The 72,089-nt window shown below is 43.5% G+C and overlaps 1 protein-coding gene across 1 annotated transcript; it reads right to left on the bottom strand.

Moving 5' to 3' along the window:
• Positions 1–8,891: 8,891 nt before the first annotated feature.
• On the bottom strand, positions 8,892–36,910 carry LOC106592118 (ALK and LTK ligand 2). The gene is made up of 6 exons (XM_045723703.1): positions 35,704–36,910; positions 29,054–29,383; positions 27,556–27,609; positions 27,047–27,127; positions 10,771–10,844; positions 8,892–10,245 (listed from the first exon to the last, which is right to left on the bottom strand). The coding sequence occupies exons 2-5, from the start codon at positions 29,328–29,330 to the stop codon at positions 10,780–10,782; spliced, it is 477 nt and encodes a 158-aa protein (XP_045579659.1). The 5' UTR covers positions 29,331–29,383; positions 35,704–36,910; the 3' UTR covers positions 8,892–10,245; positions 10,771–10,779.
• Positions 36,911–72,089: the final 35,179 nt, after the last annotated feature.

Consider the following 72,089-nt stretch of genomic DNA (forward strand, 5'->3'; position numbering starts at 1 on the left):
ATAGCCAGGAATCAGCCCACGCTGTAGACATAGACAGTTTCTAGTGTGATCAGGTGCCTTCGCATCCCATCAGTATCTATGGAAACATCACATCTACATGTGTGTGTGTTCCTGGATACTTTCCCTGAGATGTGATGGTATAGTGTAAAGGCCAGCGGTGGGCAACTCTAATGCTCTGTATTCATGAAATGTATAAAAGTCAGATTTTGTGATCAGAAGATTAAAACAGTAGAGAATCAGGGAACAGGAAGTGTCAACTGTCAATGTATGAGAGGGCCTGTCGAGACTTCACCACCCAGGTTAACGGTTCATACTTCTCTTAGGCCTCGTTCACATATTTGTTTACATTTAAGTTAATTAGCAGACATTCTTATGCAGAGTGACTTAGAGGAGCAATTAGGGTTATGTGCCTTACTCAAGGGCATATCGACAGACTTTTCAACGAGTCGTTTCTCTCCCACTCAGTCCCCCTCTCTTTCCCTCTCTCTTCTCTCGTTCTTGGCAGGCCTCCTTCCCTCACACGCGATGCCCTTTGATGTGTCAGACACTGTGTATGTGCATGTGTGACAGGTTATATTGTAGAAAGGGTTTGGGGTGTGAGAGGATAATTGTATGTTTGTATTGAAGTCTGAGTGTTTTCTGATTGTTACCAGCGTGCCTGGGCGCATAGCTTAACACAGCCTCCTTCTCCACCCCTTTGTCAATCCGTCAGTAAATCACAAATAGGAGAAAGTGTCACCGGACAGAGAGAGAGACTTGACTCTCGAAGTTTTTTATTGAGCCATCTTCACTAACACCACAGTCCCCCTGTAAACCCATAAAAAGAGAAAGGGAAAGAGGGAAAAACGGAAGTGGAAAAGGAGGGAAGGAAGGAAAGCGGGAAGATAGGAGGGAAAGAGGGAAGATAGGAAGGAAGAAGGAAGGAAGAAGGAAGGAGGTAAAGAGAGAAGGAGGGATAGAAGGAAAGAGGGAAGGAAGGAAGGAGGTAAAGAGAGAAGGAGGGATAGAAGGAAAGCGGGAAAGAGGGAAGGAAGGAAGGAAGTAGGGAATGTGAGAAAGAGGAAAGGAAGGAGGGAAAGATGGAAGGAAGGAAAAAGGAAGGAAGGCGGGAAAGAAGGAAGGAGGGATGAGGGAAGGAAGGAGAGGGGAAGAGGGAAGGAAGGATGGAAGGAGGGAAGGAAGAGGGTAAGATGGAAAGAAGGAAGTAAGGAGGGAGAGGGAAGGAGGGAAAGAGGGAAAGAGGGAAAGAAGTAAGGAGGGAGAGGTAAGGAGGGAAAGAGGGAAAGAGGGAAAGAAGTAAGGAGGGAGAGGTAAGGAGGGAAAGAGGGAAAGAAGTAAGGAGGGAGAGGTAAGGAGGGAAAGAGGAGTAGTAAGGTAAAGGATACATCCTGGAGAGAGGAAGAGTAGCAGTATATTCCTCCTGATGAGTCATAGAGTGCTACGGTATGTGTGGTCTGTTGCTACGGTATGTGTGGTCTGTTGCTACGGTATGTGTGGTCTGTTGCTACGGTATGTGTGGTCTGTTGCTACTGTATGTGGGGTCTGTTGCTACTGTATGTGGGGTCTGTTGCTACGGTATGTGGGGTCTGTTGCTACGGTATGTGGGGTCTGTTGCTATGGTATGTGTGGTCTGTTGCTACGGTATGTGTGGTCTGTTGCTATGGTATGTGTGGTCTGTTGCTACGGTATGTGTGGTCTGTTGCTACGGTATGTGTGGTCTGTTGCAACGGTATGTGTGGTCTGTTGCTACGGTATGTGTGGTCTGTTGCTACGGTATGTGTGGTCTGTTGCTACGGTATGTGTGGTCTGTTGCTACGGTATGTGTGGTCTGTTGCTACGGTATGTGTGGTCTGTTGCTATACGGTATGTGGGGTCTGTTGCTACGGTATGTGTGGTCTGTTGCTACGGTATGTGTGGTCTGTTGCTACTGTATGTGGGGTCTGTTGCTATGGTATGTGAGGTCTGTTGCTACGGTATGTGTGGTCTGTTGCTACGGTATGTGTGTTCTGTTGCTACGGTATGTGTGGTCTGTTGCTACTGTATGTGGGGTCTGTTGCTATGGTATGTGTGGTCTGTTGCTACGGTATGTGTGGTCTGTTGCTACGGTATGTGTGTTCTGTTGCTACGGTATGTGTGGTCTGTTGCTACGGTATGTGGGGTCTGTTGCTACTGTATGTGTGGTCTGTTTCTACGGTATGTGTGGTCTGTTGCTACGGTATGTGTGGTCTTTTGCTACGGTATGTGTGGTCTGTTGCTACGGTATGTGTGGTCTGTTGCTATACGGTATGTGTGGTCTGTTGCTACTGTATGTGTGGTCTGTTGCTACTGTATGTGGGGTCTGTTGCTACGGTATGTGTGGTCTGTTGCTATACGGTATGTGGGGTCTGTTGCTATACGGTATGTGGGGTCTGTTGCTACGGTATGTGTGGTCTGTTGCTATACGGTATGTGGGGTCTGTTGCTACGGTATGTGTGGTCTGTTGCTATACGGTATGTGGGGTCTGTTGCTACGGTATGTGTGGTCTGTTGCTATACAGTATGTGGGGTCTGTTGCTACGGTATGTGTGGTCTGTTGCTACGGTATGTGTGGTCTGTTGCTATACGGTATGTGTGGTCTGTTGCTATACGGTATGTGGGGTCTGTTGCTACGGTATGTGGGGTCTGTTGCTACGGTATGTGTGGTCTGTTGCTACGGTATGTGTGGTCTGTTGCTATACGGTATGTGGGGTCTGTTGCTACAGTATGTGTGGTCTGTTGCTATACGGTATGTGTGGTCTGTTGCTATACGGTATGTGGGGTCTGTTGCTACAGTATGTGTGGTCTGTTGCTATACGGTATGTGTGGTCTGTTGCTATACGGTATGTGGGGTCTGTTGCTACAGTATGTGTGGTCTGTTGCTATACGGTATGTGGGGTCTGTTGCTACGGTATGTGTGGTCTGTTGCTACGGTATGTGTGGTCTGTTGCTATACGGTATGTGTGGTCTGTTGCTATACGGTATGTGGGGTCTGTTGCTACAGTATGTGTGGTCTGTTGCTATACGGTATGTGGGGTCTAGGGCATTGGGCGTTGGGTCACCACGAACCAGAACAGCTTCAATGCACCTTGGAATAGATTCTACAAGTGTCTGGGATTGTATTGGAGGGAGTCTTCCAACGAGATATTCCATAATTTGGTGGTGTGTTGATGGAGGTGAAAAACCCTGGCTAAGGCACCGCTGAGGAATCGTCCATGGGCGTTCAATTGGGTTGAGATCTCGTGACTGAGACGACCATGGCAATATGGTGTACATCGTTTTCATGCTCATCTAACCATTCAGTGACCGCTCGTGCCCTGTGGATGGGAGCATTGTTATCCTATGGGGGGCTTAGCCATGGTAGCCAAAATAATGGTAAAAATGTTGGCCTGCCCAGCGTTTTTATACATGACTCTAAGCATGCTGGGATGTTCATTGTTTAATTAACCCAGGAACTACACCTGTGTGAAAGCACCTGCTTTCAGTATACTTTGTGTCCCTCATATACGCAAGTGTTTCCTTGATTTTGGCAGTTACCTGTAGGGAATAGTGTCCCATTTGGGACTCAGCCTTTCTCACTCACTCTCATTATCGCTCATAATTTCTCATTATCTCTCATTATATTTCATCTATCACTCTCTCATCATCTCTTATTATATTTAATCTATCATTATCTCTCATCATATTTAATCTATCATTATCTCTCATCATATTTAATCTCTCATTATCTCAAATCATCTCTCATTATATTTCATCTATCACTCTCTCATCATCTCTCATTTTATATATAATCTATCCTTATCTCTCATCATCTCTCATCATATTTAATCTGTCATTATCTCTCATCCTCTCTCATTATATTTCATCTCTCATTATATTTCATCTATCATTATCTCTCTTTATATTTCATCTATCATTATCTCTCATCATCTCTCATTATATTTCATCATTATCTCTCATTATATTTCATCATTATCTCTCATATTTCATATTTCATCTCTCATTATATTTCATCTATCATTATCTCTCATATTTAATCTCTCATCTCTCATTATATTTCATCATTATCTCTCATTATATTTCATCATTATCTCTCATTATATTTTATCTCTCATTATATTTCATCTATCATCTCTCATTATATTTCATCTATCATGATCTCTTACCACCTCTCCTTACCTCTATCTCCCATTATCTCTCATTACCTCTCATCACCACCTCTCATTACCTCTATCTCCCATTATCTCTCATTGTCTCTCAGTACCTCTCATCCCCCATTACCTCATATTACCTCCCATTCAATCTCCCTACTCAGGTGAGAAAGCTCTGAATGGAGACAATCAGCATGCAGGATTAAGAGGAATCAGGGATCTGTTGCAACACACGTGTACATGCGCACACACACAGACAAACACACACACAGGCGCCAGACACAGAAAGAAAACGCACACACACACACACACACACACACACACACACACACACACACACACACACACACACACACACACACACACACACACACACACACACACACACACACACACACACAGATGCACACACACAGATGCACACGCACGCACGCAATCAGAAACACACACAAACTCAGACACAAACTTAGAAAACAGAGAAATGTGAAAATTTGAAGCTGAAACTAGAACAGAACAGAGAACTGTGTGTGATACTGCTGTTCAGGATCTGATCTCATTTCACATCTCTAATATTCAACTGTAACCAACACACACACACACTCACAGAAACACATGATAGAAATTCCTGAAGGTACACGTGAGAAAGAGAGGAGTGAAATTTCCGTCTTATGAAACTCTGCGTGTCTGTGTGTGTGTGTGCGTGTTTGCATGTGTGTGTATGCGTGTTTCATTGCTGAGTGTAGTATTGTCCAGATTTAATATCTTTCTCCATGTTTTATGGGGGGGTCTCACCTTGTCGTCAACTAACAGTCAACCAGAATAAACCTTCTGGTCAAATAACAGTCAACTAGAATAAACCTTCTGGTCAACTAACAGTCAACTAGAATACACCTTCTGGTTAACTAACAGTCAACTACAATAAACCTTCTGGTCAACTAACAGTCAACTAGAATAAACCTTCTGGTCAACTAACAGTCAACTACAATAAACCTTCTGGTCAACTAACAGTCAACTAGAATAAACCTTCTGGTTAACTAACAGTCAACTAACAGTCAACTAGAATAAACCTTCTGGTTAACTAACAGTCAGCAAGAATAAGCCTTCTGGTTAACTAACAGTCAGCAAGAATTAACCTTCTGGTTAACTAACAGTCAGCAAGAATAAACCTTCTGGTTAACTAACAGTCAACTAGAATAAACCTTCTGGTTAACTAACAGTCAGCAAGAATAAACCTTCTGGTTAACTAACAGTCAACTAGAATAAACCTTCTGGTTAACTAACAGTCAGCAAGAATAAACCTTCTGGTTAACTAACAGTCAGCTAGAATAAACCTTCTGGTTAACTAACAGTCAACCAGAATAAACCTTGGGGTCACGTCTCTCTTCTCAGACCCAGGTAAACAGGCAGGAAAGAACAGTAATCCTTTGTTTGAGCAACTTCCCTGTCTGCCTTGTATAGCAGTCTGCCAATACTAACATTACTGGTGGTTGTAATCTGTCTGTCTGTCTGTGTGTGTGTGTGTGTGTGTGTGTGTGTGTGTGTGTGTGTGTGTGTGTGTGTGTGTGTGTGTGTGTGTGTGTGTGTGTGTGTGTGTGTGTGTGTGTGTGTGTGTGTGTGAGTGTGGTTTCAATTTGATGAGTTTCTGTGACAACATCACACTGAGAAAGGGTCCCACTAACCCCCATCCCCACACACACCTCTCGAAGTACGAGTCTCAGCATATATTGCACGTGAATATATTTCACTAAAATGTTCATTATGTCAAGCTACTTAATGTTATTTACCAAACACAATAATATATACAGTACCAGTCAAATGTTTAGACATAGCTACTCATTCAATGGTTTTTCTTTAATAGTGAAGACATCAAAACTATGAAATAATACATATGGAATCATGTAGTAACCAAAAAAGTGTAAAACAAATCAAATATATTTTAGATTTTAGATTCTTCAAAGTAGCCACCCTTTGCCTTGATAACAGCTGTGCACACTCTTTGCATTCTCTCAACCAGATTCACGTGGAATACTTTCCAACAGTCTTGAAGGAGCTCTCACATATGCTGAGCACTTGTTGGCTGCTTTTCCTTCACTCTGCGGTCCAACTCACCCCAAACCATCTCAGTTGGGTTGAGGTCGGGTGATTGTGGAGGGCAGGTCATTTGATACCGCACTCCATCACTCTCCTTCTTGGTTAACCTGTTGGGGATAGGGGGCAGTATTTGCACGGCCGGATAAAAAACGTACCCGATTTAATCTGGTTACTACTCCTGCCCAGTAACTAGAATATACATATAATTATTGGCTTTGGATAGAAAACACCCTAAAGTTTCTAAAACGGTTTGAATGGTGTCTGTGAGTATAACAGAACTCATATGGCAGGCAAAAACCTGAGAAGATTCCTTACAGGAAGTGGCCTGTCTGAACCATTCATTGAGCTTCTTGCCTCTGTTTATTGAAGACTGAGGATCTTTGCTGTAACGTGACACTTCCTACGGCTCCCATAGGCTCTCAGAAGGCGGGAAAAGGCTGAATGATGTAATTCCAGCACCAGGCTGAAACACATTAGCGCTTTTGGCAAGTGCTCTATCAGAGGACAATGGGCTTAGGCGCGTGCACGAGTCGACCCCATGTTTTTATTTTCGTTCGTCTCTGAACCTAAACAGAGATTCCCGGTCGGAATATTATCGCTTTTTTTACGAGAAAAATGCCATAAAAATTGATTTTAAACAGCGGTTGACATGCTTCGAAGTACGGTAATGGAATATTTCAATTTTTTTTGTCACGAAATGCGTCGTGCGCGTAACCCTTATTTACCCTTTCGGATAGTGTCTTGAACGCACGAACAAAACGCCGCTATTTGGATATAACTATGGATTATTTGGGACCAAACCAACATTTGTTATTGAAGTAGAAGTCCTGGGAGTGCATTCTGACGAAGAACACCAAAGGTAATAACATTTTTCTTATAGTAAATCTGACTTTGGTGAGTGCTAAACTTGCTGGGTGTCTAAATAGCTAGCCCTGTGATGCCGGGCTATCTACTCAGAATATTGCAAAATGTGCTTTCACCGAAAAGCTATTTTTAAATCGGACATATCGAGTGCATAGAGGAGTTCTGTATCTATAATTCTTAAAATAATTGTTATGCTTTTTGTGAACGTTTATCGTGAGTAATTTAGTAAATTGTTTAGTAAATTCAGCGGAAGTTTGCGGGGGGTATGCTAGTTCTGAACGTCACATGGATATGTAAAAAGCTGGTTTTTGATATAAATATGAACTTGATTGAACAAAACATGCATGTATTGTATAACATAATGTCCTAGGTGTGTCATCTGATGAAGATCATCAAAGGTTAGTGCTGCATTTAGCTGTGGTTTGGGTTTATGTGACATTATATGCTAGCTTGAAAAATGGGTGTCTGATTATTTCTGGCTGGGTACTCTGCTGACATAATCTAATGTTTTGTTTTCGTTGTAAAGCCTTTTTGAAATCGGACAGTGTGGTTAGATTAACGAGAGTCTTGTCTTTAAAATGGTGTAAAATAGTCATATGTTTGAGAAATTGAAGTAATAGCATTTCTAAGGTATTTGAATAACGCGCCACAGGATTCCACTGGCTGTTACGTAGGAGGGACGATTTCGTCCCGCCGACCCTAGAGAGGTTAAATAGCCCTTACACAGCCTGGAGGTGTGTTTTGGGCCATTGTCCTGTTGAAAAACAAATGATAGTCCCACTAAGTGCAAACCAGATGGGATGGCATGTCGCTGCAGAATGCTGTGGTAGCCATGCTGGTTAAGTGTGCCTTGAATTCTAAGTGTGCCTCCTTAGGCATAGTGGGAACTACAAATGCGGAGATCATCCGTTCACCTACTCTGCATCTCACAAAGACACGGCAGTTGGAACCAAAAATCTCAAATTTTTACTCATCAGAGCAAAGGACAGATTTCCAACAGTCTAACGTCCATTGCTTGTGTTTCTTGGCCCAAGCAAGTCTCTTCTTCTTATTGGTGTCCTATAGTTGTGGTTTCTTTGCAGAAACTCGACCATGAAGGTCTGATTCATGCAGTCTCATCTAAACAGCTGATGGTGTGATGTGTCTGTATCTTGAACTCTGTGAAGAATTTATTTGGGCTGCAATTTCCGAGGCTGGTAACTCCAATGTACGTATCCTCTGCAGCAGAGGTAACTCTGGGTCTTCCTTTCCTGTGGCGGTCCTCATGAGAGCCAGTTTCTTCTTGAAATGTTCCTGGATTGACTGACCTTCATGTCTTAAAGTAATGATAGACTATCGTTTCTCTTTGCTTATTCTGTTCTTGCCATAATATGGATTTGGCCTTTTACCAAATAGGGCTACCTTGTGTCACAACACAACTGATTGGCTCAAACGCATTAAGAATGAAATACATATCACAAATGAACGTATAACAAAGACAACCTCAACCGTCCCGTGGACGGGTCACCGATCCAGAAGAAGATTTATTAATTGAAATTCATTCCAGGTGACTACCTTATGAAGCAGCCAACAAGTGCTCAGCATATGTGGGAACTCCTCCTAGACTGTTGGAAAAGTATTCCAGGTGAAGCTGGTTGAGAGAATGCCAAGAATGTGCAAAGCTGTCATCAAGGCAAAGGGTGGCTACTTTGAAGAATCTCATATCTAAATATATATTTTGATTTGTTGAACACTTTTTTTTTGTTACTACATGATTCCATATGTGTTATTTCATAGTTTTGATGTCTTCACTATTATTGTTCAATGAAAAAAATAGCAAAAAATAGCAAAAAACCCTTGAATGAGTAGGCGTGTCAAAACTTTTGACTGGCACTGTATATATACTTACATTTACATTTACATTTAAGTCATTTAGCAGACGCTCTTATCCAGAGCGACTTACAAATTGGTGGATTCACTTTATGATATTTAGTATTTACAATATTTACATAGTACACACTAGAAGGTAACTATTCACACAATGTGCAAAAAAAGACAATTGGTTGAATATATAAATATATATGTATATATGACGTGACACATTCATGTTTAGACAGTTGGATTCTCCATCAAGGTGTGAGCTGTGGTGGCCATGAACGTTCGCTTCTTTAGGTTTATTTCAGAGACTAAGATGCAAACTGAGATGAGTCCCAAATTACACCCTTTTCTCTAGCAAGTGATCTACTTTGCACCAGAGCCACATGCAGTAGGTTTAGCCAGTAGTAGAGAATAGACCGTGAATTCAGATTGGTCCTCATTGGGGTTGCAAAATTCCTGTAACTGATTGGAAGAATCGCAGATTTCCTGCTTGATTCCAACAATCTTCCAACCAGGATTTCTGGAAAACTAAGGGAATTTGGGGAAAATTACCAGAATTTTTCAACACTAGTCTTCATGCAGTGTCCGTAATGTCCAAAATGTCAGAGTTTACTTTCTGCAGTAGGGCAGAGTATACCTGCTGAGGTAGCATGAGAGTCCTGTTGCAGACCACCAGGCTACCAGTGAGTCATTCCATCAGGGTTTAAATTATCACCAGGCGATCAATCAGTTATTTCATTAGGGATTAGATTATCACCAGGCGATCAATCAGCCATTTCATTAGGGATTCGATTAGTTCCCTTTTGTGGAATGTAGCTGAAGAGAAGATCAAGACTACTGTCTATTTTTCAGTCTGAAGCCACTGCCACTGCCCACAACACACAACCACCACAGCTCAGAGACCACCGTGCAATCTCCAACCATAGTCCAAAAAGCAAAATGATTAAAAACTCTAATTAAAACGTGAAGGCATGTCGATGACCACTGAAGCAGTTCCAGAGAGTGGCATGTCGTATGAAATATATAATCCAAGTGTCGTAAACTAGTATCCAAACTAGTATCCACGTGTTGTGTCGTCATGGTTTTTGGCAGTAGAACTATGAGGAGGTCTTTTCTTCTGTCCAACAAGTCTCTTCATTTGCACCATTTAGAATGTAGAGTAGAGTATTGTGTGTGCTCTCTGCAAACAGTGGCAGTCTGTGGTGCGAACATAACCAACAATCTCAATTCCCTGTTGCTTTTCAAGGCACTTCTCTCTTTCATGGGCTCTGTGGAGAGAGATAAAGAGAGAGAGAGAGATTTAGTGAACTTTGTACTTGGCTGCATGTTGAATTCCTTCCAAGATAAGGTGGTCTGAGAGTGGTATTAATAACACATAGAGAGACGTGACAGACTAATGATATATCTGAGAAAGAGAGAGAGTGAGAAAGAAAGTGAAGAGACAGATAGAGAAAGTGGAGAGACAGAGAGAGAAGCCCTGTTTCACATCAGTCATATCTACAATAGATAAACACATCATTCTGTTTTGTCCACCTTAATGTCTTTCTGATATTCTCCTGATAATTACCACAATGTTAAATCAACGGCTGCAGTCTGACACTGGAATTTAAGTGGAAAGGGGGGAGAGAGGGAGAGAGAGGGGGGAAGAGGGGGAGAGGGTGAGATTCATTATATACTCTCTATCGCTCTAACACTGGGAGAGAAAGAGGGGATAGAGACACAGAGAAAGGGAAGGAGGGGGAGAGAGAGAAAAAAACAGAGAGAGAAATGTAGATGATCTTCCATAGTCTTACCAGGGTATTCTACCTCTCTGTACACCTCTGACTGCCTGCCAGTCTTGTGAGAAGACGGGCACACCTTTTATAGTCTGAAAAACAACACAACAGGTCAGTCTAAAAACAACACAACAGGTCAGTCTATAAACAACACAACAGGTCAGTCTAAAAACAACACAACAAGTCGGTCTAAAAACAACACAACAGGTCAGTCTAAAAACAACACAACAGGTCGGTCTAAAAACAACACAACAGGTCGGTCTAAAAACAACACAACAGGTCGGTCTAAAAACAACACAACAGGTCAGTCTAAAAAACAACACAACAGGTCAGTCTAAAAAACAACACAACAGGTCAGTCTAAAAATAACACAACAGGTCGGTCTAAAAACAACACAACAGGTCAGTTTAAAAAACAACACAACAGGTCAGTCTAAAAACAACACAACAGGTCAGTCTAAAAACAACACAACAGGTCAGTCTAAAAACAACACAACAGGTCAGTCTAAAAACAACACAACAGGTCAGTCTAAAAACAGTCTAAAAACAACATAACAGGTCAGTCTAAAAACAACACAACAGGTCAGTCTAAAAACAGTCTAAAAACAACACAACAGGTCAGTCTAAAAACAACACAACAGGTCGGTCTAAAAACAACACAACAGGTCAGTCTAAAAAACAACACAACAGGCCGGTCGAAAAACAGTCTAAAAACAATATAACAGGTCAGTCTAAAAACAACACAACAGGTCAGTCTAAAAACAACACAACAGGTCGGTCTAAAAACAACACAACAGGTCAGTCTAAAAAACAACACAACAGGTCGGTCTAAAAACAACACAACAGGTCAGTCTAAAAACAACACAACAGGTCAGTCTAAAAACAACACAACAGGTCGGTCTAAAAACAACACAACAGGTCAGTCTAAAAACAATACAACAGGTCAGTCTAAAAACAACACAACAGGTCAGTCTAAAAACACTCTAAAAACAACACAACAGGTCAGTCTAAAAACAACACAACAGGTCGGTCTAAAAACACTCTAAAAACAACACAACAGGTCAGTCTAAAAACAACACAACAGGTCAGTCTAACAACAACACAACAGGTCAGTCTAAAAACAGTCTAAAAACAACAGAACGGGTCAGTCTAAAAACAACACAACAGGTCAGTCTAAAAACAGTCTAAAAACAAAACAACAGGTCAGTCTAAAAACAACACAACAGGTCAGTCTAAAAACAACATAACAGGTCGGTCTGAAAACAACACAACAGGTCAGTCTAAAAACAACACAACAGGTCAGTCTAAAAACACTCTAAAAACAACACAACAGGTCAGTCTATAAACAACACAACAGGTCTGTCTAAAAACAACACAACAGGTCGGTCTAAAAACAACACAACAGGTCAGTCTAAAAACAACACAACAGGTCGGTCTAAAAACAACACAACAGGTCGGTCTAAAAACAACACAACAGGTCAGTCTAAAAAACAACACAACAGGTCGGTCTAAAAACAACACAACAGGTCAGTCTAAAAACAACACAACAGGTCAGTCTAAAAACAACACAACAGGTCGGTCTAAAAACAACACAACAGGTCAGTCTAAAAACAACACAACAAGTCGGTCTAAAAACAACACAACAGGTCAGTCTAAAAACAACACAACAGGTCGGTCTAAAAACAACACAAGATGTCGGTCTAAAAACAACACAACAGGTCAGTCTAAAAAACAACACAACAGGACAGTCTAAAAAACAACACAACAGGTCAGTCTAAAAATAACACAACAGGTCGGTCTAAAAACAACACAACAGGTCAGTTTAAAAAACAACACAACAGGTCAGTCTAAAAACAACACAACAGGTCAGTCTAAAAACAACACAACAGGTCAGTCTAAAAACAACACAACAGGTCAGTCTAAAAACAACACAACAGGTCAGTCTAAAAACAGTCTAAAAACAACATAACAGGTCAGTCTAAAAACAACACAACAGGTCAGTCTAAAAACAGTCTAAAAACAACACAACAGGTCAGTCTAAAAACAACACAACAGGTCGGTCTAAAAACAACACAACAGGTCAGTCTAAAAAACAACACAACAGGCCGGTCTAAAAACAGTCTAAAAACAATATAACAGGTCAGTCTAAAAACAACACAACAGGTCAGTCTAAAAACAGTCTAAAAACAACACAACAGGTCAGTCTAAAAACAACACAACAGGTCGGTCTAAAAACAACACAACAGGTCAGTCTAAAAAACAACACAACAGGTCGGTCTAAAAACAACACAACAGGTCAGTCTAAAAAACAACACAACAGGTCAGTCTAAAAACAACACAACAGGTCAGTCTAAAAACAACACAACAGGTCAGTCTAAAAACAGTCTAAAAACAACACAACAGGTCAGTCTAAAAACAACACAACAGGTCAGTCTAAAAACAACACAACAGGTCAGTCTAAAAACAGTCTAAAAACAACACAACGGGTCAGTCTAAAAACAACACAACAGGTCAGTCTAAAAACAGTCTAAAAACAAAACAACAGGTCAGTCTAAAAACAACACAACAGGTCGGTCTAAAAACAACACAACAGGTCAGTCTAAAAACAATACAACAGGTCAGTCTAAAAACAACACAACAGGTCAGTCTAAAAACACTCTAAAAACAACACAACAGGTCAGTCTAAAAACAACACAACAGGTCGGTCTAAAAACACTCTAAAAACAACACAACAGGTCAGTCTAAAAACAACACAACAGGTCAGTCTAACAACAACACAACAGGTCAGTCTAAAAACAGTCTAAAAACAACACAACGGGTCAGTCTAAAAACAACACAACAGGTCAGTCTAAAAACAGTCTAAAAACAAAACAACAGGTCAGTCTAAAAACAACACAACAGGTCAGTCTAAAAACAACACAACAGGTCGGTCTAAAAACAACACAACAGGTCAGTCTAAAAACAACACAACAGGTCAGTCTAAAAACAACACAACAGGTCAGTCTAAAAAACAACACAACAGGTCAGTCTAAAAATAACACAACAGGTCGGTCTAAAAACAACACAACAGGTCAGTTTAAAAAACAACACAACAGGTCAGTCTAAAAACAACACAACAGGTCAGTCTAAAAACAACACAACAGGTCAGTCTAAAAACAACACAACAGGTCAGTCTAAAAACAGTCTAAAAACAATATAACAGGTCAGTCTAAAAACAACACAACAGGTCAGTCTAAAAACAGTCTAAAAACAACACAACAGGTCAGTCTAAAAACAACACAACAGGTCGGTCTAAAAACAACACAACAGGTCAGTCTAAAAAACAACACAACAGGCCGGTCTAAAAACAGTCTAAAAACAATATAACAGGTCAGTCTAAAAACAACACAACAGGTCAGTCTAAAAACAGTCTAAAAACAACACAACAGGTCAGTCTAAAAACAACACAACAGGTCGGTCTAAAAACAACACAACAGGTCAGTCTAAAAAACAACACAACAGGTCGGTCTAAAAACAACACAACAGGTCAGTCTAAAAAACAACACAACAGGTCAGTCTAAAACAACACAACAAGTCAGTCTAAAAACAACACAACAGGTCAGTCTAAAAACAGTCTAAAAACAACACAACAGGTCAGTCTAAAAACAACACAACAGGTCAGTCTAAAAACAACACAACAGGTCAGTCTAAAAACAGTCTAAAAACAACACAACGGGTCAGTCTAAAAACAACACAACAGGTCAGTCTAAAAACAGTCTAAAAACAAAACAACAGGTCAGTCTAAAAACAACACAACAGGTCAATCTAAAACAACACAACAGGTCGGTCTAAAAACAACACAACAGGTCAGTCTAAAAACAATACAACAGGTCAGTCTAAAAACAACACAACAGGTCAGTCTAAAAACACTCTAAAAACAACACAACAGGTCAGTCTAAAAACAACACAACAGGTCGGTCTAAAAACACTCTAAAAACAACACAACAGGTCGGTCTAAAAACAACACAACAGGTCAGTCTAACAACAACACAACAGGTCAGTCTAAAAACAGTCTAAAAACAACACAACGGGTCAGTCTAAAAACAACACAACAGGTCAGTCTAAAAACAGTCTAAAAACAAAACAACAGGTCAGTCTAAAAAAAACACAACAGGTCAGTCTAAAAACAACACAACAGGTCGGTCTAAAAACAACACAACAGGTCAGTCTAAAAACAATACAACAGGTCAGTCTAAAAACAACACAACAGGTCAGTCTAAAAAACAACACAACAGGTCGGTCTAAAAACAACACAACAGGTCAGTCTAAAAACAACACAACAGGTCAGTCTAAAAACAACACAACAGGTCGGTCTAAAAACAACACAACAGGTCAGTCTAAAAACAATACAACAGGTCAGTCTAAAAACAACACAACAGGTCAGTCTAAAAACACTCTAAAAACAACACAACAGGTCAGTCTAAAAACAACACAACAGGTCAGTCTAACAACAACACAACAGGTCAGTCTAAAAACAGTCTAAAAACAACACAACGGGTCAGTCTAAAAACAACACAACAGGTCAGTCTAAAAACAGTCTAAAAACAAAACAACAGGTCAGTCTAAAAACAACACAACAGCTCAGTCTAAAAACAACACAACAGGTCGGTCTAAAAACAACACAACAGGTCAGTCTAAAAACAATACAACAGGTCAGTCTAAAAACAACACAACAGGTCAGTCTAAAAACACTCTAAAAACAACACAACAGGTCAGGCTATAAACAACACAACAGGTCAGTCTAAAAACAACACAACAGGTCGGTCTAAAAACAACACAACAGGTCAGTCTAAAAACAACACAACAGGTCGGTCTAAAAACAACACAACAGGTCGGTCTAAAAACAACACAACAGGTCAGTCTAAAAAACAACACAACAGGTCGGTCTAAAAACAACACAACAGGTCAGTCTAAAAACAACACAACAGGTCAGTCTAAAAACAACACAACAGGTCGGTCTAAAAACAACACAACAGGTCAGTCTAAAAACAACACAACAAGTCGGTCTAAAAACAACACAACAGGTCAGTCTAAAAACAACACAACAGGTCGGTCTAAAAACAACACAACAGGTCAGTCTAAAAACAACACAACAGGTCAGTCTAAAAAACAACATAACAGGTCAGTCTAAAAAACAACACAACAGGTCAGTCTAAAAATAACACAACAGGTCGGTCTAAAAACAACACAACAGGTCAGTTTAAAAAACAACACAACAGGTCAGTTTAAAAAACAACACAACAGGTCAGTCTAAAAACAACACAACAGGTCAGTCTAAAAACAACACAACAGGTCAGTCTAAAAACAACACAACAGGTCAGTCTAAAAACAACACAACAGGTCAGTCTAAAAACAGTCTAAAAACAACATAACATGTCAGTCTAAAAACAACACAACAGGTCAGTCTAAAAACATTCTAAAAACAACACAACAGGTCAGTCTAAAAACAACACAACAGGTCAGTCTAAAAAACAACACAACAGGTCAGTCTAAAACAACACAACAAGTCAGTCTAAAAACAACACAACAGGTCAGTCTAAAAACAGTCTAAAAACAACACAACAGGTCAGTCTAAAAACAACACAACAGGTCAGTCTAAAAACAACACAACAGGTCAGTCTAAAAACAGTCTAAAAACAACACAACGGGTCAGTCTAAAAACAACACAACAGGTCAGTCTAAAAACAGTCTAAAAACAAAACAACAGGTCAGTCTAAAAACAACACAACAGGTCAATCTAAAACAACACAACAGGTCGGTCTAAAAACAACACAACAGGTCAGTCTAAAAACAATACAACAGGTCAGTCTAAAAACAACACAACAGGTCAGTCTAAAAACACTCTAAAAACAACACAACAGGTCAGTCTAAAAACAACACAACAGGTCGGTCTAAAAACACTCTAAAAACAACACAACAGGTCGGTCTAAAAACAACACAACAGGTCAGTCTAACAACAACACAACAGGTCAGTCTAAAAACAGTCTAAAAACAACACAACGGGTCAGTCTAAAAACAACACAACAGGTCAGTCTAAAAACAGTCTAAAAACAAAACAACAGGTCAGTCTAAAAAAAAACACAACAGGTCAGTCTAAAAACAACACAACAGGTCGGTCTAAAAACAACACAACAGGTCAGTCTAAAAACAATACAACAGGTCAGTCTAAAAACAACACAACAGGTCAGTCTAAAAAACAACACAACAGGTCGGTCTAAAAACAACACAACAGGTCAGTCTAAAAACAACACAACAGGTCAGTCTAAAAACAACACAACAGGTCGGTCTAAAAACAACACAACAGGTCAGTCTAAAAACAATACAACAGGTCAGTCTAAAAACAACACAACAGGTCAGTCTAAAAACACTCTAAAAACAACACAACAGGTCAGTCTAAAAACAACACAACAGGTCAGTCTAACAACAACACAACAGGTCAGTCTAAAAACAGTCTAAAAACAACACAACGGGTCAGTCTAAAAACAACACAACAGGTCAGTCTAAAAACAGTCTAAAAACAAAACAACAGGTCAGTCTAAAAACAACACAACAGCTCAGTCTAAAAACAACACAACAGGTCGGTCTAAAAACAACACAACAGGTCAGTCTAAAAACAATACAACAGGTCAGTCTAAAAACAACACAACAGGTCAGTCTAAAAACACTCTAAAAACAACACAACAGGTCAGGCTATAAACAACACAACAGGTCAGTCTAAAAACAACACAACAGGTCGGTCTAAAAACAACACAACAGGTCAGTCTAAAAACAACACAACAGGTCGGTCTAAAAACAACACAACAGGTCGGTCTAAAAACAACACAACAGGTCAGTCTAAAAAACAACACAACAGGTCGGTCTAAAAACAACACAACAGGTCAGTCTAAAAACAACACAACAGGTCAGTCTAAAAACAACACAACAGGTCGGTCTAAAAACAACACAACAGGTCAGTCTAAAAACAACACAACAAGTCGGTCTAAAAACAACACAACAGGTCAGTCTAAAAACAACACAACAGGTCGGTCTAAAAACAACACAACAGGTCGGTCTAAAAACAACACAACAGGTCAGTCTAAAAAACAACACAACAGGTCAGTCTAAAAAACAACACAACAGGTCAGTCTAAAAATAACACAACAGGTCGGTCTAAAAACAACACAACAGGTCAGTTTAAAAAACAACACAACAGGTCAGTTTAAAAAACAACACAACAGGTCAGTCTAAAAACAACACAACAGGTCAGTCTAAAAACAACACAACAGGTCAGTCTAAAAACAACACAACAGGTCAGTCTAAAAACAACACAACAGGTCAGTCTAAAAACAGTCTAAAAACAACATAACATGTCAGTCTAAAAACAACACAACAGGTCAGTCTAAAAACATTCTAAAAACAACACAACAGGTCAGTCTAAAAACAACACAACAGGTCGGTCTAAAAACAACACAACAGGTCAGTCTAAAAAACAACACAACAGGCCGGTCTAAAAACAGTCTAAAAACAATATAACAGGTCAGTCTAAAAACAACACAACAGGTCAGTCTAAAAACAGTCTAAAAACAACACAACAGGTCAGTCTAAAAACAACACAACAGGTCAGTCTAAAAAACAACACAACAGGTCGGTCTAAAAACAACACAACAGGTCAGTTTAAAAAACAACACAACAGGTCAGTCTAAAAACAACACAACAGGTCAGTCTAAAAACAACACAACAGGTCAGTCTAAAAAACAACACAACAGGTCGGTCTAAAAACAACACAACAGGTCAGTTTAAAAAACAACACAACAGGTCAGTCTAAAAACAACACAACAGGTCAGTCTAAAAACAACACAACAGGTCAGTCTAAAAACAGTCTAAAAACAACACAACAGGTCAGTCTAAAAACAACACAACAGGTCAGTCTAAAAACAACACAACAGGTCAGTCTAAAAACAGTCTAAAAACAACACAACGGGTCAGTCTAAAAACAACACAACAGGTCAGTCTAAAAACAGTCTAAAAACAAAACAACAGGTCAGTCTAAAAACAACACAACAGGTCGGTCTAAAAACAACACAACAGGTCGGTCTAAAAACAACACAACAGGTCAGTCTAAAAACAACACAACAGGTCGGTCTAAAAACAACACAACAGGTCGGTCTAAAAACAACACAACAGGTCAGTCTAAAAAACAACACAACAGGTCGGTCTAAAAACAACACAACAGGTCAGTCTAAAAACAACACAACAGGTCAGTCTAAAAACAACACAACAGGTCGGTCTAAAAACAACACAACAGGTCAGTCTAAAAACAACACAACAAGTCGGTCTAAAAACAACACAACAGGTCAGTCTAAAAACAACACAACAGGTCGGTCTAAAAACAACACAACAGGTCGGTCTAAAAACAACACAACAGGTCAGTCTAAAAAACAACACAACAGGTCAGTCTAAAAAACAACACAACAGGTCAGTCTAAAAATAACACAACAGGTCGGTCTAAAAACAACACAACAGGTCAGTTTAAAAAACAACACAACAGGTCAGTTTAAAAAACAACACAACAGGTCAGTCTAAAAACAACACAACAGGTCAGTCTAAAAACAACACAACAGGTCAGTCTAAAAACAACACAACAGGTCAGTCTAAAAACAACACAACAGGTCAGTCTAAAAACAGTCTAAAAACAACATAACATGTCAGTCTAAAAACAACACAACAGGTCAGTCTAAAAACAGTCTAAAAACAACACAACAGGTCAGTCTAAAAACAACACAACAGGTCGGTCTAAAAACAACACAACAGGTCAGTCTAAAAAACAACACAACAGGCCGGTCTAAAAACAGTCTAAAAACAATATAACAGGTCAGTCTAAAAACAACACAACAGGTCAGTCTAAAAACAGTCTAAAAACAACACAACAGGTCAGTCTAAAAACAACACAACAGGTTGGTCTAACAACAACACAACAGGTCAGTCTAAAAAACAACACAACAGGTCGGTCTAAAAACAACACAACAGGTCAGTCTAAAAAACAACACAACAGGTCAGTCTAAAAACAACACAACAGGTCAGTCTAAAAACAACACAACAGGTCAGTCTAAAAACAGTCTAAAAACAACACAACAGGTCAGTCTAAAAACAACACAACAGGTCAGTCTAAAAACAACACAACAGGTCAGTCTAAAAACAGTCTAAAAACAACACAACGGGTCAGTCTAAAAACAACACAACAGGTCAGTCTAAAAACAGTCTAAAAACAAAACAACAGGTCAGTCTAAAAACAACACAACAGGTCGGTCTAAAAACAACACAACAGGTCGGTCTAAAAACAACACAACAGGTCAGTCTAAAAACAACACAACAGGTCGGTCTAAAAACAACACAACAGGTCGGTCTAAAAACAACACAACAGGTCAGTCTAAAAAACAACACAACAGGTCGGTCTAAAAACAACACAACAGGTCAGTCTAAAAACAACACAACAGGTCAGTCTAAAAACAACACAACAGGTCGGTCTAAAAACAACACAACAGGTCAGTCTAAAAACAACACAACAAGTCGGTCTAAAAACAACACAACAGGTCAGTCTAAAAACAACACAACAGGTCGGTCTAAAAACAACACAACAGGTCGGTCTAAAAACAACACAACAGGTCAGTCTAAAAAACAACACAACAGGTCAGTCTAAAAAACAACACAACAGGTCAGTCTAAAAATAACACAACAGGTCGGTCTAAAAACAACACAACAGGTCAGTTTAAAAAACAACACAACAGGTCAGTTTAAAAAACAACACAACAGGTCAGTCTAAAAACAACACAACAGGTCAGTCTAAAAACAACACAACAGGTCAGTCTAAAAACAACACAACAGGTCAGTCTAAAAACAACACAACAGGTCAGTCTAAAAACAGTCTAAAAACAACATAACATGTCAGTCTAAAAACAACACAACAGGTCAGTCTAAAAACAGTCTAAAAACAACACAACAGGTCAGTCTAAAAACAACACAACAGGTCGGTCTAAAAACAACACAACAGGTCAGTCTAAAAAACAACACAACAGGCCGGTCTAAAAACAGTCTAAAAACAATATAACAGGTCAGTCTAAAAACAACACAACAGGTCAGTCTAAAAACAGTCTAAAAACAACACAACAGGTCAGTCTAAAAACAACACAACAGGTTGGTCTAAAAACAACACAACAGGTCAGTCTAAAAAACAACACAACAGGTCGGTCTAAAAACAACACAACAGGTCAGTCTAAAAAACAACACAACAGGTCAGTCTAAAAACAACACAACAGGTCAGTCTAAAAACAACACAACAGGTCAGTCTAAAAACAGTCTAAAAACAACACAACAGGTCAGTCTAAAAACAACACAACAGGTCAGTCTAAAAACAACACAACAGGTCAGTCTAAAAACAGTCTAAAAACAACACAACGGGTCAGTCTAAAAACAACACAACAGGTCAGTCTAAAAACAGTCTAAAAACAAAACAACAGGTCAGTCTAAAAACAACACAACAGGTCGGTCTAAAAACAACACAACAGGTCAGTCTAAAAACAATACAACAGGTCAGTCTAAAAACAACACAACAGGTCAGTCTAAAAACACTCTAAAAACAACACAACAGGTCAGTCTAAAAACAACACGACAGGTCGGTCTAAAAACACTCTAAAAACAACACAACAGGTCAGTCTAAAAACAACACAACAGGTCAGTCTAACAACAACACAACAGGTCAGTCTAAAAACAGTCTAAAAACAACACAACGGGTCAGTCTAAAAACAACACAACAGGTCAGTCTAAAAACAGTCTAAAAACAAAACAACAGGTCAGTCTAAAAACAACACAACAGGTCAGTCTAAAAACAACACAACAGGTCAGTCTAAAAACAGTCTAAAAACAAAACAACAGGTCAGTCTAAAAACTACACAACAGGTCGGTCTAAAAACAACACGACAGGTCAGTCTAAAAACAATACAACAGGTCAGTCTAAAAACAACACAACAGGTCAGTCTAAAAAACAACACAACAGGTCAGTCTAAAAATAACACAACAGGTCGGTCTAAAAACAACACAACAGGTCAGTTTAAAAAACAACACAACAGGTCAGTCTAAAAACAACACAACAGGTCAGTCTAAAAACAACACAACAGGTCAGTCTAAAAACAACACAACAGGTTAGTCTAAAAACAACACAACAGGTCAGTCTAAAAACAGTCTAAAAACAACATAACAGGTCAGTCTAAAAACAACACAACAGGTCAGTCTAAAAATAACACAACAGGTCGGTCTAAAAACAACACAACAGGTCAGTTTAAAAAACAACACAACAGGTCAGTTTAAAAAACAACACAACAGGTCAGTCTAAAAACAACACAACAGGTCAGTCTAAAAACAACACAACAGGTCAGTCTAAAAACAACACAACAGGTCAGTCTAAAAACAACACAACAGGTCAGTCTAAAAACAGTCTAAAAACAACATAACATGTCAGTCTAAAAACAACACAACAGGTCAGTCTAAAAACAGTCTAAAAACAACACAACAGGTCAGTCTAAAAACAACACAACAGGTCGGTCTAAAAACAACACAACAGGTCAGTCTAAAAAACAACACAACAGGCCGGTCTAAAAACAGTCTAAAAACAATATAACAGGTCAGTCTAAAAACAACACAACAGGTCAGTCTAAAAACAGTCTAAAAACAACACAACAGGTCAGTCTAAAAACAACACAACAGGTTGGTCTAAAAACAACACAACAGGTCAGTCTAAAAAACAACACAACAGGTCGGTCTAAAAACAACACAACAGGTCAGTCTAAAAAACAACACAACAGGTCAGTCTAAAAACAACACAACAGGTCAGTCTAAAAACAACACAACAGGTCAGTCTAAAAACAGTCTAAAAACAACACAACAGGTCAGTCTAAAAACAACACAACAGGTCAGTCTAAAAACAACACAACAGGTCAGTCTAAAAACAGTCTAAAAACAACACAACGGGTCAGTCTAAAAACAACACAACAGGTCAGTCTAAAAACAGTCTAAAAACAAAACAACAGGTCAGTCTAAAAACAACACAACAGGTTGGTCTAAGAACAACACAACAGGTTTTTAGACCGACCTGTTGTGTTGTTTTTTAGACTGACCTGTTGTGTTGTTTTTAGACCAACCTGTTGTGTTGTTTTTAGACTGACCTGTTGTGCAATACAATTGCTCAGAGAAAGAGATTTTTTTTTTTAACAAGTAATGTTCATTTTTTTGAAAGGTAGGGGTAAAAAATATTGACAACCCTGTTTTTAATACCTCACCCAGCGAGGACAATGCCACTGAGCTTTTATCTAAATTATTTTATGAGTTAGAGAACACATTGGGAGAGACCTTAGACCATTCCCCCATACAGAATTGGACTGCCCTCTACAATTCAAAGCACAGGTTGTCAATGGGTTTGAAGTCCAGAGACTGAGATGGCCATTGTAAAATGATGATTTTGTGGCCAAATTCCATTAGAATGATAGGGGAAATTCATAAAATTCCATGTGAATTCACAACGCAGATGTGTTGCTGCCAGCAACGGTTTGGGTCTCAGGGTGCGTCCCTTTAAGATGGTTAAGCATTGCACCTGTGCTACCGTTACCGTACCTCAATTCCACCTAGAAAAGTTAGCATTTCCTTCTTAACATCTCAAAGTACTGTCATACAGGACTTTGCTGCTGTCACTTGCCTTTCTCTGCCATTTTTACAACTGTTAATGACAATGGCGTAGTGGTGGAGAGTTCGACTGAGTGTCAAGATTCAGTATTTTTGGAACGGAAGAGACTGATTAGTTGCCGTACTTCCGAGAACACAAACGCTTGTATCTTTCCTAGCAAGCTAGCGAGGGACGGAGAGAGAGGGGAGCGGCACGGTATAGGCAGGTCAGCCACCAGGCAGACATTTTGTACCATGCACTAGGCCCATCTATCCGCAATCAATAGCTGTATCTCACACTGGAATGCTGTATCTTGCAATCTTGCAAAGAGAAAGAGCAGGGCTCCAGCGTGAGGGAGAGAGAGAAGGGGGCAGGCAGGCCAGCATGAGGGAGAGAGAGGAGGGGGCAGGCAGGCCAGCATGAGGGAGAGAGAGGAGGGGGCAGGCAGGCCAGCATGAGGGAGAGAGGGGAGGGAGAGTGAGGAGGGGGCAGGCAGGCCAGCGTGAAGGAGAGAAGGGGGCAGGCAGGCCAGCATGAGGGATAGAGAGGAGGGGGCAGGCAGGCCAGTGTGAGGGAGAGAGAGGAGGGGGCAGGCAGGCCAGCGTGAGGGAGAGAGAGGAGAGGGAGAGAGTGGAAGCAGACTGGCAGGCCAGCGTGAGGGAGAGTAGAGGAGGCAGGCAGGCCAGCGTGAGGGAGAGAGAGAGGAGGGAGAGTAGAGGAGGCAGGCAGGCCAGCGTGAGGGAGAGAGAGAGGAAGGAGAGTAGAGGAGGCAGGCAGGCAGAACTGTAAAGTGAAGAAGTGAAGACACCTGAAAAGAGTCTGAAATACTGTCCCCGGAAGTACAGCTACATGGATTAGATGATGACAGAGCAGTGGGGGTGTTCATTTCCTTTGGACTATAAGGTTCTATGTGAATACAGTGTAACTGATATTTAGATGGTTCTTCATACATCTGGGTAGATAGATATAAAGATTATTTTTTTTATAGTTAATTTTAAGTGACAAAACTATAAAAGTTATCTCTGCATAAACCCATTTGAACGCCTTCCCTGTAGCTCAGTTGGTAGAGCATGGTGTTTGCAACACCAGGGTTGTGGGTTCGATTCCCACGGGGGGCCAGCACAGAAAAAATAAATAAAAAATGTATGAAATGTATGCATTCACTACTGTAAGTCGCTCTGGATAAGAGCGTCTGCTAAATGACTAAAAATGTAAATGAATGCTATATGTTTCCTATCTGCTATCCAATCACAAGCCTGAACAAATACAGACCGACTAATCAGAACACATCTTTACCATCTCCCTCTAAGTATGATCTTGGCTAGTCTACCTAGCAATAATGGCATGCAATCAACAACAACAACAACAAAAACACTGTCAGAAATCTTAAAGTACATTGCCATCACAAAGTATTCACAACCTTTGATTTTTTCCCCCACATTTTGTTGTGTTACAGCCTGAATTTAAAATGCCTGAATTTATTCCATTAAAATAAAAGTTAGATTTTGTGTCACTGGTCTACACACAACACCCCATAATGTCAAAGTGGATTTATGTTTCTATACTTTTTTACAAATAACTTAAAAATGAAAAACTGAAGTGTCTTGAGTCAATAAGTATTCAACCCCTTTGTTATGGGAAGTCTAAATAAGTTCAGGAGTAAACATTTGCTGAACAAGTCACATAATAAGTTGCATGGACTCTGTGTGCAATAATAGTGTTTAACATGAGTTTTGAATGACTACCTCATCTCTGTACCACACACATACAGTTATCTGTAAAAACCCTCAGTCGAGCAGTGAATTTCAAACACACATTCATCCCCAAAGACCAGGGAGGTTTTTCCAATGCCTCGCAAATAAAGGCAACTATTGTTAGATGGGTAAAAATAAAAAGAAGCAGACATTGAATATCCCTTTGAGCATGGTGAAGTTATGAATTATATTTTGGATGGTGTACCTGTCCCAGACCTGCTGTCCCAGACCTGCTGGAACCCTGACCTGTTCACCGGATGTGCTACCTGTCCCAGACCTGCTGTTTTCAACTCTCTAGAGACAGCAGGAGCGGTAGAGATACTCTCAAAGATCGGCTATGAAAAAGCCAACTGACACTTACTCTTGTGTTACTGACTTGTTGCACCCTCGACAACTACTATGATTATTATTATTTGACCATGCTGGTCATTTATGAACATTTGAACATCTAGCCCATGTGCTGTTATAATCTCCACCCGGCACAGCCAGAAGAGGACTGGCCACCCCTCATAGCCTGGTTCCTCTCTAGGTTTCTTCCTAGGTTCTGGCCTTTCTAGGGAGTTTTTCCTAGCCACCGTGCTTCTACACCTGCATTGCTTGCTGTTTGGGGTTTTAGGCTGGGTTTCTGTACAGCACTTTCAGATATCGGCTGATGTAAGAAGGGCTATATAAATACATTTGATTTGATTTGATTTTGATTTTGATTTGTATCAATACACCCAGTCACTACAAAGAGAAACATAATTCCACTTTCACATTATGGAATATTGTGGGTATGCCAGTGACACAAAATCTAAATTTAATCAATTTAAAATTCAGGCTGTAATCCGACAAAATATAGAAAAAGTCAAAGGGTATGAATACGTTTTGAAGGCACAGTAAGTGTAATGATTATCATGGAAGCAACACTTTACCAGAGAATCAACACTTTACCAGAGAGTCAACACTTTACCAGAGAGTCAACAATTTACCAGAGGGTCAACACTTTACCACAGAGTCAACACTTTACCAGAGGGTCAACACTTTACCAGAGAGTCAACACTTTACCAGAGAGTCAACACTTTACCAGAGGGTCAACACTTTACCAGAGAGTCAACACTTTACCAGAGAGTCAACACTTTACCAGAGAATCAACACTTTACCAGAGAGTCAACACTTTACCAGAGAGTCAACACTTTACCAGAGAATCAACACTTTACCAGAGGGTGAACACTTTACCAGAGAGTCAACACTTTACCTGAGGGTCAACACTTTACCAGAGGGTCAACACTTTACCAGAGAGTCAACACTTTACCCCGAGAGTCAACACTTTACCAGAGAGGTAACACCTTTACAGAGAGTCAACACTTTACCAGAGAGTCAACACTTTACCAGAGGGTCAACAATTTACCAGAGGGTCAACACTTTACCACAGAGTCAACACTTTACCAGAGGGTCAACACTTTACCAGAGAGTCAACACTTTACCAGAGAGTCAACACTTTACCAGAGAGTCAACACTTTACCAGAGGGTCAACACTTTACCAGAGAGTCAACACTTTACCAGAGAGTCAACACTTTACCAGAGAATCAACACTTTACCAGAGAGTCAACACTTTACCAGAGAGTCAACACTTTACCAGAGAGGTAACGCGCTCGGCTGCAGATAAACATTACACTGACTTAGTTTCCTCTTCCTCCTGTGTGTGTGTGTGTGTATGTGTGTGTCTGTGTGTGTGTGTGTGTGTGTGTGTGTGTGTGTGTGTGTGTGTGTGTGTGTGTGTGTGTGTGTGTGTGTGTGTGTGTGTGTGTGTGTGTGTTAGCATTAATACTCACAGGCAGGGATGGTACAGTCTCTGGTGTTGTGGTATAGTCTATAGAAGTGTTTCCTACATCTTGGGTTAAAGAATAGAGGACCTGGAACACACAGATAAGGGTTAGTTACACTGGTGAACACACACACACACACACACACAGACACAAACAAGGGTTACACTGGTGAACACATAGACACAAACAAGGGTTACACTGGTGAACACATAGACACAAACAAGGGTTACACTGGTGAACACACACACATTAACACACAAACTAACTCAGGCCTGGGCAATTTCAGTTCTCGGGGGCCTGATTGATGTCACACTTTTCCCCCATCATCCCCAGCAAACACACCTGATTTAAACTCATTTCATTTTTAACTGAAGATCATGATTAGTTGATTATTGGAGTCAGGTGTGTTGGCTGGGGCAAAAGGGTGACACCAATAAGCCCCCCCCCACACAGGACTGGAGTTGCCCAGGCCTGCACTAACTGTCACTGACACACAGAAGCGGGTAGTGTCTGACCTGTTAGGTGTTTGAGGAACTTTTCTTTCTGTCTCAGGTCTCTGGGGAACACCTCTGGGACGACAGGGAATACAATAAATTCAGACCACATGCATGGTGGACTGAAGGACAATATGTGGCCATCCACATCGCCACGTCCACTAGCGTTTCTTCTTCAGCACAGTGAGATCGATAGAGCAGCGGGATTTAATAACTCACCTATGATGTTTTCTGTATGGTGAGACTTGTTCACTAATGGTTAATAACTCACCTATGATGTTTTCTGTATGGTGAGACTTGTTCACTAATGGTTAATAACTCAGCTATGATGTTTTCTGTATGGTTAGACTTGTTCACTAATGGTTAATAACTCACCTATGATGTTTTCTGTATGGTTAGACTTGTTCACTAATGGTTAATAACTCACCTATGATGTTTTCTGTATGGTTAGACTTGTTCACTAATGGTTAATAACTCACCTATGATGTGTTCTCCATGGTGAGACTTGTTCACTAATGGTTAATAACTCACCTATGATGTTTTCTGTATGGTTAGACTTGTTCACTAATGGTTAATAACTCACCTATGATGTTTTCTGTATGGTTAGACTTGTTCACTAATGGTTAATAACTCACCTATGATGTTTTCTGTATGGTTAGACTTGTTCACTAATGGTTAATAACTCACCTATGATGTTTTCTGTATGGTTAGACTAGTTCACTAATGGTTAATAACTCACCTATGATGTTTTCTGTATGGTTAGACTTGTTCACTAATGGTTAATAACTCACCTATGATGTTTTCTGTATGGTTAGACTTGTTCACTAATGGTTAATAACTCACCTATGATGTTTTCTGTATGGTTAGACTTGTTCACTAATGGTTAATAACTCACCTATGATGTGTTCTGTATGGTGAGACTTGTTCACTAATGGTTAATAACTCACCTATGATGTTTTCTGTATGGTGAGACTTGTTCACTAATGGTTAATAACTCACCTATGATGTTTTCTGTATGGTTAGACTTGTTCACTAATGGTTAATAACTCACCTATGATGTGTTCTGTATGGTGAGACTTGTTCACTAATGGTTAATAACTCACCTATGATGTTTTCTGTATGGTGAGACTTGTTCACTAATGGTTAATAACTCACCTATGATGTTTTCTGTATGGTTAGACTTGTTCACTAATGGTTAATAACTCAGCTATGATGTTTTCTGTATGGTTAGACTTGTTCACTAATGGTTAATAACTCAGCTATGATGTGTTCTGTATGGTTAGACTTGTTCACTAATGGTTAATAACTCACCTATGATGTTTTCTGTATGGTGAGACTTGTTCACTAATGGTTAATAACTCAGCTATGATGTGTTCTGTATGGTTAGACTTGTTCACTAATGGTTAATAACTCACCTATGATGTTTTCTGTATGGTTAGACTTGTTCACTAATGGTTAATAACTCACCTATGATGTGTTCTGTATGGTTAGACTTGTTCACTAATGGTTAATAACTCACCTATGATGTGTTCTCCATGGTGAGACTTGTTCACTTCATTCCTCTCCTTGGTCTCCAAGGTGAACTCCTGTTTTTTGGCGGGGTAGTGCTCGTGTACCTGGTCCTGTTGCTGAGCCAGACGCACCTTGTCCATGATGAGCTCCATGAGGTTGTGTCCGTCCGTGCGCGCCCCTTTGCTCACCCCTGGGCTCCCGTCCAGGAAGCTCTGTTTGCAGAAGCCAGCAGTCAGCAGTAGGACCAGCAACGCCAGTAGGACGGGGATACGCAGCACGCTCATCGCTCCTACCCCCGGGAGCACGCCTTCCCCTCGCAGAGTCACCTTGCACTACCCTGAAAACACACACACACAGACTGTTGGTAAGGATCCTCCAAACTGCCTTTCTAAGCACAATTCAACATTCAGCATACAGACAAGACATGAACGACAGTTGACCTCAGATAAGTTTAGAAACAGTCACCCTCAAGTCATAAGAAAACAGATGATCCACTGTCTCCTCCTGTTCACAAAAACAACACCTCCTTTCCACTGATGGATCATGGAATGAATCAGAATCTGTGTCTGATAAAAACCAGCCCGTTATTTAAAGGTATACCGGTATGGTATACAGCAGCAGTTAGGGCTGGGCGATATGGCCGAAATATCATGTCACAATATTTTCTGGCGGGATTTAACTTCAGACTGAGATGTTTTGTCCACTTTCTCCAAACGTCAAAATTCATTTTTTTTTTTTTTTTTTTACAACCTGTGGTTCAATTTAGACATTAATTTCGAATGGTTAAGTTAAGAGTCAAGGTTTGGGTTTAACACAAGAAAAAAAGGACTGGGACAAAACATGTGACCCTCGGAAGCGGAGCTTGTAGCTTACCCCATCCACCACCCCCATCCACCACCCCCATCCACACCACCAATCCACAACATCCCCCATCTACCACCCCCATCCACAACACCCCATCCATCACCCCCATCCACAACACCCCATCCACCACCCCCATCCACCACCCCCATCCACACCACCCCATCCACACCACCAATCCACAACATCCCCCATCTACCACCCCCATCCACACCACCCCATCAACCACCCCCATCCACACCACCAATCCACAAAATACCCCATCCATCCACCACCCCCATCCACCACCCCCATCCACCACCCCCATCCACACCACCAATCCACAACATCCCCCATCTACCACCCCCATCCACAACACCCCATCCATCACCCCCATCCACAACACCCCATCCACCACCCCCATCCACCACCCCCATCCACACCACCCCATCCACACCACCAATCCACAACATCCCCCATCTACCACCCCCATCCACACCACCCCATCAACCACCCCCATCCACACCACCAATCCACAAAATACCCCATCCATCCACCACCCCCATCCACCACCCCCATCCACCACCCCCATCCACCACCCCCATCCACACCACCAATCCACAACATCCCCCATCTACCACCCCCATCCACAACACCCCATCCACCACCCCCATCCACAACACCCCATCCACCACCCCCATCCACCACCCCCATCCACACCACCAATCCACAACATCCCCCATCTACCACCCCCATCCACAACACCCCATCCACCACCCCCATCCACAACACCCCATCCACCACCCCCATCCACCACCCCCATCCACACCACCAATCCACAACATCCCCCATCTACCACCCCCATCCACAACACCCCATCCACCACCCCCATCCACAACACCCCATCCACCACCCCCATGCACCACCCCCATCCACACCACCCCATCCACACCACCAATCCACAACATCCCCGTCTACCACCCCCATCCACACCACCCCATCCACCACCCCCATCCACACCACCAATCCACAACATCCCCCATCCATCCACCACCCCCATCCACCACCCCCATCCACACCACCAATCCACAACATCCCCCATCCATCCACCACCCCAATCCACCACCCCCATCCACACCACCCCCATCCACACCACCAATCCACAACATCCCCCATCTACCACCCCCATCCACACCACCCCATCAACCACCCCCATCCACACCACCAATCCACAAAATACCCCATCCATCCACCACCCCCATCCACACCACCAATCCACAACATCCCCCATCCATCCACCACCCCAATCCACCACCCCATCCACACCACCCCCATCCACACCACCCCATCCACACCACCAATCCACAACATCCCCCATCTACCACCCCCATCCACACCACCCCATCCACCACCCCCATCCACAACATCCCCCATCCACAACCACCCCATCCACCACCACCATCCACAACATCCCCCATCCACACCACCCCCATCCACAACACCCCCCATCCACACCACCCCATCCACAACATCCCCCATCCACCACCCCATCCACAACATCCCCATCCACACCACCCCATCCACAACATCCCCCATCCACCACCCCCATCCACAACATCCCCCATCCACACCACCATCCACACCATCCCCATCCACCACCACCATCCACACCAGCCCCATCCACAACCACCATCCACACCACCCCCATCCACAACATCCCCCATCCACACCACCCCATCCACAACATCCCCCATCCACCACCACCATCCACACCACCCCCATCCAACACCACCATCCACACCACCCCCATCCACAACCACCATCCACACCACCCCCATCCACAACATCCCCCATCCACACCACCCCATCCACAACATCCCCCATCCACCACCCCCATCCACAACATCCCCCATCCACACCACCCCATCCACAACATCCCCGATCCACCACCACCATACACACCACCCCCATCCACCACCACCATCCACACCACCCCCATCCACAACATCCCCCATCCACACCACCCCCATCCACAACATCCCCCATCCACAACATCCCCCATCCACACCACCCCCATCCACAACATCCCCCATCCACACCACCCCATCCACAACATCCCCCATCCATCTACCAACCCATCCATCTACCACCCCCATCCACAACATCCCCCATCCACACCACCCCATCCACAACATCCCCCATCCACAACCACCCCCATCCACCACCCCCATCCACACCACCCCCATCCACAACATCCCCCATCCACACCACCCCATCCACCACCCCCATTCACAACATCCCCCATCCACAACATCCCCCATCCACACCACCCCATCCACAACATCCCCCATCCATCCACCACCCCCATCCACACCACTCCATCCACAACATCCCCCATCCACACCACCCCATCCACAACATCCCCCATCCACAACCACCCCCATCCACCACCCCCATCCACAACATCCCCCATCCACAACATCCCCCATCCACACCACCCCATCCACCACCACCATCCACACCACCCCCATCCACCACATCCCCCATCCACACCACCCCATCCACCACCACCACCATCCACACCACCCCCATCCACAACATCCCCCATCCACACCACCTTCATCCACAACATCCCCCATCCACACCACCCCATCCACCACCACCATCCACACCACCCCCATCCACGACATCCCCCATCCACACCACCCCATCCACCACCACCATCCACACCACCCCCATCCACAACATCCCCCATCCACACCACCCCCATCCACAACATCCCCATTCACCACACCCATCCACACCACCCCCATCCACCACCCCATCCACACCACCCATCCACCACCCCCATCCACACCACCCCCCATCCACAATACCCATCCACCACCCCCATCCATCCCCACCCCATCCAAGCCTACTTGATGGTAATAGTGCTCACCGTTGCACCTAGTGGCGGGTTTTGAAGGCATCTCCCGACGTCCTCGGGACATGGATGGACGTCCAATGTTTATGTGAATTTGGCCATATTTTATGTTTCTGAATGATACTACTTCTAAACATGTTTTATGAGAAGCGTTTGAACCTAAGATGGAAACAGATAAATCCTAAGTGCTTTTAATGGCTGATGGTTTTATACTCAACCAAACTAGAGAAGTAGTTCTGTAACAAGCACTGTAACAAAATAGCATTACAGACAGTATTGTAAAAATCTCTACCGGTTTGTGGATCCATACCGGTATACCTTAAAGCTAGAGTCATTAATTAAAACAATAACAAAGTTTCACCTCTGTTTTGGTAAAAAGCTGAGGGATGGGCCTGGAAAAATGTAACCACTCTCAAATTCCTAGACAGAGCTATGGATGCAAAGACTGAGAATCCATGATATCACAATTATAGTATTAACCATGTTTTGAGGCAATACAGTGTTTGTTTACATTTACATTGTTCGTGAGGTACTTATAAGTTACATTCTGAATCAATGGGTATATATCATGAATTTGTAAGTCCAAAAGTGGATGTAGCAACTAAGGAATCCAGCTTTAAAACAAGATATATCACCCAACCCTAACAACCTAACAACCCTAACAGCAGGGATGGCAAAGGAGGAGACTGCAGTCGTCAACCCTGTCTACCCAGTCAAGCCTCATCTCTCTCCAGTAGCCCTTGGAAAGAGTCCCTCTAGAACCTACTGTAGCAGCCGGGAAGACATGAGAGAGGATAATTCTGCTATAACAGCTACTGACAACCACCCAACCTCACTCAAATCACCAAGTTTTGTGAATCCAGCCCTCACAATCCATTGTAGAGAAAGAGAGAGAGACAGAGAGAGAGAGAGAGAGACAGAGAGAGAGAGAAAGAGAGAGAGACAGAGAGACAGAGAGAAAGAGAGAGAGACAGAGAGAGAGAGAGAAAGAGAGAGAGACAGAGAGAAAGAGACAGACAGAGAGAGAGACAGAGAGAAAGAGAGATGTGAGGGCTTTTCCCCGGCAGTAGTCCCAGTGATCTCATTCCAAGTGTCCATTAACCTAATAGACCCTCCTGATGACCTATAACCTAACCGACCCTCCTGATGACCTATAACCTAACCAACTCTGCTGATGACCTATAACCTAACCGACCCTCCTGATGACCTATAACCTAACCGACCCTCCTGATGACCTATAACCTAACCGACCCTCCTGATGACCTATAACCTAACCAACTCTCCTGATGACCTATAACCTAACCGACCCTCCTGATGACCTATAACCTAACCAACCCTCCTGATGACCTATAACCTAACCGACCCTCCTGATGACCTATAACCTTACAGACCCTCCTGATGACCTATAACCTAACCGGCCCTCCTGATGACCTATAACCTAACCAACCCCCCTGATGACCTATAATCTAACCGACCCTCCTGATGACCTATAACCTTACAGACCCTCCTGATGACCTATAACCTAACCGGCCCTCCTGATGACCTATAACCTAACCAACCCCCCTGATGGCCTATAACCTAACCGACCCTCCTGATGGCCTATAACCTAACCAACCCTCCTGATGGCCTATAACCTAACCGACCCTCCTGATGGCCTATAACCTAACCAACCCTCCTGATGGCCTATAACCTAACCGACCCTCCTGATGACCTATAACCTAACCAACCCTCCTGATGACCTATAACCTAACCGGCCCTCCTGATGACCTATAACCTAACCAACCCTCCTGATGACCTATAACCTAACCAACCCTCCTGATGGCCTATAACCTAACCGACCCTCCTGATGACCTATAACCTAACCAACCCTCCTGATGACCTATAACCTAACCGGCCCTCCTGATGACCTATAACCTAACCAACCCTCCTGATGACCTATAACCTAACCAACCCTCCTGATGGCCAGACCTGATTTATACTGTAACAACCTGATATTACAATTCTTTAACAACCCTCCCTCCCACCCTCCATCCCTCTCCCCTGTGTGTGTGTGTGTGTGTGTGTGTGTGTGTGTGTGTGTGTGTGTGTGTGTGTGTGTGTGTGTGTGTGTCAGTTAGTCATTAAAACATCATATGATAATAGTCATGTAATCGAAACGTAGACTCTCTTAAGCACAGACACATTACTACCAGCACTTTGAGCTATGCTTATTATGCTTATTCATGGGAGCTGTTAATAAGACAGTCACACACACACACACACACACACACACACACACACACACACACACACACACACACACACACACACACACACACACACACACACACACACACACACACACACACACACACACACACACACACACAGTCAAAAGGCATTCCACCGAATGTGTCCCATACCATACTGTCTGTAGCTCTGTAGTTGTCATCAGACATATCTGCCATGTCACCACTTTCGCTGCATAGCAACTTACAAACACAGACAGGAGTTAGCAGCCAGTACTGTATGTAAAGCAGAATGTAGTACCTGACCAGAGGTCTCTCTCTCTCTCTCTCTCTCTCCACACACACACACACACACACACACACACACACACAGAGAGAGAGAGAGAGAGAGAGAGAGAGAGAGAGAAAAGAGATAGAGGGACAGAGAAAGGCTATATGCTATTATAAGCTAATGTTCCCCTATCTGATCCGCGGTTCTAACCGCAGACTACTGCTGTGACCCATGAGGAGCTGCCAACATTTGGCCACTTGGGCAACGGTGCTGCGTAAAAGGACAGCCTCGTTAGAGACCATATTACTTTGACTTTCACTTATGTCATTACAACGAACAACAGTTAAGTCGCAGACAGACGGGGTTGGAACAGGACCGGTAATATAATAGGTTACCTGAGTTGTGTTGTTGACTCGCGGGTTCCAGGTGAAACACAATCCGATCCGCTGCTGCGTTTTCCAGGATTAAACACCTTTTTAATCGCTTCAACTACACAGACACACTCCCTTACTACAATACGCACTCCAACTAGACACACAGACACACTCCAATACGCACAACACAGCTTGTTGTCCTCGCAGTGCGTCGTCTGTCCGTTTCCAAATAGGTATCCCCCAGCTCCGGTGCTGCGCACAACTTTCCCCTGACAGGAGTGCAACCGTGCGTCTTCTTTTCACAAGTGCAGTAGTCCCCAGCACCGTGCGCTGTCTTATATCTGGTGCTCCTCCGCTGAAGGTGCCGACCGAGCGGTCGTAGAAGTGTGGGTGGATTAATTAATGACCGATACAACTTTATTAACACGTCTCTAGACCTCATCTCATGCTGATGAAGAGGTCTGTTGCCCTTCTGTGGTGAGCTCCTCCGCTGCTGCTCGCGCTGTCATGTTGGATGGCTTGTTCTGTGCCGCGCACTCTGTTGTGTGTGTGTGTGTGTTTGTTTGTGTGTGTTGAGGTCCCTGGAGTATTTTTCTATTATCCCGGGTTGTCTTTGATCAGAACAGCGTTCAGAGCGCGAGCAGAACCGAACAGAGACGTCATATTTACACCGGATCTGTAAGGAGCCCTGGCCCCGTTCGCCCTATGCCGTTCACTCAGTCCTCTCGTTTTGGAAAACTTTTATGTTCCTCTCTCCTCTTTTCCTGATCTTGGTCGATAGTGATGAGAATGATAAGTTAGTACCCTAATATAGTAGGGGGAAAACGTGTTCCCGTCCTTCAACCATGTCCCCGCATGGGACAGAAGCAGCGCGAGGGTTAACAGATTGTATAAAGCCTGCTCCCACGAGGTTCCTCCCCTATCGATTTCTGTTTCACTCACATCTTGTCCGCCAGAGGACAGGAATTCACAGACATTAATATGATTTACAGGAGCAGGGTGGTTTGTGTAGTTCTGGACACACACGCACACACACACACACAAGCTCTCTCAGGTCAACTTTCACACACACAACTGTGCGCTCCGTTTAGACCGGACCATGGAGCACGCGCATTCAGGTCTCTCCTCGAACTATACACCCGATAATGCTTTCGGTTACTTAATCTGAACACCACTCCCCATATAGAGAAATAAACATTATCTATCCTTCTCTTTTCGGCCTGAGTCGGGGGTTGTGTGTGTGTGTGTGTGTGTGTGTGTGTGTGTGCGTGCACGCGTGTGGTTTTGGGGAAGGCTATTATTTGCCCTCGAGGCGGCTAATGTTAATCGGGATTATGTCTCGCTCGCGCTGGAACTATTATTACACTTGTGCTGATTAATCAGGAAGATCACGAGGGACAGACAACAGCTCACCTCGATCTCAGCTCAACACTGCCACTCAGCCAAATAGCCTACACTCGTTCAAATGATAGACCAAACTGCTAGATAAATCATTCAATATATCATTCCTTATATGATATATCTCTTCTCTCGAATAATTTTACGCACTCATGAGAACCAGGCTATAGTGTATTTCTGAACGTCTGGCTACACTAGCCGAGCCTACTATATGAGGACAGATCACGGAGGTTTCTTACTTTTTGTTGAATACTCATGTAGCTGTATTCAGCACCTGCTCAGAACCTCTGAATGTAACCTGCCCATCTTGGCCACCCTGAGTGGACGTATGTCCGGGGACGGGTGCTGAAGGACAGAGAACTGCGAATCCGTGCCGCCTATATAGTTTTTTTATAACGTTTGCACTAATAGGTTGACTACCGACTTGTCCATGGCTTAAATTGTATAAAGTTATTCTGCCCTTGAATTGCGTTCTCATGCAAAACTAGACAGATAGCTAACAATTAAGTCTTCAATAAAACTCCCAAGGCCTGACTTTTCTTGAATGAATATATTGAAAACGTTTATGTTGTGAAACTGAAAAATACAGAAAAGAATATACTTTATTATTCAATTCACATCGACATACTGTAGCTGTACATTATACCTTCCAAGTTGAAGTTGCATGAAAATACAAAACACGTGCCGAGGGTACCATGCATCTGGCATGACGCCAAACCATGTAGCTAATTGTTACTCATATGGTAATTGGCTAACTCCTTTCATTACTCTAATAATGTACAACCATCTCTGTAGAATAACAAAGCATATTACACTAGAAACAGTAACAAAACTTCAGTATTGTATGTTTTACAATTCGTTTACATGAAGCACGACCAAAGTAATAAAGCTGACGGCATACATTACATTTACATTTACGTCATTTAGCAGACGCTCTTATCCAGAGCGACTTACAAATTGGTGCATTCACCTTATGATATCCAGTGGAACAACCACTTTACAATAGTACATCTATATCCTTTTTTGGGGGGGGTTAGAAGGATTACTTAATCCTAGCCCAGGTATTCCTTAAAGAGGTGGGGTTTCGGGTGTCTCCGGAAGGTGGTGATTGACTCCGCTGTCCTGGCGTCGTGAGGGAGCTTGTTCCACCATTGGGGTGCCAGAGCAGCGAACAGTTTTGACTGGGCTGAGCGGGAACTGTGCTTCCGCAGAGGTAGGGAGGCGAGCAGGCCAGAGGTGGATGAACGCAGTGCCCTTCTTTGGGTGTAGGGACTGATCAGAGCCTGAAGGTACGGAGGTGCCGTTCCCCTCACAGCTCCGTAGGCAAGCACCATGGTCTTGTAGCAGATGCGAGCTTCAACTGGAAGCCAGTGGAGTGTGCGGAGGAGCAGGGTGACGTGAGAGAACTTGGGAAGGTTGAACACCAGACGGGCTGCGACGTTCTGGATGAGTTGTAGGGGTTTAATGGCACAGGCAGGGAGCCCCGCCAACAGCCAGTTGCAGTAATCCAGACGGGAGATGACAAGTGCCTGGATTAGGACCTGCGCCGCTTCCTGTGTGAGGCAGGGTCGTACTCTGCGAATGTTGTAGAGCATGAACCTACAGGATCGGGTCACCGCCTTGATGTTAGCGGAGAACGACAGGGTGTTGTCCAGGGTCACGCCAAGGCTCTTAGCACTCTGGGAGGAGGACACAATGGAGTTGTCAACCGTGATGGCGAGATCATGGAACGGGCAGTCCTTCCCCGGGAGGAAGAGCAGCTCCGTCTTGCCGAGGTTCAGCTTGAGGTGGTGATCCGTCATCCACACTGATATGTCTGCCAGACATGCAGAGATGCGATTCGCCACCTGGTTATCAGAAGGGGGAAAGGAGAAGATTAATTGTGTGTCGTCTACGTAGCAATGATAGGAGAGACCATGTGAGGATATGACAGAGCCAAGTGACTTGGTGTATAGTGAGAATAGGAGAGGGCCTAGAACTGAGCCCTGGGGGACACCAGTGGTGAGAGCACGTGGTGCGGAGACGGATTCTCGCCACGCCACCTGGTAGGAGCGACCTGTCAGGTAGGACGCAATCCAAGAGTGAGCTGCGCCGGAGATGCCCAACTCGGAGACGGTGGAGAGGAGGATCTGATGGTTCACAGTATCAAAGGCAGCAGATAGGTCTAGAAGGATGACAGCAGATGAGAGAGAGTTAGCTTTAGCAGTGCGGAGAGCCTCCGTGACACAGAGAAGAGCAGTCTCAGTTGAATGACCAGTCTTGAAACCTGACTGATCTGGATCAAGAAGGTCATTCTGAGAGAGATAGCAAGAGAGCTGGCCAAGGACGGCACACTCAAGAGTTTTGGAGAGAAAATAAAGAAGGGATACTGGTCTGTAGTTGTTGACATCGGAGGGATCGAGTGTAGGTTTTTTGAGAAGGGGTGCAACTCTCGCTCTCTTGAAGACGGAAGGGACGTAGCCAGCGGTCAAGGATAAGTTGATGAGCGAGGTGAGGTAAGGGAGAAGGTCTCCGGAAATGGTCTGGAGAAGAGAGGACGGGATAGGGTCAAGCGGACAGGCATACATGAAAGGCATTGCAATTTGTGTGAGTAAATGCAACCAACCAACATTGATTTATATGTAAGCAACTCCATCAATATCAAGATTATCATCACTAGCTAAATGCTTGAATCGAATTTCCAAACATATATTTTCCGAGGCTGAAGCGTGACAAGAAATAACTACACTGAAAGACCTGCACCGTAGCGTTGCTTTCAGCTGCTTCTATGCATGCAGAACGAATTCTCTACTTCCTGTTTGCGTACAGTCTTTCTAAGTACCAGAAAGCTCCACTAGGGGCCGAATAACACCATGGAACACAATGAAAATCCATCTTAACCATTGTAATAAAATGATCTGTTACCTTCTAATAGGATGGCAGCACAAAAGTAATTGAGCTTGTTCGATATTTTAGTGCAAGCGACTGCAGACACTGATCTACATCACCTTGCCTCATAACTACTCATTTATTATTTGTAGATTAGTCAGTCACTCATGATTTACCCAAAATGCAATGTTGAACAACCAATATATCCAATATATTACTACTTCTTAATGATCTCTTTTCTGATTAGCTAATTCTTTAATAATGATGCTCCATGTGTCTCCATGGGCCTCATGTCATGTTGTTTCTCTGGTAGTTCAGCCGAGGATGGGCCTCATGTCATGTTGTTTCTCTGGTTGTTCAGCCGAGGATGGGCCTCACATCATGTTGTTTCTCTGGTTGTACAGCCGAGGATGGGCCTCACGTCATGTTGTTTCTCTAGTTACTCATCCGAGGATGGGCCTCACGTCATGTTGTTTCTCTGGTTGTTCAGCCGAGGATGGGCCTCACGTCATGTTGTTTCTCTAGTTACTCATCCGAGGATGGGCCTCACGTCATGTTGTTTCTCTGGTTGTTCAGCCGAGGATGGGCCTCACGTCATGTTGTTTCTCTAGTTACTCATCCGAGGATGGGCCTCACGTCATGTTGTTTCTCTAGTTACTCATCCGAGGATGGGCCTCACGTCATGTTGTTTCTCTGGTTGTTCAGCCGAGGATGGGCCTCACGTCTTGTTGTTTCTCTGGTTGTACAGCCGAGGATGGGCCTCACGTCATGTTGTTTTTCTGGTTGTTCAGCCGAGGATGGGCCTCACGTCATGTTGTTTCTCTGGTTGTTCAGCCGAGGATGGGCCTCACGTCATGTTGTTTCTCTGGTTGTACAGCCGAGGATGGGCCTCACGTCGTGTTGTTTCTCTGGTTGTTCAGCCGAGGATGGGCCTCACGTCATGTTGTTTCTCTGGTTGTTCAGCCGAGGATGGGCCTCACGTCATGTTGTTTCTCTGGTAGTTCAGCCGAGGATGGGCCTCACGTCGTGTTGTTTCTCTGGTTGTTCAGCCGAGGATGGGCCTCACGTCATGTTGTTTCTCTGGTTGTACAGCCGAGGATGGGCCTCACGTCATGTTGTTTCTCTGGTTGTACAGCCGAGGATGGGCCTCATGTCGTGTTGTTTCTCTGGTTGTACAGCCAAGGATGGGCCTCACGTCGTGTTGTTTCTCTGGTTGTACAGCCGAGGATGGGCCTCACATCATGTTGTTTCTCTGGTTGTACAGCCGAGGATGGGCCTCACGTCATGTTGTTTCTCTGGTTGTACAGCCAAGGATGGGCCTCACGTCATGTTGTTTCTCTGGTTGTACAGCCGAGGATGGGCCTCACGTCGTGTTGTTTCTCTGGTTGTACAGCCAAGGATGGGCCTCACGTCGTGTTGTTTCTCTGGTTGTACAGCCGAGGATGGGCCTCACGTCATGTTGTTTCTCTGGTTGTACAGCCGAGGATGGGCCTCATGTCATGTTGTTTCTCTGGTTGTACAGACGAGGATGGGCCTCTTGTCATGTTGTTTCTCTGGTTGTACAGCCGAGGATGGGCCTCACGTCATGTTGTTTCTCTGGTTGTTCAGCCGAGGATGGGCCTCATGTCATGTTGTTTCTCTGGTTGTACAGCCGAGGATGGGCCTCACGTCATGTTGTTTCTCTGGTTGTTCAGCCGAGGATGAGCCTCATGTCATGTTGTTTCTCTGGTTGTACAGCCGAGGATGGGCCTCACGTCATGTTGTTTCTCTGGTTGTTCAGCCGAGGATGGGCCTCATGTCATGTTGTTTCTCTGGTTGTACAGACGAGGATGGGCCTCATGTCATGTTGTTTCTCTGGTTGTACAGCCGAGGATGGGCCTCATGTCATGTTGTTTTATTAATGTTGGCTAGCAGCTACGAGTTTATGGCACCCTCAGCCTCTCTAGCTGAACTAACACACAACAACAGGATTAAATACAATTGTAACGGTCATCGTATATAGTGGACCAAGGCGCAGCGGGTTGAGTGCTCATTTTAACTTTTATTAGAACACTTAATAACAAAACAAACAAACGAACAGTAATGCAGGCTACACACACACACACACACACACACACACACACACACACACACACACACACACACACACACACACACACACACACACACACACACACACACACACACACACACACACACACACACACACACACACACACACACAGCAGTGCAAAAACAACTTCCCACAAATGACAGGTGAAAACAGGGCTACCTAAGTATGACTCCCAATCAGCAACAACGATGTACAGCTGTTCCTGATTGAGAGCCATACTAGGCCAACACATAGAAACACACAACATAGACAGATCATAGAAATACAAAACATAGAACATAACCAAAAACCCCCGGAATACTCTAAACAAACACCCCTCTACATAAACACATAACCCAACAAACCGCGAACCACATAAAACAAACACCCCCCTGCCACGTCCTGACCAATCTACAATAACAAATAACCCCTTTACTGGTCAGGACGTGAAAACAATCTGCCTTTCCGTAAACATAACATTCTGACCTGGTCTCACACATGCACGAACAAACACACACACACATCCATACACAAACATACACGCAAATGCATGCACACACACATGAACTCACACACACATGAACACACACACATGCATGTACAACTAAACTCAGCAAAAAAAAAAAACGTCCTCTCACTGTCAACTGCGTTTATTTTCAGCAAAATTAACATGTGTAAATATGTGTATGAACATAACAAGATTCAACAACTGAGACATAAACTGAACAAGTTCCACAGACATGTGACTAATAGAAATTGAATAATGTGTCCCTGAACAAAAGGGGTGTCAAAATCAAAAGTAACAGTCAGTATCTGGTGTGACCACCAGCTGCATTAAGTACTGCAGTGCATCTCCTCCTCATGGACTGCTCCAGATTTGGCAGTTCTTGCTGTGAGATGTTACCCCACTCTTCCACCAAGCCACCTGCAAGTTCCAGGACATTTCTGGGGGGAATGGCCCTAGCCCTCACCCTCCGATCCAACAGGTCCCAGACGTGCTCAATGGGATTGAGATCTGAGCTATTCGCTGGCCATGGCAGAACACTGACATTCCTGTCTTGCAGGAAATCACGCACAGAACGAGCAGTATGGCTGGTGACATTGTCATGCTGGAGGGTCATGTCAGGATGAGCCTGCAGGAAGGGTGCCACATGAGGGAGGAGGATGTCTTCCCTGTAATGCATAGCGTTGAGATTGCCAGCAATGACAACAAGCTCAGTTCGATGATGCTGTGACACACCGCCCCAGACCATGACGAACCCTCCACCTCGAAATCGATCCCGCTCCAGAGTACAGGCCTCGGTGTAACGCTCATTCCTTCGACGATAAACGCAAATCTGACCATCACTCCTGGTGAGACAAAACCGCGACTCGTCAGTGAAGAGTACTTTTTGCCAGTCCTGTCTGGTCCAGTGACGGTGGGTTTGTGCCCATAGGTGACGTTGTTGCCAGTGATGTCTGGTGAGGACCTGCCTTACAACAGGCCTACAAGCCCTCAGTCCAGCTTCTCTCAGCCTATTGCAGACAGTCTGAGCATTGATGGAGGGATTGTGTGTTCCTGGTGTAACTCTGGCAGTTGTTGTTGCCATCCTGTACCTGTCCCGCAGGTGTGATGTTCGGATGTACCGATCCTGTGCAGGTGTTGTTACACGTGGTCTGCCACTGAGAGGATGATCAGCTGTCCGTCCTGTCTCCCTGTAGCGCTGTCTTAGGCGTCTCACAGTACGGACATTGCAATTTATTGCCCTGGCCACATTGGCAGTCCTCATGCCTCTTTGTAGCATGCCTAAGGCACGTTCATGCAAATGAGCAGGGACCCTGAGCATCTTTCTTTTGGTGTTTTTCAGAGTCAGTAGAAAGGCCTCTTTAGTGTCCTAAGTTTTCATAACTGTGACCCTAATTGCCTACCGTCTGTAAGCTGTTTGTGTCTTAACGACCGTTCCACAGGTGCATGTTCATTAATTGTTTATGGTTCATTGAACAAGCATGGGAAACAGTGTTAAAACCCTTCATAATGAAGATCTGTGAAGTTATTTGGATTTTTACGAATTATCTTTGAAAGACAGGGTCCTGAAAAAGAGACGTTTGTTTTTTTGCTGAGTTTACAAACATGTACAAATCACTCATCAACAATCTGTTTTAGAGTGTGTGTGTGTGGGCAGTGGTGTAAAGTACTTAAGTAAAAAATACTTTAAAGTAGTACTTAAATAATTTTTTGGGGTATCTGTATTTTACTTTACTATTTATATTTTTGACTACTTTTACTTTTATTTCACTACATTCCTTATGAAAATATTGTACTTTTTACTCCATACATTTTCCTTGACACCCAAAAGTACAAAAATACCAATTCACACACTTATCAACCAAACATCCATGGTCATCCCTACTGCCTCTGATCTGGCGGACTCACTAAACAGAGAACATCCCTGGTCATCCCTACTGCCTCTGATCTGGAGGACTCACTAAACAGAGAACATCCCTGGTCATCCCTACTGCCTCTGATCTGGCGGACTCACTAAACAGAGAACATCCCTGGTCATCCCTACTGCCTCTGATCTGGAGGACTCACTAAACAGAGAACATCCCCTGTCATCCCTACTGCCTCTGATATGGAGGACTCACTAAACAGAGAACATCCCTGGTCATCCCGTATACTGCCTCTGATCTGGCGGACTCACTAAACAGAGAACATCCCTGGTCATCCCTACTGCCTCTGATCTGGTGGACTCACTAAACCAACATGCTTAGTTTGTAATTTATGTCTGAGTGTTGGAGTGTGTCTCTGGAATAGTATATTTTAAACCAAATACTTTTAGACTTTTACTCAAGTAGTATTTTACTGGGTCACTTTCACTTTTACTCGAGTCATTTTCTATTAAAGTATCTTTACTTTTACTCAAGTATGACAGGTGGGTTCTTTTTCCACCTCTGTGTGTGGGTGTCTGGATTGGAGCGTTGACTCAAGCACATCTTAGATATTATAGCTGCTGATGAATTATGTCAACTTTTTCCAGTCAATTAACTTTGTCTTCATTAGCTAACAATACCTAGAGCCTGAACCAGCCATGTCCACACCCTGCATGTAAGACATCTTAACCCTATCCTATCCTATCCCCACTAGCTCTACACAGCAGAAAGACAAGGAATGAAGGATAATCAGCCAATTGAGAGACACACACACACACACACACAATAGGTTTGACTGCATGTATAGATGTGTGTGTGAATTGGGTTTGACAGGGAATCCTCTCTAAGCTGCCTACTTGTGGCCTTAGTCTGTTTTTCAGGACACACTCACACACACACACACACACACACACACACACACACACACACACACATACACACACACAATCCTCAATCTCCTGACTGTCTTGTCACGTTAATTTGTTAATCTCGTCTCATGCCACTTCTTTAATCAGCCTGACCTGTCCTGGTTATGATACCAATATCACTGATTGACTGGTTCTGATTCTAATATCACTGACAGGTTCTGATACTAATATCACTGACTGACTGGTTCTGATACTAATATCATTGTCTGGTTCTGATTCTAATATCACTGACAGGTTCTGATACTAATATCACTGACTGACTGGTTCTGATACTAATATCATTGTCTGGTTCTGATTCTAATATCACTGATTGACTGGTTCTGATTCTAATATCACTGTCTGGCCCTCTCTCCCCTTCTTTTTGGCACATCTGACCACGACTCCATTTTGCTCCTCCCTGCCTACAAACAAAGACTCAAGAGAGAAGTTCTGGTGGTCAGGTCTGTACAGCGTTGGACCAACCAATCAGCGTTCGTGCTCCAGGACTGTTTTTGATCACGTGGACTTGAATATGTTCCGGGTCGACTCTGGGGATAACATCAATGAATATGCCGACGCAGTCACCGGACTCATCAAAAAATGCATAAATGATGTGATACCTATAGTGTCTTTCAAAACGTATCCAAATCAAATAACGTGGATTGATGGCAGCAATGTTGGAAAACTGAATGAGAGATGTTGCTTATAAAAACAGCAAGGACAATAGTATGATTAAACACAAATACGACCTACGTAGATCGATCAAGATGGCGAAACCCAAGTATAGGGACAAAGTTGAGTAGCAATTCAGAGGGTCGGACACGAGGCGTATGTGGCAGGGGCTCCTAAAGATCGCGGATTCCAAAAAGAAAGCCAGCCACGTTGCGGACACCAACGCTGCCCTACCGGACAAAATAAACACAATTCGTACAATGACGACTCTGAGCAGCCGAGGAGAGCCCATGAGGACAACAAGGGCTATTTACTTACGGTCTCCACGGAGGACGTATGTAAGTCATTCAAACTTGTTAACCCTCACAAAGCTGCCAGCCTAGACAGCATCCCAAGCCGCGCCCTCAGAGCATGTGCAGACCAGCTGGCTGTTGTGTTTTTGGACATTTCTAATCTCTCTCCAGCTCAGGCCACTATCCCCACCTGCTTCAAGATGTCCACTATCATCCCAGTGCCCAAGAAGGGGAAAATAACTGAACTGAACTGAATGACTACCGTCCCATAGCAAGCGCTCACTTGATTCAAGAAGCTAGTCAAATGTCATATGACCTCCTCCCTCCCGACACACTCAACCCTCTCCAATTCGCCTACCACCCTGATAGATCCTCTACACCCGCTGTACCTGCTCCCCCGTGTCCCTGCCCCCCCCCCCCATCATGTGTGTGTGTCATAGACATGAAATCCACTACCAGCTGCGTGTCCTGTACCCCCCGATCCAATAATTCCTCAAAGACACCCACACACACTCAAGGAGCTAACGCATGTCTTCAGGTCTCAGGCAAGATTACTCATCATGGTAGCGACCACCTCCTGTACATGTGCAGGTGTTTGTGTGTGTGTGTGTGTGTTGGAATTATAATGTTTTAGTTGCTTTCATTCATCTATCCCTAGTTCTACCATCAAGTCCATTAAAAAAACAGCACTCCATCACATCACAGCCCACATGAAAGCCTCTCTCCCGCTACCCTCGCAAACCACCACCAAATCAGAGGAGGCTGGTAGGAGGTGCTACAGGAGGATGGGTTCATTGTAATGACTGGAATGGAATAAATGGAACAGTATCAAACACATTAAACGTATGGAAACCACACGTTTGACTCCATTCCATTAATTCCATTATAGTCATTATAATGAGCCTGTCCTCCTATAGCCTGTCCCCCCACCAGCCTCCTCTGCACCAAATAGACCAGCTAAACCTCTACCCTCTCAGACCACCATCCAGGCAATATCATGCTGAGTAAATATTTTGGCCCATGGCTGATGTGTTTATTCCCGTAAATTGACACACTAGTGTGTGTGTGTGTGTGTGTGTGTGTGTGTGTGTGTGTGTGTGTGTGTGTGTGTGTGTGTGTGTGTGTGTGTGAACCATGTGTACAGTGAGGACTGTACAACGAGATGACTCCAGATTCAAGTAAAAATGAAGCGTTTTTTTGCAGGTCCCCAGGACGTCAGGAGAAGCCATCATAGCAAGGCCAATCTTAATGAATGGCTAAACTTAACCATTGAGTTGTTTTCCTTTATCCTTAACTTAACAAATCAGAATTAAAGCCTGAACTTAATTAACCCTATCCCAAACCTTAATCCTTAATTTAACCAATTGGAATTAATGCCTGAACTTAACCCTAGAGTTATTTCTGTTTTTAACCCTATCCCAAACCTTAAACCTTAATTTAAAGGGATTCTCCAGTACTTTTGTATACTGAATCTCATTGGCTCGATCTTGAATTGCTAGGGGGTTGGACCACATGAGGGGGAAATGTACGAAAAATGGAACAGCACAGCTTCCACAAAACAGTCGCATTCAAACTAGGTATTTCAAGGCTAATTGAGATAAGGCAGTAATTCTGCTCATAGATTATGCATGTATGAAATACACATTGACAATTTCAGGCCAAAGCAGGAGGTTAAAAAATACTCACTAGTTGCCAAAATACTGGAGACAGTCAGAATTAATGCCTTAAAGGCCCAGTGCAGTCAAAAACTAGAATTTTCTGTGTTTTATATAGATATTTCCACACTATGAGGTTGGAATAATACAGTGACATTGTGACTGGTAAATAATTATACCATAATCTAGTCCGTGTATTCGTACTGTGGGATTCCAGTTCCATGTTTTACAGCAGCCAGACAGTGGGAGTGATCATGTTTTACAGTAGCCAGACAGTGGGAGTGATATGCCATGTGAACCATGTAATGGCAGCATGCTTCTGAGTAATGTTAAACAAAAATATGCCAACGCCCCGAATTCAGTTCTTATAAACATAATCTAAACAGCGGGACGTTACATCAGCGAGTAAATGATGTGAGACTGATATCTTGTTGGGACAGGAAGTAAATTATATGAGACTGATAACTTGTTGGGACAGTGAGTAAAGTATGTGAGACTGATAACTTGTTGGGACAGTGAGTAAAGTATGTGAGACTGATAACTTGTTGGGACAGTGAGTAAAGTATGTGAGACTGATAACTTGTTGGGACAGTGAGTAAAGTATGTGAGACTGATAACTTGTTGGGACAGTGTGTAAAGTATGTAAGACTGATAACTTGTTGGGACAGTGAGTAAAGTATGTGAGACTGATCAAATTAAATCAAATCAAATTTATTTATATAGTCCTTCTTACATCAGCTGATATCACAAAGTGCTGTACAGAAACCCAGCCTAAAACCCCAAACAGCAAGCAATGCAGGTGTAGAAGCACGGTGGCTAGGAAAAACTCCCTAGAAAGGCCAAAACCTAGGAAGAAACCTAGAGAGGAACCAGGCTATGAGGGGTGGCCAGTCCTCTTCTGGCTGTGCCGGGTGGAGATTATAACAGCACATGGGCTAGATGTTCAAATGTTCATAAATGACCAGCATTGTCAAATAATAATAATCATAGTAGTTGTCGAGGGTGCAACAAGTCAGTAACACAAGAGTAAGTGTCAGTTGGCTTTTTCATAGCCGATCTTTGAGAGTATCTCTACCGCTCCTGCTGTCTCTAGAGAGTTGAAAACAGCAGGTCTGGGACAGGTAGCACATCCGGTGAATAGGTCAGGGTTCCAGCAGGTCTGGGACAACAGGTCTGGGACAGGTAGCACGTCCGGTGAACAGGTCAGGGTTCCATAGCTGCAGGCAGAACAGTTGGAACTGGAGCAGCAGCACGGCCAGGTGAACTGGGGACAGCAAGGAGTCATCAAGCCAGGTAGTCCTGAGGCATGGTCCTAGGGCTCAGGTCCTCCGAGAGAGAGAAAGAAAGAAAGAAAAAGCGAAAAATTAGAGAGAGCATATTTAAATTCACACAGGACACCGGAAAAGACATGAGAAATACTCCAGATGTGACAGACTGACCCTAGCCCCCCGACACATAAACTACTGCAGCATAAATATTGGGGCTGAGACAGGAGGGGTCAGGAGACACTGTGGCCCCATCCGATGAAACCCCCGGACAGGGCCAAACAGGTAGGATATAACCCCACCCACTTTGCCAAAGCACAGCCTCCACACCACTGGAGGGATATCTCCAACCACCAACATACCATCCCGGGACAAGGCCGAGTATAGCCCACAAAGATCTCCGCCACGGCACAGCCCAAGGGGGGGCGCCAACCCAGACAGGAAGACCACGTCAGTGACTCAACCAGACTACACTTAATCATAGGACCTACTGAAGAGATATGTCTTCAGTAAAGACTTAAAGATTGAGACTGAGTCTGCGTCTCTCACATGGGTAGGTAGACTATTCCATAAAAATGGAGCTCTATAGGAGAAAGCCCTGCCTCCAGCTGTTTGCTTAGAAATTCTAGGAACAATTAGGAGGCCCGCGTCTTGTGACCGTAGCGTACGTGTAGGTATGTACGGCAGGACCAAATCAGAAAGATAGGTAGGAGCAAGCCCATGTAATGCTTTGTAGGTTAGCAGTAAAACCTTGAAATCAGCCCTTGCCTTATCAGGAAGCCAGTGTAGGGAGGCTAGCACTGGAGTAATATGATCAAATTTCTTGGTTCTAGTCAGGATTCTAGCAGCCGTATTTAGCACTAACTGAAGTTTATTTAGTGCTTTATCCAGGTAGCCGGAAAGTAGAGCATTGCAGTAGTCCAACCTAGAAGTAACAAAGGCATGGATTAATTTTTCTGCGTAATTTTTGGACAGAAAGTTTCTGATTTTTGCAATGTTACGTAGATGGAAAAAAGCTGTCCTTGAAACAGTCTTGATATGTTCTTCAAAAGAGAGATCAGGGTCCAGAGTAACGCCGAGGTCTTTCACAGTTTTATTTGAGACGACTGTACAACCATCCAGATTAATTGTCAGATTCAACAGAAGATCTCTTTGTTTCTTGGGACCTAGAACAAGCATCTCTGTTTTGTCCGAGTTTAAGAGTAGAACGTTTGCAGCCATCCACTTCCTTATGTCTGAGACACAGGCGTCTAGCGAGGGCAATTTTGGGGCTTCACCATGTTTCATTGAAATGTACAGCTGTGTGTCATCCGCATAGCAGTGAAATTTAACATTATGTTTTCGAATGACATCCCCAAGAGGTAAAATATATAGTGATAACTTGTTGGGACAGTGAGTTAATCATGTGAGACTGATATCTTGTTGGGACAGTGAGTTTATATAAATTATTTGATTACTGCAGGAGATCAGTTGCTTTGCTTTTATATCTCCTCTCTTGCAACAAAGACGTGTGTTTGTGTGTGTGTGTGTGTGTGTGTGTGTGTGTGTGTGTGTGTGTGTGTGTGTGTGTGTGTGTGTGTGTGTGTGTGTGTGTGTGTGTGTGTGTGTGTGTGTGTGTGTGTGTGTGTGTGTGTGTGTGTGTGTGTGTGTGTGTGCGTGCCTCAATGTGAGTGCCTATACATCCCTGTTTGTCTACAGGGGATAGTGATATAGTTTTACACCTGCCTGGGTGAGTGAGAAACAATTAGCTCCCCCCATAATAAATCACTTAGGTTACCAGTACTGATCAGGAAATATTTAACTTGAGCTACAACATTAAGGTTTTTTGAGTTTTGAAACAGTTAGCGCCCCCCCATAGGAAATCACAGTTAGCGCCCCCCATAAGGAATCACAGTTAGCGCCCCCCCATAGGAAATCACAGTTAGCGCCCCCCATAGGAAATCCCAGTTAGCCCCCCATAAGGAATCACAGTTAGCGCCCCCATAAGGAATCACAGTTAGCGCCCCCATAGGAAATCACAGTTAGCCCCCCATTGGAAATCCCAGTTAGCCCCCATAAGGACTCACAGTTAGCGCCCCCATAACGAATCCCAGTTAGCGCCCCCCATAAGGAATCCCAGTTAGCGCCCCCCATAAGGAATCCCAGTTAGCGCCCCCATAAGGACTCACAGTTAGCGCCCCAATAAGGACTCACAGTTAGCGCCCCCATAAGGACTCCCAGTTAGCGCCCCCAATAAGGACTCACAGTTAGCGCCCCCCATAAGGACTCACAGTTAGCGTCCCCCATAAGGACTCACAGTTAGCGCCCCCCATAAGGACTCACAGTTAGCGCCCCCCAATAAGGACTCACAGTTAGTGCCCCCATAAGGACTCCCAGTTAGCGCCCCCAATAAGGACTCACAGTTAGCGCCCCCATAAGGACTCACAGTTAGCGCCCCCAATAAGGACTCACAGTTAGCGCCCCCCATAAGGACTCCCAGTTAGCGCCCCCAATAAGGACTCACAGTTAGCGCCCCCATAAGGACTCACAGTTAGCGCCCCCCCATAAGGACTCCCAGTTAGCGCCCCCATAACGAATCCCAGTTAGCGCCCCCATAAGGAATCCCAGTTAGCCCCCCCCATAAAGAAACTTCATTCTCACCTTCTCTGTAAAGTTCAACATGCTGGATCATTTTTAGCATGCTAGAATGAAATTAGACATCCCATAGGCTGACAAAGTGTGCCAGTGTGGGTGTTATAAATGTGAAGCTGCATTGAAGGGTAAAGGGTATAGGCTCTCCCTGTGTGTGTGTGTGAGCGTGTGTGTGTGAATGTGTATGTTTCGCTCTGTGACTGAGCTCCACTGGACCACAACACAACAGAACGTTGCTTAACGTATGCAACTCACACCAATGGTATTCCCTAACACAACACAACACAACTTTGCTTTCCAGTCGCCGTTCCGACCATTATTATGAGCCGTTCTCCTGTCAGCAGCCTACTGTGACTCACACCAATGGTATTCCCCAACACAACACAACACAACACAACAGAACGTTGCTTACCGTATGCAACTCACACCAATGGTATTCCCTAACACAACACAACACAACAGAACAGAAAGTTGCATACCTAATGCAACACCAACTGTATTCTCCAACACAACTGACACCAACACTGTTCCCCAACAAAACACACATCAATACTGCTCCCCAACACAACTCACACCAGCACTGCTGACAGGAAATGGTACCCCTTGCATTCTGTAGTGCATTTTGATCAGAGCTCTATGTGGCAGTCCCTTATTCCTTACATTCTGTAGTGCATTTTGATCAGAGCTCTATGTGGCAGCCTCTTATTCCTTACATTCTGTAGTGCATTTTGATCAGAGCTCTATGTGGCAGCCTCTTATTCCTTACATTCTGTAGTGCATTTTGATCAGAGCTCTATGTGGCAGCCTCTTATTCCTTACATTCTGTAGTGCATTTTGATCAGAGCTCTATGTGGCAGTCCCTTATTCCTTACATTCTGTAGTGCATTTTGATCAGAGCTCTATGTGGCAGTCCCTTATTCCTTACATTCTGTAGTGCATTTTGATCAGAGCTCTATGTGGCAGTCCCTTATTCCTTACATTCTGTAGTGCATTTTGATCAGAGCTCTATGTGGCAGTCCCTTATTCCTTACATTCTGTAGTGCATTTTGATCAGAGCTCTATGTGGCAGCCTCTTAGGGCTCTGGCCATTTTGGAGAGACAGAGGGTAGAGCCCCATTCTTGTGATTATTGTGACTTTGCCATTGTAATTGTTTGTAAGCTTGTGTAGTCTAAAATATATCTATGATCGTATGCTATCCATTTGTTCTTTTGTATGTTCTTTGTATGCCATTTTTATATTTCAGAGTTAACCAATGATATTAGGCCACATTTGGCCATGATTACAGACACCTGTGTGTCTTCTGACACTATATAAAACGAGTCATCTCGCAGTGTTTGTGATCATACCCTGATGAAGACAGCTTGGCTGTCGAAACGTTGGATATTACATTTTTGCATCTGAGCTCCTAGAGTGTGCGGCTCTCCCTTATTTTCAAGAGGGTAGAGCCCCACCTGTTTTGAGCCCCACCGATTTAGCTAAAAAATATATATATATATATATAGTACCAGTCAAAAGTTTGGACACATACTCATTCAAGGGTTTTCTTTATTTTTTACTATTTTCTACATTGTAGAATAATAGTTAAGACATCACAACTATTAAATAATACATATGGAATCATGTAGGAAGCAAAAAAGTGTTAAACAAATCAAAATACATTTTAGATGATTCAAAATAGCCACCATTTGCCTTGATGACAACTTTGCCATTCTCTCAACCAGCATCACCTGGAATGCTTTTCCAACAGTCTTGAAGGAGTTCCCACATATGTTGAGCATTTGTTGGATGCTTTTCCTTCACTTTGCACTCTAACTCATTCCAAACCATCTCAATTGTAATTGTGGTGGCCAGGTCATCTGATGCAGCACTCCATCGCTCTCCTTCTTGGTCAAATATCCCTCACACAGCCTGAAGGTGTGTTGGGTCATTGTCCTGTTGAAAAACAAATGATAGTCCCAAAAATGACTTGCCCTCCATGACACCTACAGCACCCGTTGACACAGGAAGGCCAAAAACATAGTCTAGAACAACAACCACCTGAGCCACTGCATGTTCCTGCCTTCCCTGTAGCTCAGCTGGTAGAGCATGGTGTTTGCACGCATGGTGTTTGCAACGCCAGGGTTGTGGGTTCGATTCCCATGGGGGGCCAGTACGGGGGAAAAAAAATGTATGAAATGAAATGTAAGTCGCTCTGGATAAGAGCGTCTGCTAAATGACTAAAATGTAAATGTTCACCCCACTACATACATTTACATTTTAGTCATTTAGTAGACACTCTTATCCAGAGCAACTTACAGTAGTGAGTGCATACATTTCATTTCATGCATTTTTTATATTTTTTTGTACTGGCCCCCCGTGGGAATTGAACCCACAACCTTGGCATTGCACACACCATGCTGGCTTTGCAAACACCATGCTCTACCAACTGAGCCACAGGGAAGGCCTGTCGCTACCATGCAGAAGGCGAGGTCAGTACAGGTGAATCAAAGCTGGGCCCGAGAGACTGAAAAACAGCTTCCATCTCAAGGCCATCAGACTGTTAAATAGCCATCACTAGCATATTAGAGGCTTCTGCCCTATATACATAGACTTGAAATCACTGGCCACTTTAATAAATGGAACACTAGTCACTTTAATAATGTTTACATATTTTGCATTACTCATCTCAGTTGTATATACTGTACTCAATTCTACTCTACTGTATCTTAGTCTATGCCACTGACATTGCTCGTCCATATATTTATATATTCTTAATTCCATTCCTGCACTGTTGGAGCTAGAAACACAAGCATTTCGGTACACCCGCAATAACTTCTGCTAAACATGTGTATGTGACCAATAACATTTGATTTGATTTGACCAGATGGGATGATTTATCACTGCAGAATGCTGTGGCAGCCATGCTAGTTAAGTGTACCTTGAATTCTAAATAAATCACCAAGGGTGTCACCAGCATAGCACCACTACACGATCACACCTCCTCCTCCATGCTTCACAGTGGGAACCACATCATCTGTTCACCTACTCTACGTCTCAGAGGACATAGCGGTTAGAACCAAAAATCTCAAATTTGGACTCATCAGACCAAAGGACAGATTTTCACCTGACTAATGTCCATTGCTCGTGTTTCTTGGCCCAAGCAAGTATCTTCTTCTTATTGGTGTCCTTTAGTAGTGGTTTCTTTGCAGCAATTCGACCATGAAGGCCTGATTCATGCAGTCTTCTCTGAACAGTTGATGTTGAGATGTGTCTGTTACTTGAACTCCGTGAAGCTTTTATTTCGGATGTAATTTCGGAGGCTGCTAACTCTAATTAAGTTATCATCTGCAGCAGAGGTCACTCTGGGTCTTCCTTTCCTGTGGTGGTCCTCATGAGAGCCAGTTTCTTCATAGTGCTTGATGGTTTTTGGCACTGCACCTGAAGAAACTTTCAAAGATCTTGACATTTTACCGGATTGACTGACCTTCATGTCTTAAAGTAATGATGGACTGTCATTTCTATTTGCTTATTTGAGCTGTTCTTGCCATAATATGGACTTGGTCTTTCACCAAATAGGGCTGTCTTCTGTATAGCACCCCTACCTTGTCACAAAACTACTGATTGGCTCAAACACATTAAGAAGGAAACAAATTCCACAAATTAACTTTTAAGACTTGTTAATTGAAATGCATTCCAGGTGACTACCTCATGACGCTGGTTGAGAGAATGCCAATAGTGTGCAATATTGTAATCAAGGCAAAGGGTGGCTACTTTGAAGAATCTGAAATCTAAAATATATTTTGATTTCTTTAACACTTTTTTTGGTTACTACATGATTCCATGTGTGTGATTCCTTGAATGAGTAGGTGTGTCCAAACTTATATGTATATTTTAGCTAAACCAGTGGCGCTCAAAACAGGTGGGACCATACTGTCAATCCAGCATGACTTCTGCCACGTTCTGTAAGGACCGACTCTTTAGACGAGAAGCAAATACAGGGAGTGAACATTTAATGGAAAACGGACATCAAACAAAACAAGAACAGCGTCATGACGGGGGGAACAAAACGACATTGTGACAGTAATGCTGACACAGGGAACAAAACTGAGGAACAGACAGATATAGAGGGGGCAATCAACAACGTGAAGGAGTCCAATGAGCACTGATGCGTGTAATGATGGTGACAGGTGTGCGTAATGAAAGGCAGCCTAATGCCCTCGAGTGCCAGAGAGGGGCAGCAGGCGTGACACATTCAAAACAACTGGAAACTCGGAACTGGGAACTCTCAGACTTCAGTGAGTTCAAGACAACTGGGTACTTGGGAAAAACTAGCTCCAACTTGGAAAATACTTTTTCAACCGTCATCCAACTCGGAATTCCAAATCGGGTACTCGGGCCTCTTTCTAGAGCTACGACCTGAAGATCACTAACGTCATGTTCATTTCTGAGTTCCCAGTTGTCTTGTCGCCAATCATGAAACGAGAGATGAGAACCTAGGTGAATACCTGTGAACCTCGTATTTAAAAGTTAGCTTTTACCTGTAACAATTGCTTGTTTTCTGTTTCATATGTTCAAAACCCAAGTCCTCCTTAAGTCTACTATAAGGAAAGCTGGTTCAACAGCAATGTGTGTCATTTTATCCTGGGAACTTTATGATATCATTACGTTTTACATGTACTGTATTTATTGTCGTTGTTTAAAAAGAAACAGACTGCTTGTTTTTCGTTACATTTTATTACAACCAATCTTATTAGAATAAATCACATTTCTGGTTTTATGCAACTTTGGTAGCAGGCATGCAATACAACTTCTGGAGATGTGTGAATGGGATGTGATATATTTGGGAGCTGTATAACGGTGAGTGGACATTCTCCCTTTCTCCTTAAATTTTGGATGTGCAGTAAAATCCTCCATAGTCTGTGTTGTTTTAATATTATATGCCCACGGGGAGAAATGATGGTGCCTGTAAGTGTTACATAGCCTATTTTAAAAAAAGAATACGTTTTTTCGTTTTGTTTAGAATTGGATTTGAATGATTCATCATTTTTTATGTCTTATCAATAATTAATTAAATCTTGCTTATCGACAATGTTTGGCATGTCCATGCTCAGCCATAATGCAATTTACACTAGACCTATTCTCTCTTTCTTTCTTTCTTTCTTTCTTTCTTTCTTTCTTTCTTTCTTTCTTTCTTTCTTTCTTTCTTTCTTTCTTTCTTTCTTTCTTTCTAACTCTCTGAGGACCTGAGCCCTAGGACCATGCCTCAGGACTACCTGGCATGATGACTCCTTGCTGTCCCCAGTCCACCTGGCCATGCTGCTGCTCCAGTTTCAACTGTTCTGCCTGCGGCTATGGAACCCTGACCTGTTCACCGCACGTGCTACCTGTCCCAGACCGGCTGTTTTCAACTTTCTATAGACAGCAGGAGCTGTAGAGATACTCTCAATGATCGTCTATGAAAAGCCAACTGACATTTACTCTTGAGGTGCTGACTTGTTGCACCCTCGACAACTACTGTGATTATTATTATTTGACCATGCTGGTCATTTATGAACATTTGAACATCTTGGCCATGTTCTGTTATAATCTCCACCCGGGACAGCCAGAAGAGGACTGGCCACCCCTCATAGCCTTGTTCCTCTCTAGGTTTCTTCCTAGGTTTTGGCCTTTCTAGGGAGTTTTTCCTAGCCACCGTGATTCTACACCTGCATTGCTTGCTGTTTGGGGTTTTAGGCTGGGTTTCTGTACAGCACTTTGAGATATCAGCTGATGTAAGAAGGGCTATATAAATAAATTTGATTTGATTTGACCTAGCCCCTACATCAGTGTGAATGCTATTGAAGCCATGCAATTACTTAGAACAATGTGGACTGCAATTGGGTTCAACATTTACATTCACATTTACGTCATTTAGCAGACACTCTTATCCAGAGCGACTTACAAATTGGTGCATTCACCTTATGATATCCAGTGGAACAACCACTTTACAATAGTACATCTATATCTTTTTTTGGGGGGGGGTAGAAGGATTACTTTATCCTATCCCAGGTATTCCTTAAAGAGGTGGGGTTTCAGGTGTCTCCGGAAGGTGGTGATTGACTCCGCTGTCCTGGCGTCGTGAGGGAGCTTGTTCCACCATTGGGGTGCCAGAGCAGCGAACATTTTTGACTGGGCTGAGCGGGAACTGTGCTTCCGCAGAGGTAGGGAGGCGAGCAGGCCAGAGGTGGATGAACGCAATGCCCTTCTTTGGGTGTAGGGACTGATCAGAGCCTGAAGGTACGGAGCTGAAGTTCATGTATTTAGCAAAGATAGGTTTAAATTTAGTTATTTCGTTTCTGTAAGCCATTTAACAAACTATTATGGACTAACATTGGGATTGGAGTTGATTCCAAGGCAATACAAATGCACAACTTGAAGTAACCACATATGCCATGGTGCACGTTCTGATTGGCCAGTGGCGGGGGGGGGGGGGGCAAGCGTATACACACCCATGGCTTGTTTATTTATAAGAACCAAGCCCTTCCGCCTCAATACTAGTAAGCGAGCTGACAATTGTAATAATGGAAATGGCAACAATATTTTTAACACATCCTTGAACCTTCAGCGCTAAATGTACCATTGTTAGGTTTGTTAAAATGATCAAGGCACAAGGCGAGACCCGGATGCAGACACAGGAGGCAGATGGTTGGAGTCTTACAATGTTTATTAATCCAAAAGGGTAGGCAAGAGAATGGTCGTGGACAGGCAAAAAGGTCAAAACCAGATCAGAGTCCAGGAGGTACAGAGTGGCAGACAGGCTCGTGGTCAAGGCAGGCAGAATGGTCAGGCAGGCGGGTAAAAAGTCCAGAAATAGGCAATGGTCAAAACCGGGAGGACTAGAAAAAGGAGAATGCAAATAGCAGGAGAACGGGAAAAATGCTGGTTGACTTGGAAACATACAACACAAACTGGCACAGAGAGACAGGAAACACAGAGATAAATACACTGGGGAAAAACACGCTGGTTGACTTGAACATACAAGACAAACTGGCACAGACAGACAGGAAACACAGGGATAAATAAATACACTGGGGAAAATAAGCGACACCTGGAGGGGGTGGAGACAATCACAAGTGACAGGTGAAACAGATCAGGGCGTGACAAAAATTAGCTATATATCAAGCAAATATATGAATATACATTTTTTGGTGCTTTTAGTCTTAATTTAAGAAGAGAAATGGTAGAAATAGGCAGGAGTTAAAACTTTGTAACTTGGCCAAATAGTGAAGACGAGAGAGTTCAGGAACTGCCCTGTTAACAGCTTAGCTTATTCTGACACAATATTTACTACAGTCAGTCAGTATGGCTGGAACATGGAACATGATGTCAATAGGAACTGTATATGAGTATACACACACGCACTGTCCTTTTTTACATATACATTTATATACTGTATACTGTATATATTAACAATGTGATGAAACTACACCCCTCGATTTCCTCTTCCTTGGTCTCTCTCTCTTTCTCTCTCTCTCTCACTGTCTCTGTCTGTCTGTCTGTCTGTCTGTCTGTCTGTCTGTCTGTCTGTCTGTCTGTCTGTCTGTCTGTCTGTCTGTCTGGTCTGTCTCTCTCTGTCTCTGTTTTATTTTTCACATGCTTCGTAAGCAAGTTGTGGACTAAATGTGAAATCCTTACTTACGGACCCTTTCCAACAATAAAGAGAGAAAGAAAATAGAGAAACAATAGAAAGTGAAACAGGTAAAATTAAAAGTAATTAGAAAGTAATTATAAATGTTGTTCTGGGCTTCTCTCTCCTCTCCTCTCCTCTCCTCTCCTCTCCTCTCCTCTCCTCTCCTCTCCTCTCCTCTCCTCTCCTCTCCTCTCCTCTCCTCTCCTCTCCTCTCCTCTCCTCTCCTCTCCTCTCCTCTCCTCTACTCTACTCTACTCTACTCTACTCCGGTCCCCTCCTTTCTTCTCCTCTCCTGTCCTTTTTGTTTGTGTAGACATTTCAACATCATGCAGCTGCTCGGAATAAAAACAACAACTGAAACATCATGACTCATAATCTGTTAGTTATGAAGTATGTGTGGATTGAAAAGTATTCAAATATTATGCTGCCATTCTATAAACATAAGATGACATTAGAAACACATGTAACACGTGGGTGCGTATATATGTGTGTGTGTGTGTGTGTGTGTGTGTGTGTGTGTGTGTGTGTGTGTGTGTGTGTGTGTGTGTGTGTGTGTGTGTGTGTGTGTGTGTGTGTGTGTGTGTGTGTGTGTGTGTGTGTATGTGTGTGTGTGTTGGACCACACTCGTTGCAGGACATAGCTGATCTAAGAAAGAATTCCTCTCAGATTAAAAGTTATCATGTAGCCTCTACAGTCCTCTGAAGGTATTCATGTAGCCTCTACAGTGCTCTGAAGGTATTCATGTAGACTCTGCAGTGCTCTGAATGTTATCATGTAGCCTCTGCAGTGCTCTGAAGGTTATCATGTAGCCTCTGCAGTGCTCTGAAGGTTATCATGTAGCCTCTGCAGTGCTCTGAATGTTATCATGTAGCCTCTGCAGTGCTCTGAATGTTATCATGTAGCCTCTGCAGTGCTCTGAAGGTTATCATGTAGCCTCTATAGTGCTCTGAATGTTATCATGTAGCCTCTGCAGTGCTCTGAATGTTATCATGTAGCCTCTGCAGCGCTCTGAATGTTATCATGTAGCCTCTGCAGTGCTCTGAATGTTATCATGTAGCCTCTGCAGTGCTCTGAATGTTATCATGTAGCCTCTACAGTGCTCTGAAGGTTATCATGGAGCCTCTACAGTGCTCTGAATGTTATCATGTAGCCTCTACAGTGCTCTGAAGGTTATCATGGAGCCTCTGCAGTGCTCTGAATGTTATCATGTAGCCTCTGCAGTGCTCTGAATGTTATCATGTAGCCTCTGCAGTGCTCTGAAGCCTACACCTACCTCACTCTCTCACTTGCTCCCTACACCCCCTTTCCTTTCCATCTCTCTCTGTCCTCCCTCTCTCTCTGTCCTCCCTCTCTCTCCCCCCCATCCTGTGTAATTGTGTTTTGCCCTGAGAGACAGTGTGAATATTTAATGAGTTTAAATTAGTCTAAACGAGAAGAGAAGAGATTCCCTCTGATGATTATTTAACCAGGAGGAAACACTGTTCCGCTGACGATCAGAGGGGATCCCTGTTGTCAATACACACACACACACACACACACACACACACACACACACACACACACACACACACACACACACACACACACACACACACACACACACACACACACACCATCTTATTGTCTAGTTACACACACTTACTCTTTATACTTTCATCTATCTGTTCATTTATTCATCTGTTTATCTCTTTAATTAAGTCTGCTGGTTGGAGACATCCCTGCTCTCTATCTTTCTATCCGTCTTCACTTTCTCCTCTCCTCTCCTCTCCTCTCCTCTCCTCTCCTCTCCTCTCCTCTCCTCTCCTCTCCTCTCCTCTCCTCTCCTCTCCTCTCCTCTCCTCTCGTCCATGGTTGTGGTTGATAGATGGAGTGTTTTGTGGCTTTGTGTTCACACTGTGTGGTTGATAGATAGAGTGTGCACATTCCTCACCCCCAGCTGTTTAAGCCATGGGCTCACCTTAGCAATTATCACCTTTCTCTCTCTCAACCAATCTAGGGATGTATTTTATAAATCAAACTTACCCATGTTCTATTACCTGCTGTGTTACAGAACGAAGTTACAGACAACTCATCAACTTCATCTTGTTCATTTACATTGTCACTCATTTGCCTATCGTGGCAATTGTGTAGGTTACCTCAGGCTTTAGTCCATGCTTCGAAGTGCATTTTTGCCAGGGGGAACTGTTGATAATTGTAAATAAATGTGTGGTTTGTATAAACAGTGTAACTAAATACAAAGTAGTAGAAATATAGTAAAGTAGTAAGTAAGTAGTAAAGTAGTAAATATAGTAAAGTAGTAAGTAAGTAGTAAATAAGTAAATATAGTAAAGTAGTAAGTAAGTAGTAAAGTAGTAAATATAGTAAAGTAGTAGAAATATAGTAAAGTAGTAAATATAGTAAAGTAGTAGACATTTTTGAATGAGCTACAGTACCAGTCAAAAGTTTGGATACAACTACTCATTCAAGGGTTTGTCTTTATTTTTACTATTCTAATAGTGAAGACATAAAAACTATGAAATAACACATATGGAATCATGTAGTAAGCAAAAAGTGTCAAACAAATCAAAATATATTTTATATTTTAAATTCTTAAAAGTAGCCAATGTTTGCCTTGATGACAGCTTTGCACACTCTTGGCATTTTCTCAGCCAGCATCACCTGGAATGTTTTTCCAAAAGTCTTGAAGGAGTTCCCCACATATGCTGAGCACTTGTTGGCAGAATTTCCTTCACTCTGCAGTCCATCCCGTCCTCAACCATCTCGATAGGTAATTTGATGCAGCACTCTCAAATCTCAAATATATTTTGATTTGTTTAACACTTTATTGGTTACTACATGATTACATACGTGTTATTTAATAGTTGTGATGTCTTTGCTATTAGTCTACAATGTAGAAAATAGTAAAGATAAAGAAAAACCATGGAATGAGTAGGTGTCCAAACTTTTGACTGGTTCTGTATGTAGGGAATACAGTTTTTAAATACTGAATTGTGAAGTGTCCAGTGGTTCAATGTCTCTATGACATGGGATACCAGCGTTGTCTGTGTGTGTGTGAGATTGTGTGAATGTGTATGTGAGAGTATGTGCAAGTGTTTGTGAGTATGAGGTGTGCGGGTGAGATATCTTGTGTGTGTGCTTTGTGTGAGCATCACCTGGTAGATGGCTAGTGATGGCTGTTCAACAGTCTGATGGTAATAGAAGCTGTTCAGCAGTCTGATGGTAATAGAAGCTGTTCAACAGTCTGATGGTAATAGAAGCTGTTCAACAGTCTGATGGTAATAGAAGCTGTTCAACAGTCTGATGGTAATAGAAGCTGTTCAACAGTCTGATGGTAATAGAAGCTGTTCAACAGTCTGATGGTAATAGAAGCTGTTCAACAGTCTGATGGTAATGGAAGCTGTTCAACAGTCTGATGGCAATAGAAGCTGTTCAACAGTCTGATGGTAATAGAAGCTGTTCAACAGTCTGATGGTCTGGTAATAGAAGCTGTTCAACAGTCTGATGGTAATATAAGCTGTTCAACAGTCTGATGGTAATAGAAGCTGTTCAGCAGTCTGATGGTGATAGAAGCTGTTCAACAGTCTGATGGTCTGGTGATAGAAGCTGTTCAACAGTCTGATGGTAATAGAAGCTGTTCAACAGTCTGATGGTAATTGAAGCTGGTCAACAGTCTGATGGTAATAGAAGCTGTTCAACAGTCTGATGGTAGTAGAAGCTGTTCAACAGTCTGATGGTGATAGAAGCTGTTCAACAGTCTGATGGTGATAGAAGCTGTTCAACAGTCTGATGGTAATAGAAGCTGGTCAACAGTCTGATGGTAATAGAAGCTGTTCAACAGTCTGATGGTAATAGAAGCTGTTCAACAGTCTGATGGTGATAGAAGCTGTTCAACAGTCTGATCTCTCTGCGGATGACTTCGTCAACCATTTTGAAAAGAAGGTTGACGATATCCGATCCTCGTTTGCTAAGTCAAACGACACCGCTGGTCCTGCTCACACTGTCCTACCCTGTGCTTTGACCTCTTTCTCCCCTCTCTCTCCAGATGAAATCTCGCGTCTTGTGACGGCCGGCCGCCCAACAACCTGCCCACTTGACCCTATCCCCTCCTCTCTTCTCCAGACCATTTCCGGAGACCTTCTCCCCTTCCTCACCTCGCTCATCAACTCATCCTTGACCGCTGGCTACGTCCCTTCCGTCTTCAAGAGAGCGAGAGTTGCACCCCTTCTGAAAAAACCTACACTCGATCCCTCCGATGTCAACAACTACAGACCAGTATCCCTTCTTTCTTTTCTCTCCAAAACTCTTGAACGTGCCGTCCTTGGCCAGCTCTCCTGCTATCTCTCTCAGAATGACCTTCTTGATCCTAATCAGTCAGGTTTCAAGACTGGGCATTCAACTGAGACTGCTCTTCTCTGTGTCACGGAGGCTCTCCGCACTGCTAAAGCTAACTCTCTCTCCTAACGCTCTCATCCTTCTATACCTATCTGCTGCCTTTGATACTGTGAACCATCAAATCCTCCTCTCCACCCTCTCCGAGTTGGGCATCTCCGGCGCGGCCCACGCTTGGATTGCGTCCTACCTGACAGGTCGCTCCTACCAGGTGGCGTGGCGAGAATCTGTCTCCGCACCATGCGCTCTCACCACTGGTGTCCCCCAGGGCTCTGTTCTAGGCCCTCTCCTATTCTCGCTATACACCAAGTCACTTGGCTCTGTCATATCCTCACATGGTCTCTCCTATCATTGCTATGCAGACGACACACAATTAATCTTCTCCTTTCCCCCTTCTGATAACCAGGCGGCGAATCGCATCTCTGCATGTCTGTCAGACATATCAGTATGGATGACGGATCACCAGCTCAAGCTGAACCTCGGCAAGACGGAGCTGCTCTTCCTCCCGGGGAAGGACTGCCCGTTCCATGATCTCGCCATCACGGTTGACAACTCCCTTGTGTCCTCCTCCCAGAGTGCTAAGAACCTTGGCGTGATCCTGGACAACACCCTGTCGTTCTCCACTAACATCAAGGCGGTGACCCGATCCTGTAGGTTCATGCTCTACAACATTCGCAGAGTACGACCCTGCCTCACACAGGAAGCGGCGCAGGTCCTAATCCAGGCACTTGTCATCTCCCGTCTGGATTACTGCAACTCGCTGTTGGCTGGGCTCCCTGCCTGTGCCATTAAACCCCTACAACTCATCCAGAACGCCGCAGCCCGTCTGGTGTTCAACCTTCCCAAGTTCTCTCACGTCACCCCGCTCCTCCGCTCTCTCCACTGGCTTCCAGTTGAAGCTCGCATCCGCTACAAGACCATGGTGATTGCCTACGGAGCTGTGAAGGGAACGGCACCTCCATACCTTCAGGCTCTGATCAGGCCCTACACCCAAACAAGGGCACTGCGTTCATCCACCTCTGGCCTGCTGGCCCCCCTACCTCTGAGGAAGCACAGTTCCCGCTCAGCCCAGTCAAAACTGTTCGCTGCTCTGGCACCCCAATGGTGGAACAAGCTCCCTCACGACGCCAGGACAGCGGAGTCAATCACCACCTTCCGGAGACACCTGAAACCCCACCTCTTTAAGGAATACCTAGGATAGGATAAAGTAATCCTTCTAACCCCCCCCCCTTAAAAGATTTAGATGCACTATTGTAAAGTGGTTGTTCCACTGGATATCATAAGGTGAATGCACCAATTTGTAAGTCGCTCTGGATAAGAGCGTCTGCTAAATGACTTAAATGTAAATGTAAATGTAATAGAAGCTGTTCAACAGTCTGATGGTAATAGAAGCTGTTCAACAGTCTGATAGTGATAGAACCTGTTCAACAGTCTGATTGTAATAGAAGCTGTTCAATCATCTGATGGTAATAGAAGCTGTTCAACAGACTGAAAGACTGGATCAAAGTCAGGAATCCCCCCTCCACCTCCCCTTTTTTTCTCCCCTCCACTCCACTTCCTCTCTTCTCTCCTGTCATGTCATTGTGTCTTGTCCCAGTCTCTGGCGTCTCTTGATCTCCCTCCCGCGATCCGTCACAGCACTGTGATCAAACCCTCCCCCCTCATTCTCCTAATCCTTCTCCTGGTGAATGCCCAGGACAACGGGGATTCCTGCTCTGACATCACTGTACTGTAAAATGTGACAGAAAGGCAGCTGGACTTGCCATGAATATTATCAATGTGTGTAAAGCTGTCCTTTTTTTTATTTTGTGCACATATAACATCAAGAAATAATAACGTCCTAAATATCCATGTGGGCTAGGCACCAATAGGTGACTGACATTTTGAAATCAATATAAGTCAGTTAAAAGTAAAACGCACCGGATGCTGCTGCAGTATTGATAAACATTCTGACGTGCTGTCACACTGGATGCTGCTGCAGTATTAATCAACATTCTGACATCCTGTCACACTGGATGTTGCTGCAGTATTAATAAACATTCTGACATCGTGTCATACTGGATGTTGCTGCAGTATAAATAAACATTCTGACGTCCTGTAACACTGGATGTTGCTGCAGTATTAATCAACATTCTGACGTCCTGTCACACTGGATGTTGCTGCAGTATTAATAAATATTCTGACGTCCTGTCACACTGGATGTTGCTGCAGTATTAATCAACATTCTGACGTCCTGTCACACTGGATGTTGCTGCAGTATTAATAAATATTCTGACGTCCTGTCACACTGGATGTTGCTGCAGTATTAATAAATATTCTGACGTCCTGTCACACTGGATGTTGCTGCAGTATTAATAAATATTCTGACGTCCTGTCACACTGGATGTTGCTGCAGTATTAATAAATATTCTGACGTCCTGTCACACTGGATGTTGCTGCAGTATTAATCAACATTCTGACGTCCTGTCACACTGGATGCTGCTGCAGTATTAATCAACATTCTGACGTCCTGTCACACTGGATGTTGCTGCAGTATTAATAAATATTCTGACGTCCTGTCACACTGGGTGCTGCTGCAGTATTAATAAATATTCTGACGTCCTGTCACACTGGGTGCTGCTGCAGTATTAATAAATATTCTGACGTCCTGTCACACTGGGTGCTGCTGCAGTATTAATAAATATTCTGACGTCCTGTCACACTGGGTGCTGCTGCAGTATTAATAAATATTCTGACGTCCTGTCACACTGGGTGCTGCTGCAGAATTGAGCAACACTGCATTATGGAAAGACGTGTTGATACAGTATTGATAAACTAACTCTGTGGAAGTATTGAAGGAAGGTCTCTCATTAGGGAAAAGTAAAGTTGTACATAAGTTGAACTTTGCTGTAGTCAGTGATAGTTTTGTGTCAATACGAGAAATCGTTTTCATTCTCTCTATACTGTATCTACTGTATATATTGAATGTGTCTAAGGCTGAGGTGCGATGTGGGATTACATGGGAATGCAGGCTTGAGTTCCAGCAGTACACCTACCAACACAAAGACACCAGTATCTGTGGTAGTGTGGTCAGATGTCTCTACACCAGTATCTGTGGTAGTGTGGTCAGATGTATCTATACCAGTATCTGTGGTAGTGTGGTCAGATGTATCTATACCAGTATCTGTGGTAGTGTGGTCAGATGTCTCTACACCAGTATCTGTGGTAGTGTGGTCAGATGTATCTATACCAGTATCTGTGGTAGTGTGGTCAGATGTCTCTACACCAGTATCTGTGGTAGTGTGGTCAGATGTATCTATACCAGTATCTGTGGTAGTGTGGTCAGATGTCTCTACACCAGTATCTGTGGTAGTGTGGTCAGATGTCTCTACACCAGTATCTGTGGTAGTGTGGTCAGATGTCTCTACACCAGTATCTGTGGTAGTGTGGTCAGATGTCTCTATACCAGTATGTGTGGTAGTGTGGTCAGATGTCTCTACACCAGTATCTGTGGTAGTGTGGTCAGATGTCTCTACACCAGTATCTGTGGTAGTGTGGTCAGATGTCTCTACACCAGTATCTGTGGTAGTGTGGTCAGATGTCTCTATACCAGTATCTGTGGTAGTGTGGTCAGATGTCTCTACACCAGTATCTGTGGTAGTGTGGTCAGATGTCTCTACACCAGTATCTGTGGTAGTGTGGTCAGATGTCTCTACACCAGTATCTGTGGTAGTGTGGTCAGATGTCTCTACACCAGTATCTGTGGTAGTGTGGTCAGATGTCTCTACACCAGTATCTGTGGTAGTGTGGTCAGATGTCTCTACACCAGTATCTGTGGTAGTGTGGTCAGATGTCTCTATACCAGTATCTGTGGTAGTGTGGTCAGATGTCTCTACACCAGTATCTGTGGTAGTGTGGTCAGATGTCTCTATACCAGTATCTGTGGTAGTGTGGTCAGATGTCTCTATACCAGTATCTGTGGTAGTGTGGTCAGATGTCTCTATACCAGTATCTGTGGTAGTGTGGTCAGATGATGGTTTTACTTCCTCCTTCTCCTTCTCCTTCTCTCCTCCTCCTCTTCCTCCTCCCTCTGTTTCTCTTCTCTCTTCTGCTACAAGTCCGGTTGTCTTGACATTTAGTTACTGATAATAATCAGGTGAAATGGAATGAAGAACACTGTGTGTGTGTGTGTGTGTGTGTGTGTGTGTGTGTGTGTGTGTGTGTGTGTGTGTGTGTGTGTGTGTGTGTGTGTGTGTGTGTGTGTGTGTGTGTGTGTGTGTGTGTGTGTGTGTGTGTGTGAACTGTTGCACTCACACACAAACATAAACACGCCCTAATCTGCCATCACTAAATGGGCCATTTGGGTGTGATTACTAAACATTAGTGAGCTGAGCAGCAGCAGTGGTCAGAGCCTCAGCCTGAATTATGACTACAGCAGGGTTATCCATCACACCACCATAACCACATGGACAGACAATCACAGACAGACAGACAGACAGACAGACAGACAGACAGACAGACAGACAGACAGACAGACAGACAGACAGACAGACAGACAGACAGACAGACAGACAGACAGACAGACAGACAGACAGACAGAGAATGAGTGATGGAGTGAGAGAGAGAGAGAGAGAGAGAGAGAAAGAGTATGTGTTCATGTGAGTGTTTGTAGGTGTGAATGTGTGTGTGTACAGTATGTATGCTAGGAGGATAGAGCTGGGAGGATAGATCTGGGAGGATAGAGCTGGGAGGATAGAGCTGGGAGGTTAGATCTGGGAGGATAGAGCTGGGAGGATAGAGCTGGGAGGATAGATCTGGGAGGATAGAGCTGGGAGGATAGATCTGGGAGGATAGAGCTGGGAGGATAGAGCTGGGAGGTTAGAGCTGGGAGGATAGAGCTGGGAGCTTAGAGCTGGGAGGATAGAGCTGGGAGGTTAGAGCTGGGAGGTTAGAGCTGGGAGCTTAGAGCTGGGAGGATAGAGCTGGGAGGATAGAGCTGGGAGGTTAGAGCTGGGAGGTTAGAGCTGGGAGCTTAGAGCTGGGAGGATAGAGCTGGGAGGATAGAGCTGGAGGGTTAGAGCTGGGAGGATAGAGCTGGGAGGATAGAGAGGATAGAGCTGGGAGGATAGAGCTGGGAGGTTAGAGCTGGGAGGTTAGAGCTGGGAGGATAGAGCTGGGAGGATAGAGAGGATAGAGCTGGGAGGATAGAGCTGGGAGGATAGAGCTGGGAGGATAGAGCTGGGAGGTTAGAGCTGAGAGGATTGAGCTGAGACATACTACAGTGACCCTGACAGTATGTATTGTCTGTTCTCTCCCTGTGACAGTATGTATTGTCTGTTCTCTCCCTGTGACAGTATGTATTGTCTGTTCTCTCCCTGTGACAGTATGTATTGTCTGTTCTCTCCCTTTGACAGTATGTATTGTCTGTTCTCCCCCTGTGACAGTATGTATTGTCTGTTCTCCCCCTGTGACAGTATGTATTGTCTGTTCTCTCCCTGTGACAGTATGTATTGTCTGTTCTCCTCTCCACCCTGTGACAGTATGTATTGTCCTGTCACCCCTGTGACAGTATGTATTGTCTGTGACTGTATGTATTGTCCTGTCACCCCTGTGACAGTATGTATTGTCTGTGACAAAAATCCAAAAGCCTTGTTAAACCAGCATCATCTGGCGAGCTCATGTGAGTGCCTCAGTCTGTCTGCTGTACTGTGCAATCGGAAAGTATTCAGACCCCTTAGCTTTTTCCACATTTTGTTACGTTACAGCCTTATTCTAAAATGGATTCAATAATTTTTTCCCCCTCATCAATCTACACACAATACCCCATAATGACAAAGCAAAAACAGTTTATTTTTTGCTAAATAATAAAATTAAAATAATATATCACATTTACATACGTAAGTATTCAGACCATTTACTCAGTACTTTGTTGCAGCACCTTTGGCAGCGATTACAGCCTTGAGTCTTCTTGGGTATGATGCTACAACTTGGCACACCTGTATTTGGGGAGTTTCTCCAATTCTTCTCTGCAGATCCTCTGAACCTCTGTCAGGTTAGATGAGGAACGTCACCGCACAGCTATTTTCAGGTCTCTCCAGAGATGTTAGATCGGGTTCAATTCCCAGGCTCTGGCTGGGCCACTCAAGGACATTCTGTCCCAAAGTCACTCCTGCGTTGTCTTGGCTGTGTGCTTAGGGTTGTTGTCCTGTTGGAAGGTGAATATTTGCCCCAGTCTGAGGTCCTGAGCGCTCTGGAGCAAGTATTTCATTGTTTTACTCCATGTGTAACTCTGTGTTGTTGTATGTGTGGAACTGCTTTGCTTTATCTTGGCCAGGTCGCAGTTGTAAATGAGAGCTTGTTCTCAACTAGCCTACCTGGTTAAATAAAGGTGAAATAAATAAATTAAATAAATAAATACTTTGCTCCGTTCATCGTTCCCTTTTTCCTGACAACTCTCTCAGTCCCTGCCGCTGAAAAACATCCCCACAGCATGATGCTGCCACCACCGTTCTTCACTGTAGGGATGGTGCCAAGTTTCCTCCAGACGTGACACTTGGCCTTTAGGCCAAAGAGTTCAATCTTGGATTCATCAGACCAGAGAATCTTGTTTCTCATGGTCTGAGAGTCTTTAGGTGCCATTTGGCAAACTCCAAGCGGGCTGTCAGGCACCATTTACTGAGGAGTGGCTTCTGTTTGACCACTCTACCATAAAGGCCTGATTGGTGGAGTGCTGCAGAGATGGTTGTCCTTCTGGAAGGTTCTCCCATCTCCACAGAGGAACTCTGGAGCTCTGTCAGAGTGACCATCGAGTTCTTGGTCACCTCCTTGACCAAGGCACTTCACCCCTGATTGCTCAGTTTGGCCGGGCGGCAAGATCTAGGAAAAGTCTTGGTGGTTCCAAACTTCTTCTATTTAAGAATGATGGAGGCCACTGTGTTCTTGGGGACCTTCAATGCTGCAGAGATATGTTTTAGTACCCGTCCCCAGATCTGTGCCTCGACACAATCGTGTCTCGGAGCTCTACAGACTTCCTTCGACCTCATGGCTTGGTTTTTGCTCTGCCATGCACTGTAAACTGTGGGACCTTATATAGATAGGTGTGTGGCTTTCCAAATCATGTCTAATCAATTGAATTTACCACAGGTGGACTCCAATCAAGTTGTAGAAACATCTCAAGGATGATCAATGGAAACAGGATGCACCTGATCTCAATTTCGAGTCATAGCAAATGGGCTGAATACTTATGTAAATAAGTTATTTCAATTTTTTATTTTTAATACATTGGCAAACATTTCTAAAAACCTGTATTTGCTTAGTCATTATGGGGTATTTGGTGTCATTATGGGGTATTGTGATGTCATTGTGGGGTATTGTGTGTAGATTGATGAGGAAAAAAATTATGTAATCCATTTTAGAAGAAGGCTGTAATATAACAAAATGTGGAAAAAGTCAAAGGGTCTGAATACTTTCCGAATGCACTGTATTTATATACTGTATATATATATCTAAGGTTAAGGCGCTGCATCGCAGTACTAGAGGCGTCACTACAGACCCGGGTTGAATCCCTGGCTGTATCACAACCGGCCTTGTCGGGAGTCCCATAGGGCAGTGCACAATTGGCCAGCGTCGTTGCGGTTAGGGAGGGTTTGGCCGGTAGAATTTGTTCTTATTAACTGGCTTGCCTAGTTAAATAAAAGTTTAATTAATATATAAAACATTTTTAGAAGTCAGGGTCTCAACTTTCTTTTCAAAAGTACCATGTAGTGCATCAGCAGTTATGTCAGTCACTGACAGTCAATCAACATTTTATGCACGCAAATATGTAGAACTATAGGGAATTAGCTTTAAAACTGCAAAAAAACTCTCACTTAGGGCCCTCAAAGTGCTACAGGCAGCCTTGTCTGTTACTAATCAAAGCCATTTATATAGCAAAAGTTGGATACTGTCACGGATGTCGTAGGTTAGAGACCAAGACACAGCGGGAAAAAATATACTCATCTTCTTTTTATTTGGTGAAGAAGGGAAACACAATAAACGTATACAAAACACAAACAAACTGGACAGTCTTGTCAGGCACACAGCTAAACAAGCACAATCTCCCACAAACTAACAGGTGAAAACAGGCGACCTAAGTATGGCTCTCAATCAGCAACAACGATGTACAGCTGTTCCTGATTGAGAGCCACACCAGGCCAACAC

This window comes from Salmo salar, chromosome ssa09 (assembly GCF_905237065.1).
Source record: "Salmo salar chromosome ssa09, Ssal_v3.1, whole genome shotgun sequence".
Lineage (NCBI taxonomy): Eukaryota > Metazoa > Chordata > Actinopteri > Salmoniformes > Salmonidae > Salmo > Salmo salar.

Coding starts and splice junctions, on each gene's coding strand:
- LOC106592118 (XM_045723703.1), bottom strand. CDS start 29,330: ATGAGCGTGCTGCGTATCCCCGTCCTACTGGCGTTGCTGGTCCTACTG. Junction 27,610..29,053: donor CCATGGAGAACACATCATAG/GTGAGTTATTAA, acceptor CTGTCGTCCCAG/AGGTGTTCCCCAGAGACCTG. Junction 10,845..27,046: donor AGACTGTACCATCCCTGCCT/GTGAGTATTAAT, acceptor GTTGTTTTTCAG/ACTATAAAAGGTGTGCCCGT.